The sequence below is a fragment of the Coptis chinensis genome, chromosome 4, assembly GCF_015680905.1.
Source record: "Coptis chinensis isolate HL-2020 chromosome 4, ASM1568090v1, whole genome shotgun sequence".
Lineage (NCBI taxonomy): Eukaryota > Viridiplantae > Streptophyta > Magnoliopsida > Ranunculales > Ranunculaceae > Coptis > Coptis chinensis.
The window spans coordinates 24223934-24285987 of NC_141459.1; the positions used below are offsets into that span (position 1 = coordinate 24223934).

The following is a 62054-nucleotide window of genomic DNA, read 5'->3' on the forward strand; positions in this document are numbered from 1 at the left end:
CTAGTTTAGTTAAAAGCAGTACGCTTATCTATCCAAATTTTCACGAGTAAAAATCCATATAATATCCTTCGTGGTTTAACATATAACATGACTACATCTGCGAGGAGCTATGAACTAATGAACCGCTACTCAAAGTTTATGTCTCAGAGAGGGGAAAAACCTATATTCCATCGTACCAATTCAAGGGGATTTATGCCTCTCGGGGTGGTTTATGAAACTGATGGAGGAAACAAAAATTCATTCATGAAAGACCCTAGAAAAGCTCACCTTTTTCTACATGCCTTTCAAGACACCGGATGTTGGAGTTTTCCTTATATGCACCTAACTCACACGATCGGACAAACCTAGCTGCATATTTAAGGAGCTACACAAACATGATTCTTGTGAAATATTCCTTCCCGGAACAGGCCCGTTGTCAAAAAGGAACCTCTGGCTAAAGTTGTTAACATGATAGGAATGTCTAATGCTCTCGTAGTTTTTGATAATGTTTAGTGTTATTGTGCTAAGGCCACGGGATCATAGTGTCCGTGTCTCCGCAGTGCTTTGGACAACTAACTTTCACATTTATAGAATGAGGTAAAGCATCTGCGGTATCAAAGACAAATGAAGTGAAGTATACAAGAGCACGAGCTCAGTACCTAGAGTAGAATGAGGTATTATGAAAATATTGAAAATTTGAAATCACATGCACAGCGAAGTTATATCTTTGAATCTTTGGATTTTTATTAGGTAATCGGCAATTAGTAGGTGATCATCTTATTGTCTTTGATGTCCGTCAAGTGTCAATAACCTTAACTCCTTAAGGTTGATCATCTCCTCGTAACCACCTTTATAAGTTCTTTCTTAACATCTGTATCTTGCACCCCTCTTGGTGAAATACCTTTTATCAACGGTAATCCAAATTGTTCCTCTCCCTTCACCGGGTGAAACCTTTGTCGCCACAATTAAGCCCATTACCCATTTCTAGTGGTGTAGTACAGGTATCCATGTGCTAGTTTGCTTTGTTTTTTTCACTTTTATGTTTTAGATGGTCTTTGTCTCTCTCTTTGTCCCTCTTTTGGGGAAATGTTATGAAAATTTTGAATTAATGGAGTTTCATTGGATTCTTTGTTCGGTGGTTGTGCAGATGGTGGGGCTGCGTCCACTTCAAATTCTTCTCTGTTTTATGGTATGGATGATGCTTTACTAAAAATTGTATATGATGGGCTGGGTTCAGTTGGAAACTTGGAATATGTTTTTATGTCACAAAGCTAGCTAGTTAGAACTTAGAAGTGATTTTGTAATCCATTCAACTTTTAGAGTGAGAACTCATGAATTCCTTCAACTTTGCCTTGTATCTAGTATAGTGTAGTATGTGCTTAGATCATAACTAAAATTAGTCTTGTTTTTACTTTGTAATCATTTCATGAGCATCTTTAGTATGCTTTTGACATCCTATCAATTATCCTTGGCCATTTTTTTCTTTCCCTCTTTCCCATCAATCTGTTGGCTTGAAAAACCTCTAGGACTAATCTAGCTTTACTGGTAACTATTTGTAGAGAATGTCTTTTTTGTTGGTAGACGGTAGACCCTCCAAAGAATAGTTGTTATAGGCATTTTTATGAACTATATTTATATATTACATTTAATGCGAGTCATTTCATAGCCATTTCTTCCTTTATTTGTACACAATATAATTTTATAGCTATATTTGTAATGATGTAATGATGTAGCCATTTCTTAATAGGGTCATTATTTGAGTTCTTCATTTTGTATCAAGTTGTATGATTCTCATCGTCAAAACCTTCACGTAGATAGAATGATTATGGTTGATTCATTGCTATAATGCTAAGAGTATAGTAATGCTAATGCAAGTCAATGAGGGGTACACACCACACACAAGTTAGTTGCATCCATCATTTCTCTTGGCAGTGGGAATCATTCCATATTTCTATGTATGTACTGGTTATTCGGCCTTCAAGTAATTGGGAGTGAGCCTATTTGAAGTGATTAGGTTGTCAAAAGGAACCTCGGCTAAAAAATTTAACATGATAGGAATGTCTAATGCTCTCGTAGTTTTAATAATGTTTAGTGTTATTGTGCTAAGGCCACTGGATCATAGTGTCCGTGTGTCTCACAATTAAATGGACAACTAACTCTCACATTTATAGAATGAGGTAAAGCATCGCGAACTGTCAAAGACAAATTAGTGTAGTATACAAGAGCACGAGCTCAATACCTTGAGTAGAATGAGGTATTATGAAAATATTGAAAATTTGAAATCACATGCACGCCTTGAGTTATATCTTTGAATCTTTGGATTTTATTATTAGTAATCGGCAATTAGTAGGTGATCATCTTATTGTCTTTGATGTCCGTCAAGTGTCAATAACCTTAACTCCTTAAGGTTGATCATCTCCTCATAACCACCTTTATAAGTTCTTTCTTAACATCTGTATCTTGCACCCCTAAAGATTGTCTAATTCAATATTGGAGATTGTCTAAAGTTTGGTTCTAGCTCGAAAATTGAAGGGAAAAACAACTAGAGGTTTCAAAGAAATATTGCAACCTAATTAGCTAACTAAAGGTGGCTTCAATAATACATACCAAGATCTGGGTGATTCATGATCAGGTCTAGTGTGAAACCAACCTCGACGTATGAGTAGTTAAGAACAAACCTTCATTTTTTTGCAACTTTACTGACTCAAATGCCTTGTAGAACATGCCATGGGATAAGTGCAACACAAGTATTCCGAAAATTTGTCAAACCGACAAAGCTGTAAACTAAAGTGTAGCTACCATTCTTCCCTCCAAAGCAAAATAATAATAAAGCACCCATTGCCTCCCTTATTCCATCTGTGATACCAATCTCAAATTAAGAATCAATGGATCGTGCTCTAGAGTTTAGACTCCTACAGTTCCTACCTCCTAATCCTATTTAGATTGCAACATTTCATATATTATTTTTCCAGTTACAATCCGGAACAACGCGTTACTATAGTGAATATAGCTTGTCCGAACTAGAGGGTATACAATCATCGCAAAAAAATAATTGAAACTAGAGGGTATCACATCTCATCATCTAAAAAAAATATATACATAAAAAAATACACGAAATAGAGACTCCAGAATCCTTTGAACTTGGTTAGTTGGTCCCCTTCAACAAAACAAATGTGAATAGTGAGGGCGACGAGTTAAAATCGAGAAAAAGAAGCAAGTGAAGAAGAAATGGTTAAAATCAGCAAAAAAAAAAAAAAAGTTGCTATTTTTATGAAAATGGTTACCTCGAAATTGAATAGTGAGGACGATGACGAGTTGATGTGAAGAAGACGAGTTGAGTTGTAGTTTTATAGGCAACTAACTTTGTGATAATTCTCTCAAAATCCAATTCCGTTTCTCACGAGATAAGGTTATGGGAGTCCACAAAATTCTAATTCTACCGTTTTTATCCAAATGGGATGTGAGAATCGTAAACCCGCGGGAATCCCAAGAGTGCGTGGAAGAACTGGAGAAGTTGTGAGGGAGAGACCGAGATAATAGAGGGAATATCTAATTTGAACGAGTTTCGCTGTTTTTTTTTTTTTTTTGATTTGACTATTTGGCATCAAAGCCCAAAATATCGATATCAAGGCCCAAAATGGATATATATCGGTGTACCCAAAAACCGATATATATCGGATATTTCGGATATATCCATTTTTTTTTGTAACCAGTCCAAACTATTTAAAATATCGGAAATATCGGATATATCGGAAATATCGGATATATATCAGAAATATATTGGAAATATCGGTTTATATTAAAAATGATAAAAAAGTCAACCGATATATATCGGATATATCGATTATATCGGCGATATAAAATTTTATATCGGAAATTCCGATATATAGCGGGAAAAAAGGGTTCTATATTCGGTGGATATATGTCGAAAATATCGATATATGTGTACCAAAATACCGATATATATCGGATATATCGGCGTCGGATATATCGGCGATATTTTGGTCCTTGTTTGGCATAAAGTCATAAACCACGGTAGAAAGTGGAAAATTTATATACCACTGTTTATGTTAAAGGTAGTGGGGATGCGGAGTATTCTCATGCTGAAAAAAAAACTAACCATGGTATATGGCCCAACTTATCCCACGGTTTTCATGTAACTGTGACATATACTAGTAAACCAATGACCAAAGAAATTTCCGCCGTGGTATATAAGTATTTCCCACGGTTTTTGGAATAACCATGGTATAAACGTTCTTATTGACCGTGGTATATGTGTCATTCTGTAGTAGTGCTCTTCAGTTCACAGGTAATGAAGAATTTAGATGGCTGCAAAGGCATTCTCCAACGAGCACCGGAAGACCATGCTAGATGACATCTACCTGATTGAGCTTGATTGTTTTGAACAACACCCTAGACAGACTCATCAGATCACACAAAAACTTGGGATAAATAAGCAAAAATCCAGGAGAGTAAAAGGCTTGTGAGTTGAATTAGTAGTAACCTTAAACAAAAAAAAGAAACAACGAACGTGCACAAATCCCTTGTACCATATGTCTAATGAAAAATGATACCAAAGACAAGGTATATGCCACAAACAGAAATTCAAACAAGTCCCAAGTCATAAACATTACATTATGGCGGTACTACAGCCACTAAACTAACTAAAGATTGTGAAAAGCAAGCTAAGTGTAAATGCTAACATACGTACAAGATGACATTATATTTACGAGCAACGAATGAAATGAAACGTACAAGATGACATTATATTTACGAGCAACGAATGAAATGAAAGATAAATATAGTATAAATAAGAAAAGTTAGACTTATATTTATGCGAGGATTATACTTTACCCAAGAAACAAGAGAAAGACTTTGATGTGTTTGCTAATCTTAACCCTTCACCAATTAATTCTTTTAAGTCATCATCTTTCACCTGCAACAACCAACAATAAACTTGATAAGTTAATGTTCATTGAAGAAACTATGTTTACCCATTGGTAGCTATAGCCTAAGGGAACAAAGCATGGTAGGGTTTGTTATTAGCCACTTTATGAACTCCATATTTCACATAAATGCAAAGAAAGCAAAAATAGGCATACAAATGTAAACCATTATGTCGAAAATGAAATTAAATATTTGAATGTTATGTTCAATAAGATATATAAAATTCTAAGACTATATTTCGGTTCATTCGAAATTTGACATATATCATACCAAACTATTCAAGGCTTTTATCCCTAGTGTACTCAACATTCTAACAAGCCTACAATTAATAAACCATGTATATAAATATATTAGAGTAACTACTTACCTTCCCCTTGTACACCCGTTCCAAGCAAGTAACTTGCTCGACACATAAGTCCCCCAATTTTATTTAATATATATCAAGGATATAGAGAAAAATGAATAAAATACATACACATCCCTTTCTAAGGATATTATTTCTCTTTATCAGCTTGAACTTCCTTCCTCAGGTTGTTCTTTTAACAATGTAGCTTTTGTTAGCAATGTGTACAGTGCTAACTCAAACCTTTGAAAAATCAAAAAGTTGGCTAGATTAGCCATTTCCAGGGAAATTACAGCTGTAGTTAATAAAATTCAAGTAAGAACCCATTAATATGTTACCTTTTCTCCTCAGTAGGAACCTGCAATTCATCTGATGTGAACACTGCATGCAAATTTTGAGCAGAAAGTTTGGGCAGTACCTATCAGGAGCCCTAGTTAACCATGCCGAATTTAACATTAATAGTTAGTATCTATACAGTAATCAAATAACAAACTTGAACTTGTAAAGAATGAAGTAATATTCAAAACGAAAATGTCTCCGAAAATGGTGGAAATATGAAATAATTACCAACCGAGTAAAACTTCCCTATGCTTTCTTTCTAAAGAGTAAAATATTGCCTACATCTTATAGGTGGACAATGATGTATCGGATTTGAACTAAACTATTATTAAGAAGGCATTGTTTCTTAAGAACCTTTAGATGCAAAAGTCCCATTAAGCTCTTTAAATAACTATTGAAAGATGGACTTGAAACTGGAGACATTAACATATTATGTGTTGATTGCCTGACCGTTAAACTCGGAGCATGACTAGAGCTGCCATAGGAACTAAAGAGTAGCAATCATGAGGATAACACTTATGGCAGAATTTATTAAAAAAACCTTAAGAAGACGACTTGCAATTATTCGACTCCGGCCATGAACAAATTACTATTCACACTCATTCATTACCTCCTTCAACTCCATGGCACCACTTTGACAAAGATAACCCCAACAAGCATTTCTGACACGTTCTGTGCATACCATAGTCTTGATTTTGCGAATGCCTGAATCATAGATTTAAAACAGGTAAATGTGTATATTAAAACTAGATAAAACACATGGGACCTTAACAAAGACTATAATAAGCGTGGTCTTACCTAATACTTAAGAAGTTTGAGGTCCATAATTCCGATATAATAAAGTCGAGTACAAATAGTACACAAATCTTGCAAGATAAGCCCTTAAAAAAAAAAAACAAAAACAAAAGAAAATTCTCATTATGCACAATCGGAGGTATGTAAATACACGAATATCAAGAAACGATCTTGCCCGAAGAGAACACGAAATGCATTACTATTATTAAGCTTTGGGTAATGCAGAGGTGATGAAATCTTCTTCCCAAGAAGGATATATAATAATTAGGCTTGTGATTCTGAGACCCAAGTGTTGCAATCACTTGTATATATGAAATTGGTCAGCATAATAAATATAAGCATAATAAATATGACAACACAAATAGATTAGGGAAAGAAGTCTTTCACAACAAATCCAAACACAATTAAAAGAAAAAAAATATAAAAGTGAGAAGGGAAAAAGCAAAAAGCCATTACTCTGATTAATCCTACGGCACCTGCACTCATTCTTCAGAACAAGATGATGAGGGTGATGACGTTGTGGTTTCTGATTTCTCTAAACCAACACACATACTTTAATTAGCCGAATCAATATCAATTCAATACATAGATAACATTTGCTTTCTCTAAAAAAATCAAACCCTATTAACATTAATTTTTTGGCTTTCCCTCTCTTGAAAATGTAGGGCGCATTTTTGAACTTTTCACTCAACAAGGGTAGGACAGAGTCTACTAACCAAGAAAATAGAATAATAACGGCCATTTCTTATAATATGATGGCTAAGCCCACTCATTTAAAAGCCAAAGCCATTAATCAACATTTAAGCCTGGTTATGGCTGTTGTTTTTAAAGCAAATTAGTGTAGTGTATATAATAAACATATAATCATATCTATAAGTGGATTACATATACACCTGAAACAAAACCCACCCCCTTCAAACACAGACAAACCTGCAACAAACCCACCTTTTTAAAATGTCAGATACCCCCCCTCTTTTCGACACACTCATACATGAAGCAAGTTCGATCTCCACCCTTTTAACATGCACCTGGAAATCACGAGCACCCCCCATCCTCCCCTCCCCCTAACGAAAATTGAAAGACTAATATTGGATCTATCGAATTGGATTCCTAACCAAACATAATAGTATAGAAGTGATAAACCAACTCATCCAACCCCTCAACTTCATTTTTCCTGAAACATTACAACAACTCAGTTTTGACAAACCCATCCATAAACCAAGGCACATGCTTCTCCTGCAATTACTCAAACAATTGCAGAGCTACATCAAGAATATTTTGCATATAAAAGTCAACAAGTGCAAACAATAACACCCAGTACAAAATGAGCATTGAAAATTAAGAGATCTCTGAAAATGAAGCATTTAGAGTACAAAACACACAAGCATTCAACAACTGCGACCACTAACAGCCAGTACAAATTGCAAATGTAGTTTCCTACACTTGAATTTAATGGGGCAAAGAGGACAAAAGGCAATAACAAGTACTTTACACATCCATAACAATTATATTCACTATATTACACGCATTTACAATATATTCAGCAATAAAATATGATAAATTGCATAAAAAAATTCATATGAATCTTAAAAATTATACCTTCTAGCAAGAAACAAAGCCCTCGAGGCCTCGAAGCTGTTAGTTACTGGAATAGGACATAGGAGTGGAAGAGAGATGAATGATAATAAATAGAACAAAACAAGATAAGTACAAAAAACCAAAAATTTGAAACAACTAGAAATGAAATAATACCCAGGTCTCATAACTAAGACCGAAATCAATTCCTTCAAGACGGTAAATCAAGAAAGAGATAGACCAATGGCCTGGAACCTAGATTCGTTCACAAAATTTTTGTGGAAAACCCACGCCTTTTTTAATTTGTGCTCAAAATTTGAAGTGAAAAAATTGATTATCCGGTAACCCCACCTAAATTCATTATAACTTTTTCTAAAACAATGAAACCCCCTCAAGCAATTTTTCAGACAACAAGTTTTGTTCTTTTGGACCTAGAAAATGAAGTGAGAATAGTTACCTAGCGGCGGTGATGGCTGCTACTACTTTGGACAAACAATCAAGGGAAGATAGAGAGAAGAAGAAATTGATCGAGACACACACCTGATTTGCAATTCTAAAACCCTCTTCGGAGGAGATGAGAAACGATTGAGAGGGTTTGTTTATTTTGTTTTCTTTCTTTTTTTTTTATTAAGTTTTTATGTTTGGAGAGAGCGTGATATGTTTTTGTTTCCCCCTATCCCAAAATTTCGTATTACCAACGGTTTCTAATTATAACTTACGGTTTAAAAATCGTCATAAATTATTTCATGGAATTCTCAGAATTAACGTAACACTTAAGCAAGTACTTAACGCCACAAAAACGTTACTAACCCTGCAACGCTACAAAAATGTTACTAACTGAATTTTTAGTGCGTTACAAATTTCCTGTTTTGGTGTAGTGCTCCTTTGTCTTCTACTCTTTAGTTTGTTTCCTCGGTTAGGTGAAATGTATTAAAATAAAAGAAAACTATAGAATTGTGTGGGCATCTGTAAGGATTAAACATACAGAGCATAAAAATATTTGCATGTTTGCAAATTACGAAAATATTAAATAAACATTGGTTAGGGTTGGTCGATTTGGATGCTATATACATAATCCAAAATAAATAGAGAAGCAAAAATATAAATCATGAGACCAGTTAGAAATAAGTACCATGTGGATTAATGAACCAATGCAATAGAAACTGCAAGAATACCTGGAGCCAAGAGGTGGTTGAAGGTTCAACCTATCTGTTGCAGGAATTGAATATTTATTTTTTTTGTTTGAAGGATCCTGAGATGGGTCCATTGGTCATTTTCCCTTGTCCACCATCAGGTTCAATCCTTCATAGAAATTGTATGCACAAAATTTAAAACGGAGAAAAGAGAAGGAATGGTAATTAGCTATAAGAAACATTGATTTTTGATAGTTAAGAGTGCAATCCTTAGAAGATGCAGTAAGATGCCACAAAAAGAATACATGTCCAACAAGGATACATGTCTTCGTAACATAGCTATAATTACATTATGCAAAAGCTAGAATGAGGATAATTATTCATATAATGCATGAGTATAAAAAAAAATCAATGTTTTTGTTATTAATTTGGTTATATACTATTGAAACTACAAATATATAGAATAATAAATGGACGTCATTGTGATTTTCTGTTATTATTTTTGTTACTTACTATAGAAACTACAAATACACGTTGCCTCAACAGAGAACATTCTTATGTTATTATTTTTGTTATTTACTATAGAAACTACAAATACACGTCGCCTCAATATAGAACTTTTTTATATTAATGAAAACGCACAATTGTAATATATAAGGAATAAGGCATTAGAAACTTTAAATCTATATATAAAAGAGAAAAAGGGTCCATCGGTAGATAAACTTAAAGAATATAAAGGAGAAGGGGGGTCATTGCCGATTATGAAAAGGGAAGTTAGTGTCACCAATAATTTATAGGCGTGAACTAACTTATCCAACAGGTACATACAGTGCCATTTGGAAGAGGCAAACTTTTGATTGTGTCTGGTTGAGGAGTGTCAATGAGAAATCAAGGTTTGGGTGATTGGGGTAATTGGGTTACATTATGCTGCTGTATTTAGATACCATTATCAACTTGCTAATGTCTAGCTAAAAGGTAATATCTTAGTACAATGCATACTATTTGCCAGAAAGCATTTTCTTTTTTATATATAGAAGTCGAATTTTTTGCTTACCTTGTTTCCTTTGCCTCCGCCCTTTCTGTCTTTTGCACAATGCTGAAAACTATGCCACTGCTCTATAAAGATTATCGTTTATTTCTTTCAATCTCAGTCAAGGCACACACGCAAACATTATTACACTAATGTTAGTTAACATTCTTTGCTTGGCCTGGGAGAGAAACAATTACAGTTGCCAGCCATTGGAAGAGACATCACAACAATCAAACACTTGAATCACCAAAGCAAATATTAGTTTTCACCAAACAGTTACCTTTCAATTTAATTCTTACCTTTCCAAAACCAATTTAAATTCCAGAGAATCATAGTAAACTAAACATCAATTCAAACCCTCTATTACAAAAGAAATGACAATAGTAATTCTTATAAGGATGAGGAATATAAATTAGGGGTGTTCCACAAAATTTTTTTTTTGGAGTGATGAGGGCGAGTAGGGATGAGACTGATCGTTGGTTTGTTTGGAGAAAAGAAAAGAGGCGTTGGTTTGTTTGGAGAAAAACGTGATACTATGGGCCGGTTTGCGTTAACTAAAGAAACTATAGATTATGTTTTTATAGTAATACTAACATCGGTAGACTGTAGAGGGAGACTGTAGGGGTGGGAGTGGGAAGGACTGATGCGACGATTAGGGCTGATGTTGGAAGAAAGATTAGAAAAGAAGATCTGATCTCATGGATCTAGACGCTATGGATAAAAGTAGCATACCAGGTGGGAGTCGTTCTTTTTGCCATGTCACAACTTGCTAAAAGACAATGACAACCATTGGATGGAGGTTCTGTGGGCCCCACACCATTGCCTTTTATTAGATAGATTATCTCATCTCTTTCTCTCTCTAATCCAAAATTTCGACAATTCTATCAGAAATTTCATACCAAATTTTAATATACTTTAAAATTTATAAATTGTTTTTTATTATTTTTTTATCCCGACAAATTTAACACATTTAGTCTAAATTAGTGGGGTAGTGGGACCTCTTTACATCTAGAGCGACAAATCGGGTCGGGAATTTATATTTTTATGTTTGATTCAAATTTGAATTTTGGAATGGGGTTTTTTTATTATCTCGATTGATTTCGGTTTCGGATAGGTAACATAAAATAATAAGTACGAAAAAAAATAGGCACATTGCGCGTGCCAAAAGACAATTAAATTTTGACAATTTGATTAGAAATTCCGAACATAATTCCAATAAATTTTAAAATTCAGAAATTATTTCATTTTTTTATCTCGACAAATTTAACACATTTAGTCTAAATTAGTGGGTTAGTGACACCTCTTTACATCTAGAGCAACAAATCGGGTCGGAAATTTAATTTTTTATGATCGATTCAAATTTGAATTTTGGAATCAGGGTTTTTTTTATTAACCGATTGATTTCGGTTTCGGATAGATAGCATAAAATAAGTGCGAAAAAACAGACGCATCGGTTGCAATTTGGTTGGGCTTATTTTGACTAGGATTCGTTTGCAATTTTTTTTTAAATCAACATTGCCACATGGACCAAGCTTTTGGTGGGCTTGCTTTCATGGTTTGGTTATTTGGACACCTCTTAATTTCACGCTCATAGAGTGTGCCCAAAATGCTAGTATAGTATAATACATAAATTATCGCCTCTGTTTTGGGTTTACACAAAATAATCATAGTTCACTTTTATTTTTATATTTGACCTCTTTTACTCAAATTACAAAATACTCCATCTGCTATGTGGGAAACTACCATTATTAAACATTATTTGTAGTGAAAATATTTAGTTCAAATAGGGATAATTGTGGTACTCTACATATATGATGTAAAAAAATAAAATATATCTTATGAGTATTGAGGGCCAAGTGAGGGCTTGGAAGGGCCTAATGAGAGCTGGGCCCATGCTCCAGAACCCAGATCTTAGCCCGCCCCTCAAATATGTGAGAGCCAACTTTTGATGGTTTTGACACGCATTTTTTAAGGCTGGGTCGGGCCGGGTTGAGGGCCTGAGGGCCAAATTATCACCCCTACTTCTAACCCACGAATATCTCTATTAAGCCCGTGTGAAATGGTTTCAGCCCAACTTAGTTCCAGAACAAAAATAAACCCATCCCGAATATAATCCCAAACCAGATTTACTCGATTCCGAAAAAAAAACACTTCTCTCTCGCCATTTCTTTCTCTCTCAAAAAACAAGAAAAAGAGATCACTCCTCAAAACTCAACCCAAACATGCTGTGAGTCCACTCAGCCATGTCAACGATTCAAACCACCTCACTTCTCTTCCTCCTCCTCATTCTTCTTCTCCATCATTCCACCACAGTTTCCTCATGGAAAAAAGAAGAATTTCGAAACTGTAACCAAACACCATTCTGTAAACGAGGTCGTTCAATAAAACCCGGATCTTGTTCACTCATTGCAAGTGACATCACCATTACAGATGGTGATCTCACTGCCAAACTCATTTCAAAAGAACCCCGAGATGATTTTAACAAGTCCCTTGTTCTCAAACTGTCTGTTTATCAAGATGGGATATTGAGATTGAAAATTGATGAAGACGAAACACCCAAGAAGAGATTTCAAGTACCTGATGTGATTGTATCGGAGTTTGAAGATAAAAAGCTTTGGTTACAAAGGGTTTTGAGTGATGGGCAAAAATCATCAGTTGTTTATTTATCTGATGAATATGAAGCTGTGTTAAAGAATGATCCTTTTGAGGTAATTGTGAGGAAGAAAAGTGGTGAGTATGTTTTGTCATTGAATTCAAATGGTTTATTTGATTTTGAACAATTGAGAGATAAGAAAGAAGGTGATGATAATTGGGAAGAATCATTTAGAAGTCATACTGATAGTAGACCATATGGACCACAATCTATTAGTTTTGATGTTTCATTTTATGATGCTGATTTTGTTTATGGTATACCTGAACGTGCTACTAGTCTTGCTTTGAAACCTACTAGAGGTCCTGATATTGAGTTTTCCGAACCGTATCGGTTGTTTAATCTTGATGTGTTTGAGTATGTTGCTGATTCTCCGTTTGGGCTTTATGGGTCGATTCCATTTATGTTGTCTCATGGTAAAGCTGGAGGGACATCGGGTTTTTTTTGGTTGAATGCTGCTGAAATGCAGATTGATGTGTTGGGTAATGGATGGAATGCTGACTCTGGAATTTCTTTGCCGTCGTCACAAGGGCGGATTGATACGCATTGGATGAGTGAGGCGGGTATTGTGGATGCATTCTTTTTTATAGGGCCTGGACCTAAGGATGTTGTTAGACAGTACACTAGTGTGACTGGGAAACCTTCTATGCCTCCGCATTTTGCGACCGCGTATCACCAATGTCGATGGAATTATAGGGATGAGGAGGATGTTGAGAATGTTAATTCGAAATTTGATGAATATGATATCCCGTATGATGTTCTCTGGCTTGATATTGAGCATACAGATGGGAAGAGGTATTTGACTTGGGACCGCTCACTCTTTCCCCACCCCGAAGAGATGCAGAACAGGCTGGCTGGTACTGGTAGGCAAATGGTTACCATTGTTGATCCTCACATCAAGAGGGATGAGTCATACTTCGTGCACAAAGAGGCTACCGAGAAGGGGTATTACGTGAAGGATGCATCTGGCAGGGATTATGATGGGTGGTGCTGGCCTGGTTCCTCATCATACCTGGATATGTTGAATCCAGAAATCCGATCCTGGTGGACTGAGAAGTTTTCTCTGCAGAACTATGTTGGTTCAACTCCTTCTCTGTACATCTGGAATGACATGAATGAGCCTTCCGTTTTTAATGGTCCCGAGGTATTCTGTTTGCTACCAATTTATTATTGTAACATCTTAGAACATGTATCATACACTTGCTTTTAATAAGAGTTCTATGTCAAACAACTACTATCAGTAAGTTCTGGGGTGGTTAGTACAGATCTAAGTAGTTTTTTTTGCCATCAATGCCCGTGTTAAATATGTCATATTGCTCCTCTATGTTTATATATGTCAATGCCCATGTTTAACCAGGTGACTATGCCGAGGGATGCAATACATTATGGAGCTGTAGAACACCGAGAAGTACATAATGCCTATGGATATTACTTTCACATGGCTACAGCTGACGGACTCTTAAAGCGAGGAGATGGAAAGGACAGGCCATTTGTCTTGTCAAGAGCAATTTTTCCTGGAAGCCAACGATTTGGAGCAATTTGGACTGGAGATAACACAGCGGAATGGGATCATCTCAGGGTGTCAGTTCCTATGGTTTTGACTCTTGGCCTCAGTGGAATTACTTTCTCTGGTAAGTAATGTTTTTGTTGGCTCACTTGTGGGACCTTCTATGCCTGGGATTCGTTATTGATATGATAAAAAAAAAAATTATAGGTGCCGATGTTGGTGGGTTTTTTGGCAATCCCGACACTGAACTGTTAATTCGCTGGTACCAGCTTGGTGCTTATTATCCTTTCTTTAGGGCCCATGCTCATCATGACACCAAAAGGAGAGAACCTTGGCTGTTTGGGTAATACATCCTTAACTGTGGATCCACTGTAGTAATCCTTTTTAGTTTCATCTCCCTTGTTATTATAATTTTGTAGAATGTCAGGTAGTTTAAGCTTGATATAGGAGATGGTTTCTCCTTTTATCCCAGAGATGGATCTTAATTTTGATACTGTGGCACAGAGAACGGAATACTGAGCTGATGAGGGATGCCATACGCACTAGATACATGTTTCTTCCATACTTCTATACACTGTTCAGAGAGGCAAACACCAATGGTATCCCGGTTATGCGCCCACTGTGGATGGAGTTCCCTTCTGATGAAAATACATTCAGCAATGACGAGGCTTTCATGGTTGGGAACAGTCTTTTGGTTCAGGGAATTTTTACTGAGGTCTCACTCGTCTCATGTTTTTTGGTGTTTTTTGCCTCAGTATATATCTTAAGTATTTTGAATGTTGTCCGAATGAATGTATTTCTTGAATCAGGGGGTGAAGCATGCATCAGTATATTTGCCTCAGGGGCAGTCCTGGTATGACATAAAAACTGGAGTTGCATACAAAGGAGGTTTGACACACAAATTGGTGGTTTCCGAAGAGAGTATCCCTGCATTCCAGAAGGCAGGCACAATTGTACCAAGGAAAGATAGGTACCGCCGAAGTTCCACTCAGATGGTTGATGACCCTTACACTCTGGTAAGTCCTCTGGTACTCAACCGGTTTAACTTACTGTCTATTTTTCTACAGTTTATGTCCTTATCCCATCTTGTTTCGTAAGTTAATTACTATTTCCTTTTGGTAGCTTCCTATTTTGCACAAAACTAGTCGTATAGTGATAGAAACATAGGGTGTGTTTGATTTCATTCGAAAAATATCCTTTAAATTGTCACTTCCCCCACAAAAGTTCTCAGAGTGCAGGGTGAATATGTTATGAATGCTTCCTGTCTCATGAAGAACATCCAATACAAAGTGAAGTGTAGCCATCAAAACTCTCCCTCACAATTTAACACACTTACATTTTCTTGAAAGTGGTGGTTTTCGGACTTGGCAACAGATAATTTATGTAAAAGGATTGTGAACTTGATGTTAGACTTCATCTTACCGATAAAGAATGTCTAAAAAATATTTGTTTCTTTTTATCAGGTGATAGCACTGAATGATTCGTTAGCGGCTGAAGGTGAACTCTATATTGATGACGGCAAGAGCTTTGAATTTGAGAAAGGGGCCTACATCCACAGGCGGTTTGTGTTTTCAGATGGCAAGCTATCATCTTCAAATATAGCACCCCCTACATTAGGAAACAAGTTTTCTTCAGATTGTATCATTGAGAGGATTATACTGCTAGGGCTTCCCAAGGGTAGCAAAAGTGCTTTCATTGAACCAGAAAACCGTGAAGTTGATATTGAACCTGGGCCAATTAGGTTACAAGGGGGGCACAGTTCCACTGCTCTTACCATCCGCAAGCCAAACGTACACGTCAGTGATGATTGGACAATAAAGATTTTGTAACTCTTTTAAGTTGAGTTTGTAGCAAAATAACATATGTGACGTAGAACCTCAATGTTAATACCTTATTGGTGGAGTTTTAGTAGATTTGCAGGATCAGATTATCTATATACCTAGGCACTCATACTGTATTGGTGTCTCATCCAAATGCTAGCTAAAAGACCAGAGAGGGATCGGTCTGCTATACCAAAGCATTTCCATTATGGTAATTATTATTGTATTCTGAAACCGTACAATCTGGCAGTACCGCCAGAATGAGTACATGTTATGACATATTTCTTATGTTATGTACATAAGCATTTAAAAAACAAAAACAAAGGCATTTCTTACATATTTCTTATGTTATGTACATAAGCATTTAAAAAAAAACAAAAAACAAAGGCATTTCTTATATCCCTGTAGCGATCATAATCACCGCAGTTTTAAGGACACCTAGGCTTGTTGGGAATCTCAACTCCATACTTGGGAGCTTTACTAAGCCAATGGCAGTCGTCGAATTCACATGAGGATCCACTAGATGGCAATTGTACCACATCAACAGGCTTTATGTATGAAGGTCCCCAAGTAGGTGTACCATCTTCAAACGAGTTATGAGTCAATCTTCGGATGCCAGAGCCATCTGCTTTAACAATGAAGATGTCACCATAAGGTTGGAAATGATGTGGATTTGCAATTGGCTCAGCCGATACAGCTGCATAATCTGAAGTGAATACTAAGCTCTTTGAGTCTGGACTGAACCATGGATGGTTCACCTTTCCACCTTTGCCGCTCTGAAACACCTTCTTTAATCCAGTACCATTTGGGTGTATAAAATATAAAGAAAAACTCCCTCCACCTGGGTTGTCCCTATCAGATGAGAATGCAATCCATTCACCATCTGGAGACCAGTTGCACATTGTATCCGTCCACGGTCCTTCTGTAAGCTGACGTAGTCCACCTTTCTCTCCCTCGATAGCATCCATAACGTAGAGATTCTTGTTTCCAGACCTTCCTGATCTGAACGCCACCCATTTTCCATCTGGGGATGGTGATGGAAAGGCGTTGTTTTGTCCTCCAAAGGTGAGTGTCTTGTACGAAGGGGTAGAACCCAGTTCACTGATCTTTTCTTCATAGACATTCACGGAGATTATGTCTACTTGGGTCCTCTCAGATGAAAAGGTTGGTCCAGCACTGGTGTACACCACACCCTTTCGTTTCCAGTCCCAAGCAGTAGCGAAGGCAGTATCCAAGAATACCTTTCTTTTACCAGACCCATCGCTGTTCACGACATATAAACCTGGGAAGTCAACATAAGCAATGCGTTTTCCATCAGGTGAGAAAGAAGGAAATGACCCGTCGATCCTGAACAGAGAGAAGTCTGGCTCTGTGTTCTTGATGTTCTCAAGCAATAGAGGATTCTTGCGTTTTCCTCCGTTAACGCTACCTCGGCATTTATGATATCCGACTAGACTCCCATCAGGCGAGATAAAGGGGTTGTAATGGTGGCTTTCAGGTGAGATTGGTCTAGTTACCTCAATGAACTCATTTCGAATAAGATCATACAGCTCAATATGTCGGAAATTAGAAGTAGGTCTTCTCGTGGCGATAGCAATGAAGCTCTTGTTTCCTACAGAAGTAGCTGGAGTGAATGCGTGAAATCCCGGTAGGGTGACTCTTTCAATCACTACGGTCTGAAATTTAATTGGCCTTTCTTGAGGGAGAATCGCTCGATAAATACTCAACCATCCATCACTATTTCTTCGATGGAAATAAATGGTGAACTCATTCATCCAACAAGGCCACCCACCATGTTCGACTACTTTCACCCGTTCTGATCCATCTTGGGTCTTAAATATGTAAATGTGAGTATTAAGATCTTCAATCTCCCCATCCCACCCTTTCTCACCAGAAGAAGCCACTGCCGTCCAAATGCCAGAAGGTGAGACTGCAGGGCTGAAATCCGCTATCCCATATGGCGTTAACCTCAGGGTATCACCCGTTTTGAGGTGGGTTGAGTACACAGCAGCCCAGCTCTTCCTAGGTACCTCAGGATTCTCGTGTGTGGAAACATAAATGAGCTGCTCACCTGCATTGATCATTACATAAATTACCAATTTTTTCGGGACATAGTTTTACCCTTAAATACACGCACTCAAGGCTGGTCCCATTGCGATCCCCGAGTCAAAATGAATGCCAATTCTATTGGTTTTCAGATCTTTCATTTTGCACATTTTCATATGGAATGATATCTATATACAAATGGTAACCATCCCACCATCGTCTGAACTTTGAAGTAATTTTGGTGCTACTTACTTATTAGTCAAGGACTCGAGCTATGATTAAAATGGTAATTAACCATGGTCTGAAGTTGGACTATCACGTACTATGACCTAAGATTATTATAAGATCAGATCAAAACAGTGCATAATATTATAACCATGCAAGTCATTATCATTATCTCATTATTTTACTGTCGATCAGTCTGTCCATACTCATGCTACTTTGACCATTTCATTAAAAAAAAAACTAAATGGATAAGCTGGAATCAAAAACCAGATCTCACCTGAGATAGAAGGTCGATCTTTCATGGATATCTGACCATTCCTGTCCTCCAAACGCAACAAAGGAATCTGAATTCTAGACCCTTTCTCACAAACTGACCTTCTTCTGAGCTCGCTAGTACCATCAACACCATAATAAATTCCGTCCAAGTATATGTTAGAAGAACCATATCTCTCAGTGACATAAACAACTTGCAAGGGTGGTGGTGAAGAAGTTGAAGTAGCAACAAGGCTTAAAGAAGAAGTTGATGAAAGAAAGAATCCATTATAGTTAATGGACACACCATCAGTGAATTGACGTTCATGGTTTTGACTTGTTGTTTCAGAAAATATTGGAAGTGTGAAGATATCGAAATCGTAGTCTAACTTTCCTAGTGTTGCAAATACTATGCTGCTACTGCTGGATGGATTTTGCAACGACACTGAAGTAGTGGATAGTAAAAGTATGAGTTGGAGGTAGAGGTAAACTGCTGGTGGTGATCGGTTTTTCATGTTTACTTGGGGATCGATAGTGAAAATGTAGATACTGTTACTTTAGAACATAGACAAATTAAATAGAGTAATAGGACAATCCAGATAAGTTGGTATATGGCCTATATCTGCACTTGTAGGGACACCGAAGTAGAAAATATGTACAACAAACCAAGGACCAAAATATCAATGTACCAAAAAACCGAGATATATCATATATATCAAAAATATTGGAGATATTTATTTTTTTGTTGACTAGTCAAAATTTTGTTTTGTATATCGATGTATTGGAAATATCATCAATATATGAGTCAAAATCATTGTCACCAAGTACGGTACGGATTTAAAACGGTGTATTTGAAAAAAAAACTTAGTTCGTGTTTTAAACGGAACGTCTCGGGAAAAAAACGGAAAAAAAAAAAGTCTGGCGTAGGCAGGCATAAAAAACGGGTTTAAAAGCGGTAAAAGCGGGTTTAAAATGTATAATACGTACAATACGTAAAAGAAACGGTAAAAACCAATAATAAAGAATATAATAGATAAAGAATTTGATTTTTTTTATAAGAGTGGAAGAAAGATTTGACACATAAAATAAAAATAAAAATAATACAAATGAAAGAAAATTTAAATACATGAAAGTATCAAATTATCATTACTCATCCAAATACTTAAAATTTTAGATTCAAAAAAACACGACTCTAAATAAGATACTACTAATTACCAACCATAATGGCATAATCAAGTTCTATAAATAAGTTAATAACTTTAAAATTTATAATTAATTATTAATAGTCAAAACAAAATAAAAATGCCTCAATAAGTCAATCTAACTTCCACTTTTCAAAAAGGTAAACTCCAAAACCCCTTTTTCTTCTTCGTTTTTCTTTTAGATTAAAAAAAAAAAAAAAAAAAGTTTTAAACGGGAGATTTTCAAAATCTCGGGTTTGAAACATTTTTTAAGTTTAAAACGCGTTTAAAACAGGTTTTTTTTTAAAAACCCGGATTTTAAACTGAAACCAGACGCCTTGCCAATATCTCGGGTTTTAAACGCGTTTTTTTCAAAAAAACGTCGAACTTGGTGACAATGGTCAAAATCAACAATATTCGGTTAAAGTCAACAATTTATATTGGATATATCGTATATATCAGTCGATATACATCATTATATTGGAAATTGCGAAATATATCAGAAAAAAATAAATTCAATATTCAGTTGAAATATATTGAATATTTCCATCTCGATGTACCTAAAAAAATAATATATATTGGTGATATTTCGGATATCTCGTCGATATTTTGGGCCTTGCAACAAAGTTCAATGCTCTGGAATTTGGAGCAGATACTTTGTTTTGTTTTGAAATTGCCAGATTCCAGATTCCAGAATTTGGGCTTGTACATTGTTAGTTTTGTAAAAAAAATTACCCTGGGCCAGATAGTTTTATGGTTAAGGGCTTAGTAGTTGATCCAGTTGGGCCTTTATTAAGTTGTGACTTTTTTGGGCCCTTGCGTTACAAGATTGCTTGACATGGCCATCATAGTTGATCGGGATTGTATCGATTTTGGGTAAATTTTTACGGTGTGCGTTTTGTAAATTGCATTTGCATCTAACACTCTGCGGGATGTGAAATCTTCATTTCCATGTGATTAGCTAGGTTCGTGTCAAGAGGGCCACTACGATGTTGTGAATCTTTGTTCAATCAGGCAATTAGCTACTTCAATATTTTCAATTAAGAGTATGCAACCAACTCTGAAGTTGGGATTCAACTCCTTTCTTCGAGCTATAATCCAATCGTCTATATTGTTTTGCCCTTAGGACAACTTCTCACAGAGTTGGCTCCTAAAGTGGTAGAGTTGAGACTTGAGAGGCATGTGAAGAATGCTAAGAAGCTACCTGTACGTGTATTGTATACACCTCACTAAAATGGCGTATTGGGAATCCATATGTGTATGCAAATATGCAATCTACGAATGAGTTGCGCGTTAGCACTCATCAACAACATTAATTAATCCATAAAACTAAGTTCAAAACCCAGATTCCAGTATTTATTAGCCTAAAATCCGTTGACTTTATGAATTACGTATAAAGCCTATCCGGTTTTTAAAAGCAGAGATTGCGTTTAATCTCCTTGCTTAAAAAACCGGTACATTAAAACCCCCTCAAATCCTAACCACTCACAAAACCTCCCTGTTTTTTTGAAAATAATAAGCTGACAAAAATACCCCCTACTTAACAGACCCGTGAACCTGTGAATCCTTCTATTTTCTCTCTTCCTTCTCTTTAGCTTTTTAGATCTAAAATTTCTTCTCCTACAAATCTAAATTCACATAGTTAAGATGGCAAAACAAAAGAAAAAAATGGTTGAATCACCAACAAAAACTATGAAAGCAACAAAAGAGAAAATGAAGAACTCTACAATCTCGAAAAAAGCTGAAAATCAAAAAAAAAATATCAAACTTTCAAGTTCTAGAAGAGATGGAGATGAAATTGAGAAGATGACTGCTCCAAAAACTTCGGCGAACAAACCAAATCCGGTGAGAATCTTCAACCTTTAATCATATTTCTATAAATTTGTATGAAAAAAATAAATTTTCATATGCTTGTAAATACGAATTTACGTTTGTTTAGTGAGTTTACTATGTATTTTCTAGTTTTCATACTTTTGCAATTTCATTATGCATTTTTATGTTTGTGTAGTAGTTATACTATGCATTTTTATATTTTTAAATAGTTTTTACTCTGCATTCTTAATTTTTTCTTGTGTTTGTTTTTTCATGTTTGTGTAATGTGTGGTGGTAGTTTTATTCTCGCATTCTTATATTTGCAAACTAAATTCAAAAATCTCAAGATGTAGTCCAACATTAGTTACTCTGCATTCTTATATTTAGCGTAGTAGTTTTAGTCTTGAAGTTGGATGTGTAGTCAAAGTTACTCTGATTCTTATATTTGCATAGTAGTTTTAGTCTTGAAGTTGAATGTGTAGTCATTAGTCTGCATTCTTATATTTGCATACTAAATTTACAAAATCTCCTAAGATGTAGTATGTGGTTACTCTGCATTCTTATACATTTACATAGTTTTGGTATTTTTTTGTTCAATTGAATGCAGAAAGAGAGGGTGGTGGAATCTATTAGATGTAAACGAGCTAAGGTTGCTAGATGTGGATTTGATGAAAGATATCAAAGTTGGAGCATGCCCACAACAAGGAGCATCGTAAGAACTTCACTTTCGAACTTAAATGTCTTTTTTAATCTTTATCTCTTATTTGAAACTTCTTTTTGGCATTTTCAGTTCAGATTGTGGATTATTCATCATTATGTTAAGTGAATGCTATAATATGTGGAAAAAGCTATGCAAGATATAACGGTAGAAGTCAGACAATTGGGGTTTGACGACATATGAGATTGTATCAGCCAATAAGAAAAAAAAATGGGATCCAAAAGAAGAATGCAAGAAATGAAGAGCTGATTTTCCGTATTTCTAGTTGATTACGTTGTGTTTATTTGTGGTAAAATATTGGAACCATTCTAATTTGGGAGTGTTCGATTATGATGTACTATTACTTTATTAATGTGTTGGAGTTGTTTAGTATTCATGTTATGCATATTCAGTCTTTCTTTGGATTATACTTTTTGTATAATTACTTTGCCAAAACATTTTATTATGATGGATGAAATGTTTATAGCTTTTCTGGAAATATTATGTGTACAGAGTCCCTTTCTCTATCGGGTTAAACACCAATATAATTATCTATATTTGTGAATCCAAGATTACTTGAAAAATCACTTTTGTCATAATAACATACTTCATTATGGTAGTTATTAAGAAGCTATTTATTGTCGTTAAAAACACATAATCTCCAAACAACCGATCACCATTTCATCCTCTATCGCTAAATTGGATAGCAAAGCTAGCTTAAACATCTACTAGTTGATGCTATGTAAATTTAACTAGTGTTTGATTTATATATATTGACTATGTAAAAATACATTTACATAGTTTAAGAATGGGAGTAATCCGTTAAAAAATTACTATGTAAATTTAAGTTTTCATAGGTCAAGTTACTATGTAAATATAGATTTATATATAGTAAATATAGATTTACATATATAATGACTATGTAAACATACATTTACATATATTCACCCGACGCTTAATTTCATTTCCAAAAGTTACTATGTAAATTTAAGTTTTCATAGCTTTAGTGACTATGCAAATATAGTTTTACATATATTTGCATATGTAAAAATATATTTACATATATTTGGTCATCTATGTAAATATAGATCTACATATATAATGACTATGTAAAAATACATTTACATATATTCTATCAGTGTCGAGGGCTAATTTCATTCCCAAAAGTTAATATGTAAAACTATCTTTACTTAATATAAAACCTCTTTTGACTAGCTGTTTTAAAAATCTCCAACTAAAAACGTAACATATAAAATCCAACATCGAAAAAAAGAAAGCAAGTTCATCGACATCTTGTTTTTCATATTAGAAAGCAATATAAAAAATAAATGAAAAATACAAATTCATTGACATCTTGCTTTTTATATAAGAGAAACCATCAAAGAATAGATAATTGAACCAAATCAGGAGTGGAGCCCATCTTGGGTTGCAATGGCCATGGCAAAGGCCCTTGTTCTTCTTCCTACCTCTTGCGACCCGTGTTGTGCTTTCGTTTCTTGTCCGGTCTCCCATCTTCTTTTTTAGATCCGGTGGTAGTAAATCAAGCACACTTTGGTATCTTAGCGGGCATTTTACTATTCTCCACGAGTGTATTATAGCTCTTGAATAACTATCGGGAATGTTGAGAATAGAAGAAGTTATCCAAGAACTTGTATGATACACATTCAATCCATCAACCAAAATGGAGCATAGTCGTGCGCACAAGGGAATCCTTTCCACCAATTACAAGAGGACTTCTATTCAAGTCAACCAAGTGAGTATGAGTAGCACACACTTCAAAAATACCCTCCCTTGACTTGAGAACCCCCAAACTTCTCCCCACCTCGATCTTCTCAAAAAATAAAGTTTCCATAGGATAGTAGTCCAAATCCTAGATGACTCCCTTGATCCATCATTTTCATAATTTTCCCACGGATCTTGTCCACCATTGCATTGATAGGCAAGTGACGTTCCAGCAAGATCCAAAAGTTGAAGTTTTCCTCAATATTGGAACACCACCAAGAAATTTTTGTCCTATACCAGTCAAAATAGGCAAAGAAGCAACCTTAACATATTTTTCATCATATACAACAGAAAATATAGAAGAACTAACAACCAAATCTGTAAAGTAGAAAAAGAATCCTGAAAAGAGACTTTGAAACTAGAACTAGCGTCGCATAAAAAGCTAAAAAATTCTCTCTATGATGCCGTTATCAAGAATGTATCAAAACCTTTAACCAAATTGAAACAAACAAGGGATTGAAGCTCCTGAAGTATCATCACAATACACGCTTGAATCCCTTACAAAAAGAAAGTTATATAGAAATGGAGTAAGGTCGGACCACTTTTTAGAAATTGTACACTTCAAATCACCAATTATGCCATTAGTCCCAACACGCAAATCTAATTTAACGTCTCAAGATAATAACAAAAAGAACAGTCTCATCCATGTTGCATTTGCAAAAACAACAAAGAAAAATCATGAATCTATGTAAATGTATTTTTACATAGTTATATATTTGTAAATCTATATTTATATAGGTATGCATTATTTTTCAGTAGCCATATATCCAAATCTATATTTACATAGGTATGTTTTTCAACATTTAAAAGCATGACAATATCACCAATTTAAATTTTAATGACATAAATCTAACAAAGAAGAGAATAAGTAAAATTAAAATAAAGAAGAAGATTGAAAAGAGGATAATCAAAAGTTCAAAGAAGTGTATTGAAAAGAGGTTAAAACAAAAGTTAAAATAAGAAGATTTCTCTCATGCCAAACCTTATTCTTTAATGATGTGAGAATGAAGAGATCAAATCATCGGTGTGTTTCTTTGTGTCATTGTTGGTTAAAAATGGCGAGAATAAAACCCCAAAAGCAGAGTTGTGTCTTTGGAAAAGAAAAAGGGTAAAAAAGGAAATAAATTTTGTTTGGAATTTAAAAGTAGACCGAAATTTTATTACTTTTGCAAAAACAGGGAGTTTATTTCATAAAAGCTTCAAAATAGGGGGGTTTAATGGGTTGGGCCGACATGGGGGAGGTTTTGAGTAATGGGTTAGGAAGGCAGGGGTGTGAGCCACATTTCTTGTTTTTAAAAGTGTGAAATAAAGGTTTCATTTTCGGTAAGTCACGAGAAAAAACCAACCGTACCTTATTTGTTTTTTCAAAATACCGTATATACCCTTTTATGGTATTTCTTATTTATTTCTTCAAAATCCCAAAATTGAACACATTAAACTTCAATTCCAATGACAGAAACGAAAGAAGAAGAAGAAAAAAGTGTCATCCAATTAGACAAAGAAATAAAAGAAAGAGACTTCAAAGAATTAGAAGACTTGTTTTTCAAAAAAATTGGTCATTCCATTCCTTTAAAACCTCAACCTTTCACTTTCGATCTTCAAAACTCACCAATACATCCATTAGCAGTATCAGAAAACCCTTCAACTCTATTTCTCGCTCATTCTCAAGGTAAAACTTTATATTTATTGTGAATTAGGGTTTTATTTTATTAATTGAATTACAATTTTTTAGGGTTTTATGTGGCGAGAACTAAGAATGTTATCGAAGGGGGCAAAAGAGAAAAAGGGTTGTTGTATTGAGGAGATGAGTGTTGTTGATGTACAAATTGATAGAGTTCATATTGTAGCTGTGTCTAGAGATTGTTCGACATTGGCGGCTTGTGTTGGTGCGAAGATTTACTTCTTTGAGATTGAGTCACTTTTGAATAAGGTATAATGTTGTTGAAATTTTGAATTTGTTGTTGTTGTTGTTTTGGATTTTGTGGTAATTATTTTTGATTTTGTGGTAATTATTTTCCTGATGAGATGTGCTTTTTTGTGTTTCAATGCATGGATCACTATTAAACATTAAAGCCCTTATTGGAAAAATTGGGCAAATGCATTTAGGAGTCGGGCCCTATATATTTTTCTTTTTTACTACAAGGAAACCTTTAGTTTTAAAACTCATTTATATTACAAAAATGTACAATAATCTAAGCGGTGTAATAATCAAAGTAGATTTAAAATGCACATCCACAATCTGAGAGTTCGAATTTGTTCTTCCTTGAGATGTGCTAATTATATTATCATTTTAAAGGAAGAAGTAATAGATATAAAGAAGAAACGATAAACTAGTTGAATGTTTCAATGCATGGATCACTAAGGAGATTATAAATGTCATTTTCGTTTTTTTAGTTTCCAAATGTCCCGCTATTACTCTTATGCTTTTTGGAATATGAAAAAGATGATGAAAATGAGTTGGAACAGATTGGATGAGTCTATAAAATAGAATTTCATTTTATGTCAAAAAATGGAGATAGTATTGGCTAGTAAGGTTGAAGCTGCAAGGACTTTGAGGGTGGTTAGATCCAATGAAAATCACTAAGTTGTTATTTTTGTTTCATATTTGTTAAAACAAGTTTTGTTATATAAAAGCAAAGCTTTAGATACTAAGTGATAAATTACAAAAGACAATGTTAGTTTCTAGTTCATAGCGGCGTTATTAATTCAAACTTGGGATATTTTTTTATGTCTCGAGATAGTATTGGCTAATGACTTACAGTAGTGGAGCTTTTCAAAGTTCTTACGTGGGAGCTTTTCAAAGTTCCGCCCCACATGCACCCCCTAGTTCCATCAATGCATTCATTTGATTTGATGAATAGAAAATGTACTTGTAACTATTGGCGTATCAATAATTTCCCTTGCATACATGTTATCGCCTGTATTGGTAGTAAGGGTGATGAAGGATATACGATGATTGCGTTTAGGCAATGTTATGGTTACATTGATGAAGGATATACGGAGATCGCATTTAGACAATGTTACTCACATTCTGTCAAGCTAGTTCCGAATAGTTCTATGCCAAGACGTATGCTTGATTCTCCTGCAGTTTATCTGTGTAGTCCGAAGATTGATCCTGGTAAACCCAAGAAGAAAAGAATTGAAAGCACCGGTGTAATTCATTAATCTGTGATCAGTTTTGATGTTCTCGGCAAACCATATTTTTTTTGTTATCTTAATTGAGATTTTTAAGTTTGGTCTTCTGACATTTGTTAATGAGAAATTGATACTCATTGTATACTTTTATTAAATGTTGATACTCATTTGAGATTATTCACTAGTCGGTTTGTTTTATTTTTCATTTGTTATAATGGAATTTCATAGTCTGTGAAATGATTCATGTTGCAGTCGTCATTGACGGTGTAACATTCATATTGCAGTCGTAATTGAGAGTGCAACATCCATGTTGCAGTCATAATTGACAGTGAAACATTCATGTTGCAGTCGTAATTGACAATGCAACATTCATGTTGTTGTAGGAGTTGAGAGTGCAACATCCACGTTGCAGTCGTCAATGACAGTGCAACATTATTCATGTTGTAGTCGTAATTGACAGTGCAATATTCACATTGTTGTAGGAGTTGAGAGTGCAACATCCATATTGCAGTCGTCATTGATAGTGCAACATTCATGTTGCAGTCGTAATTGAGAGTGCAATATTCATGTTGCTGTAGGAGTTGAGAGTGCAACATCTATCCATGTTGTAGTGGGATATTGCACAAGAACCATGCGTGAGACTTACTTTTTTTGAACCCATCTCTTTTAGAGGAGACTTCTCCTTTTAAATTGGGTGTTTTTAATTTGTCTTTGGAATCATGTACTCATAATGCGCAAACAAAGCTAAACCCATTTGTTGGAAACTTGGAATTTAGGAAGCAATTGGCTGAGATATTCAACATAACATAGGATATTAACATTTAAGGACAAGCCACCACCAGCTGCTTGTGACCATCGATAATTGTAAACGTTGACAATTGGAAGATTCTTTTAGAAACATGGATGTTACACAACTGTAAGCACACAGTACACCTGATAAACGATATTACAAAAATAATACTATATACACACATAAAAGAATCTTGGTGGATTTGAGCCACCATCCTCTTGGGATTCTTCTCCCAAGTGCTCTACCTTTTTGAGCTAAAGATTCGTTCTTTTTATGTTAACTTCATCACGACAATACTTAGAATACATTTAAATCAAAAATAATAAGTGCACTTTCTATTGTGTATAACCATTAAGTTCTTTAATATTCGTATATGAGTGCACGTAATCTCAATTATTTGATGTCAATGTAACAATGCAACATCCATCTTGCAATAGAAGTGACAGTGTAACATTTATGTTGTAGCTAGTGGTAATTGATAGTGTAACATTCATGTTGCAGTGGGAGTTGACAATAGTTGTTGCAGTAGCAATTGACTGTGCAACATCCATGTTGCAGTAGTAATTGACAATGCAACATTTATATTGCAGTAGGAGTTGACAGTGGTTGTTAGAATGATAATTGATTGTGCTATACATCCATGTTGCAGTGATAATTGACAGTGCAACACCCATGTTGTAGTAGGAGTTGACAGTTGAAAACAACATGTAAAATCAAACAACAAGCATAAACAATTAAGTTTCATGTTCATCTAAGCAAGAAACAAGTTCATTCAACCAAAGTACAAAATAAAACTAAAATTATATATATAAAGAGATATTTTAAATTTAGTTTCTTACCTTTGTTGTAGTTGGTTGTCTTTTGTTTCGAGTAGATCTCGGTTTTTATTGCACAAAATCGGCGAAATCGTCATTAATTTCAAATTTCAAATTTCCATGTTACATATTTCAAACTTTCAATTCAATTTAAGGGAAGGGTTTGTTTTTTTTTTTTTCAACCTATTTAGATTTATGTTTGAAGAAGATGGGGTGAGGGACAAATTTGTAATATAATCAATAAATTGACCAAATGGGCTTTTGATATAATTAGAAAATGCTGTGTCTTTTATCCGAAATTAAATTGGAACATTGGGCTTCAAGCCCAATCTATGTAATTAATCCTCCTATTAGGTTTTAGTTAGATTATAAGATTTGCCCAAAATCCGGATGTAGCTTTTCCACTGTTTTAAAAATCGGTCTAGGCGGTCTCTAGGCGCTAGGCGGTGCCCAACCAACTCGCCTAGGCCCAAGTCATTTAAAAAATCAGTGGACCAACTAGGCAGGGCTAGGTGGTCTCTAGGCGGTCCAGTCATTTTTTTTTTTTTGAATGATTAAATGTCGAAAATTAAAGGCCTGTGTAGGCTTAAAATTTGAATGAGTTTAAAAGACTAAAGCATAATGTAAATTATATGTCACTATAACAAAGAGTATGTTTTTATATAAAGTTGATATTTTTCAACTATTACGCATTTTTGTAATAAATATTTTTGTTTGTGTTTATATTTTGAATTATGGTAAATAATTTTCTTCATTTCTTATAGTATAGGTGTATATTACTATATATATTAGGAAAAAAAATCGCCTAGTCCGTTTAGGCACTGTCTAGAAATCCTAGGCGCTCTCCCACTGCCCGACTACTGCCTAACGTTTTTTTAGAACACTGAGCTTTTCCGATCAATTCTAAGTTCTAACATTATAACCAAATTAATCACACAAAAAAAAAAAGGTAAAACAAGCAAAGAACCACCACTATATTTTTCCAATAAAAGAAAAGACTAGAAAATTCTCCCTATATTTTTCACGTGCAACCGACCTAGTAAAAGTATTGGAAAAATACCACCTTTTCTTTTGTTCGTTCGCTTTCAATGGATCTTCATGAGATTCATGCTTTGTTCGTGTTGACTAGTAGACTAGTTAATTATTAGTTTGGTACCACAAAAGGTAAAACCCTTTCACCCTAACTCTGGTAGTGGTGGGGTGAAGTGGTGAATTGTGAAAGCACTCTCACCAATGCCACCATATATCTGAAGTCACCAGCCCACTCATAGGCTAACCCATGAAACTACTTAGAAAGTCTTTTCACAGCATCTTAAGATAGGGACTTGGGGCCTGCCACACAAGGACCATGACCAGCCCATACAACCATCAAGGACTCAACCCAAACTAAAAGTGGGATTGGTAGAGTCCCTACCTTAATAATATGATTACCACCACTAGTCATACTACCACAGCCATTCTTTTTAAGATAAGGACGTTATAGGTTCACATGCAAGACATAAAAAGAGAGCATATTCTAGATCTGACTTCAAAGAATATCATGAAATGTGAGAACATACATCTCTCCATCAATCAAAAGTAAGCAGTACCCCATTAGAGCATCTGCAGTGGTACCTTCAAACAGGTTTCTTTTGGATGCACATTAGAGAATCTGCACTGGTATCTTCAAACAAGTCTGTTTGAATTGCTCAAAGTTGCCTCAAACTATATCGGAGGGAAAAAAAAGTGTGTCCAAGATGTAACCTCTGTCCATCTAAAATCTAATGCAGTTGACCTTTTCGTGCTCGTGTCTAGTTATGTGCACGCGGAGAGGCGAAGAAAAGGGTATCGAATAAGCCAAAGTTACATTAATTTGCTGTGTCTGAGATGTGTGGCTTCTCACACTATCATTGTCACATCTGCAAAAAGATTTTGATATAAATTTATGATTTATTGATTAACGTTGTAAATCATGAAAAATGCATTACATTTTATTTCCCTTGTAATTATGTGATAGCTACAAATTTACCCCTATACCCAAAGCCAGAGGTAATGATACTCTTAGATTGATCCCATGACTACTCCAATACTGGAATAGTTCTCAATCATGTTGATTCTTTCGTCTGATTCTAGATTTTCTAAATTAAGATAAATGGTTGGTATATATGATGTTCAATTCTTTTTCAGAAATTCTCATTTCATTTTTTCGTAGTATAGGCGTATATCTAGAGTACCAGAATGAAAGGCACATTCAATTGTGACAGACCGCCGGGGGAACGCTGCTAGAATGTTTTTAGAACCATCCAGAGACGAATAAGTACGTACAGAATTCTATGGTGGTAATTTGTCATATAATGGTACAGGCTCTGTCTTGGGTCCATGAGCATTTTGGTACAAGGACCAATGAGATTGAATCTACATTTTGTTGATTCAACCAAACTACACTGATTATGCAACCAGTAAACATATTTCATTCTGCAATTGGAAAACTAAAAACCAAAGACAATCCAAAGGCTGGTCATTGATTAATTTCCTCTAATTTAACAAGTTTGATAAACAAGAGCAGAGTGAGGAGACTGTTATATATGTATTCCATGTACATAAATACATGCTTCAGCCTCCTTCCTAAATTTAAGCAACAGGAAAAGCAACAAGAACAAGAAGAAAATATAACATCACCACTTAATATTCTTAAGGGCATGGACATGAACATGGCATGAGCCAGAACTACAGTTTTGGCTTCTTTCCTTCTCTTAGAAGGATTTAATGCTTGACGATTCCGGACAACTGTGTGAGATACTACTGTCTTAATAGCTAGTCTTGAATGGCTTATAAACCTTAAGATCGAGAACAACACCAGCAATTGAACCTGCAGCAGCGGCGATTGAAATTATGAGACAAGCAAGGCTGAGAGTTTGTAGGCAAAGCCATCTAGTACTCCATCTGGGAATCTGCTTATGTGCAATGTACATCTCAACAGGGAAGTAAACTGTAAGAGGCCAAAATCCCAATGCGCCGAGCAATCCAACTACATCGTTGAAAAATGGGAGAAGCATGGATATAATGGTGGTTAGGATGACAAATAATGTTCGCCAAACAAGGCGGAACAGATTGAGTTTGAAAGGGCGAAATCCAGGAATGGGTATTGGGATGTCCTTGCTGATGAACTGACTCTTGGGCCATCTTTCTGCTGCCCATTTTTCGATAAAAGCGAATAAGGGTTGGCAGTAAACTTGGTAAGCTCCAACAAGGTGGATTACAATGGCAGCGTTTGCAATGTCAAGTAGCCAATAGGGGTTATAGAAACCAAAACCAGTGAGAAGATTCCCTGGAGAATTATCACCAAATGCAGCATACCCCATGCAACCACACATCATGTAGAAAGCTGTTGTCACAAACACACTGAGTAGGGTGGCCTTCTTCATTGTCTTCACTTCTGATGGAGGGCTCTTAACTGTATCCTGCATATCACCAAACATATCAATTAAGTGTTCATTTCTTGTTTCAGAAACAAATTTCCAAATTTATTTCTAAATAAAATGCATCATAAATTTATTTGTGAACTAGTTCAAAATTTACCTGAATTTCAATCAATATGATGGAATAAGAGTAGGCAAAGGCAATGTCTCCAAGCGCTTGGAAGCTCCTCCATATCTTTTGAGTCTGAGTGACCGTTCCGATGCTTATTCCGGTCAAGCTACCTCTGAACTGCCCAGTCACTGATCAAAATTCACATAATGTCAGTTATTTATAGAACAAATAATACATTCAATAGAACAAAAATACAATTAATTCATCGAGCAGGATCGATTCTTACCTAAGACCTTTCCAATTCCAAGACCAAGGCCAATGGTAGAGTAAGTAAAGGACATAACTGCAGCGACAATTGATAGCCACCATATTTGATCAAAATCAGGAATTTGAGAAAAGAAAATTTCAGTCACCCCAAACATAATCATGTATGGATTGCTTGATAAGTGGCATGGATTCTTTCCACCGCTCTCATGGAAACAATTAGACCTTTTAATTGCCCTGTTTGATTAAAAACAGAACACACATTAATCCAAAGGTTATCAACTCACATTCTAACAGTAAACTTGAAACTAAAATCAGGTTTTGTTTCGCTTTATTTTAACTCACATCATGCTTATAGATGCAGCAATGGTATATCCAATGGCAACACCAAAGAGATTCAAGTACTGAACTACACCGCAAACCTTTTCCTTAAAACCACCTAAGAAATATCAAAAACCTCAATTTAGAACAATTCAAAGAATTCCAAGTTGATTAATTGCATGGAAATAAGAAACTGGGGTAATTTACCAAGATTAGATCGAACTGCTTCCATGTAAGTGTAGTTTCTCTTGCCAGTAACAGGGTCACCAGTCCTATAACATTCAGCTAGAAGACATGAAGTGTAGTAAATCACAAAAGAGAACAAGAACATCATTACAGGACCAGCTATCCATCCAAGTTGAGCTATTGCCCATGCCAAAGAAAGCACTCCAGATCCTATCACAGCAGTTATTATATGTGCACTTGCTGTCCAAACATTTCCTGGAAACAAAACATGATTGGTCACTTGGGAAATTTTCTTAACAAACAGAGAAGCAATATTACATATGAATTATGAAAAACTAATTCTTACCAGTTCTCTTAAGACGACCATCATCATCAAAGCATTTGGAACCACCTTGTGGTACATCAACAACTTGATGGTGGTAGTGTTGTTGTAGTTGGTTCTTTGTGACAGCGTTTTCACCCATCTTTCAAACACAACAAGTAAACCTCTTAAAACCAGAATTTTAGCTTGTGTAGTGGAATTATAAGTCACAACTGTGCGTACACAGTGATTATAAGAGAAGATAGAGACAATGGGAACCCAAGAGACTCAAAAACTTCTAAAATAGCAGAATGTTTACTTCTTCTGAACACTCCCCCCAAGGCACACAAAAACCCAAATCAACCTGAAATTTTGGTGAGGTGGGTGTGGACTTAGTTAAGTCTAGTACCTAACCAATACCCAAAACCAAGCAGACTGAATGATATGATATATAGAGAGAGCTAGAAACCAAAGTTTTGAAAGCTTCAAAACCTTGAAAGCCAAGTTTTCTAAAAAGAATTAGAAGATAACAAAGAGAGTTGGTATCTGCAACTGAGACTTTAAAACGCCAAACAGAGAAACTAGACAGGCTATAGGTAGAGAAGCCAGAGAGTGAGATTATTAGAAGAGCTATTGCTGGTATTTATAAGAAGAGAAATGAAGCATAGGCTCGTAAGAGAGATACACGTGGTGGAAAGAGTCTTGTAAGATATAGAGAGATGTCAACGTCCCAAAAACACTTTCTAGTTTTTACCACTTTTCCAACACAGTATGAGTCAACAAATCTTGAATTCTCCTCTCATTTCAAGCACACGCACGAAATTATATAAAGAAACGGCAAAACAATAATTAATGCTAAGTAACAAATTTAACCATAAAACATGATAACATAGTTATGGTTTTTGTCATTTATACCTTCATTATTGTGTACTACCACCACCACCTTTCTATAGATTTATTGAAGAAGAATGGGTATTGAAAGCCTTATCGCTGTGGTTCAAGTGTGATACTTGTTCGAGTCTTATATAGAGTGAAATATATCAGTATAATATTCATGTCTTTAAACACCACTATCTTATATTGGCTCACGTGTTTAGTCTCTCCTCCGCTCTTACTGAAAGCTGATGCTGTTCGTACCCCTTTTTATTAGTATCTTTGTGTATAATTACATTTAGGATTTAGTTTAGACATTTTATTTAGGTCCATTATGAACGACAATACACACTTTTATCGCCTAATCACATTTCATATTTATCGTTGTCAATACATAAGGTTTGATCGAGAGACAAGAAGTGGTATTGTGTTTTGTAAAAGACAAATTAAAGATCATAATTTTGAAGACGGGACTAGATGATGCCAATTTAGGGATTTACAGGTTAAACAATCTTATTTGAGGTTAAGAGGTCGGATAGTCTCACCCGGGTGGAAAACTTTAGCTATTACAACTTACAAAATATTTTTGACATGTGTCTCTTATTTAACACCCAGAATAACGGTGTTACTTAAAACCAAAAAACAAAATCAATAAAAAATCACTACAAAAAAAGAAAGATTTGAAAAATGAAAAAAAAATCTCCACCATTTTGTTTTCAAAAATGTTCTTTCTTTTTCAACAATATTCTTATTATTACTTTAATGAAATTGCCAAATTTTCCATTGAAATAGAAAACCACATTTGGATTTGAATGAAAGTCGAAAATACAATCATAAATTATCACATAACTTCACAGCATTTGATTAATATTCAAGAAATAATCCAAAGAACTGATTAAAACTCAACTTGAAGTAAAAAAAATGAAATTATTCAAAATTATGATTAAAGCTCAAAACCCAATCATCAAATTACTAATTTGTAAAGATCGAATTGATCCCGTAGAAAGAAATTTAATTATTTTTCAACTTAATATTGAAAATCAATATCAATCAAAAGTTATTGATGTTTATTACAATTAGTGTTTTAATGACTTTATAATTAAGTTATGTTTTGATGTTTATTACAATTAATTTTTGTAGTGATTTTTTTTTAGTTTTAAATAACACAATTACTTTAGGTATTAAATAAAGAGACACGTGTCAATAATATTTTGTAAGGTGTATTGGCTAATGTTTTCCACCGGGTGGAGAAGATCCGGCCTCATCTTATTTTATTATTAAAGTAACCTGAATTGATTCTCTTGGGAATATTAATCATTCCAAAAATGTGGTTTAGTGTTTTGTCTTTTTCTCAAAAGATGAATCTTGTGTCAAAGAAAAATAATTCAGATATTTTGTATTAACTTAAGGAATAGGTAAAAGGGGGTATCTCGTACTCGTATCCCCAACAATGTAATGCTATTGATTGTTCAAATTTTTATTTTTCTTCATTTTATAGGTTTTAAGCAGTAGACTACCAACAAATTAACAATGTGATACTTCCTCGACAGCTTAAAATCTGATTAAAATAGGATAAACTTACAAATTAGTTCCTCAGTGCTCGGATGTTTTAATTTTAATGTGTCAAAATCTTCAAAACCATCTGCTTTTCAAGGTGCTGATGTATTAAACAGATTCCATATTTGTCATATGGTACTAACTATTTTTCCAAAACAGTGGAGGCAAGTCAAATATGCCGCATAAACATCGAAGCAGGATGAATGGTGGACAGCAAATTGCAGGGAATGTCTTTAAAACATGGTGTGTTATATAAAATCGCCAGAAAATGTCGGACCGTCCAATTAGTTTATGATTACGAACAGAAATGAGTACCATCTATATATAGATAGACATTTTAAGGATCTAATTCCCATCTTATTTATAAGAACCTTATGACCTTGAAAAACAAAGAAGTATCTTTGAAGTTATTTGACTCACTTTTCAATCATATTAAATCAAATTAATAATGTAATGGAAGACCGTTTGATTATCAAACGCCGATTAAAGGAATCCAACACGTGGCGCTCGTTGCAACGTACAAGTTGGAACATTTTAGTTAGATTCTGCTATCACATTATTAAGATCCCATTAGTAATTTAGTGTTAGACCACCTTTTTACCAACTAATGATTGTATGTGTGAACTCCGGTTTTTTCAAGGGAAAAGTTACATTACAGGAAGAAGTTGGTTTTGGGTGCTGTTTAATTAAGAGAATGATATGTTTGTCAAACTAATTTTAGAGAGATTTACAGGTAATTATGAGTATAATAACTACCGAAGTTTAATGTTTGGTCACTCACATTTAGTAGAAGGGATGGGAAACTATCATTTTTGGAAACTAATTTGAGCACGTTTGTCTCATACTCTCATCACTAAGTTCAGGATTTCAGAATTTTTGGAATTTTGGAATTTTAGAAAACCCAAAGTGTTAATATTTTGATCCATGTGATATTTTGATTCCGATAAGATTTCAAAATCATTAATATTTGATCCTATGTTGTTTTTTATGTTTTTTTTTAAATTCGATATAAGTTTGATATTCTGTTCGGAATCGTAAACACTGGTAACTACTAGTTTATAGTTTCAATGTGTCTCATTGTTTAATACACACGGAAGATTGGATTGCCTGAACTGCGAGTATTATGTACTGTGTTTAGGGGTGGAATTTGGGTAGGGTTAGCCTAAGTCTGATGAACTAAAACCCAACTTTTGTTAGTCTTAGATTAACATGTTAGATGCGTGGTCTAGACTTGATTTTGTAAAATCAAAACCCGACTCGGTTTTGGGTTGGGTTTGGGTTAGAATATCAAAAAACCGAAAAACTCGATCCATGTGTTATTTTTGTAAAAAATAAGATTGGAAATCTCTATTTTAGAGAGAATAATATAATCAACAAAATTAGTTTTTCTTTCAAACAATCAAATCTCTTTGATTTCATTAGAAAATTTCAATTTCGGTGGTTTTAACCTCATAATTCCAAAAATAATCCGAAAAGTTTGACCAACCCGACATAACCCAACCCAATCCGAATTGGTCGGACTAGAGCTTTGGCTGAAAATTTAAAGACCAACTTGGACTTGGTCCCGGACTCAAATTGAAACATTTGAAACTCAGGTTAGACTCAGATTATGTCTCAACCCGACCCAATCCGCCCGAGTTCCACCCTAACTGTGTTACGATCACCTCATATTGATAAAAAGTCCAATGAACAATTTGAAATGAAAATAAAGATAAAATTTCTGGTCATAAAAACAGAAATGCATGATTTGCACAAGAATTTGCCGTGCGACTCGGAGGACATAAGACTTCTTGGTCAAGCAATTCGGAATACATTCATAAGAAGCTGGTGGGGGAGGGGGATTACGGTTAACTAACATGTTAACTAAATGACTACAAAGAATATTGGTGGCATCAAATGTATGACAGGGTTGCCTGATACTGATATCATGGATGGGGTGAACCGCTAAAGAAGAAGTGCTCATTCGAATGGAAGGCGTGCTATCCAGCCAGATCTATATTTTGGCATCACTTGAAATGCATATTGGCATGGGTGATACACTGAAATAAAAACTTAATTTCAATCAAAATATGCGCACCTCCTTAATTATTCAAAGAGTCCTTGTCCCCTTTGAGCAAGAAGAATAAGTACATATTATTGTCTATTAGGGTAGTTTTCAAATAACTATATTCAACAAAGTAGAAAATCCACTTGAAACATTCTTCAAAAGGTCTTGCATGTACCTCTGAAATGTTTGAATGAGTGACCTTGGAGGGTGGATGACCCTTATCATACTTTTCTATTCCCTGCACTTTTAGCTTATTGATAAATCCTAATAGGCAACTCAACAAAAGAGTTGCACCAGTGCCGCCACCTCCAGCTACATGATCATGTTTCACGTTTTCAAACAATTTCTTAAGTTAATCCTATTGAAATATATATGTTTTATATGATTGTGTGCATTTTGGAAGCACATCAATTTAACAATTATAACAAATTGAATACGCTTATAGCTTATAGGAAATAGTTATATAAATTCCACTAAAACGAACTCTAAATGAAAATATACTCACGAGATATTTCAGACTTCCAGCTTTGGGTTGCCACTTGTTCAGCTTTTTAAATAAGTTGGTATCTAACATTTATCAGGATTATCACCAAACATGAAAGGTACAATAATTTAGCCCCACATGATCGAGCATGTGAAATGAAAATATTCTCTGCTCTAGTTTTCTTGGTTTAAAAGGTTTGTTAAATGGTCACACTCTGGAGTCTGGACAAAAGATTCGGCCCGTTCTTGAAAGACTAAAGAAAAGAAAAATATCTGAATAGGACTTTAATCCAATTTATGTGACCTAAACAAATATCCAATCCTTAATCTTCAAAACTCTTCTAGATTTTCACAATTATTGGCGTACTTTGTTTGAAACAAAGTGCAAAGGGCGTCTTCGATTTTTCACATATTTTATGTCATGGTCTTTATCTGTCTACGGTACTTGGAAGTTAAAACTTAAAACAACACATAGTCATCGTTACACTTGTCATCCTAATTAGAAGCGTTACCTAAAGTTTTCAAACTAAACGGCGTTTAAGATTTTGTATTATGATACCATTATTATTTTTTCAAAATTCAAACCATGACATGAATCTAGCGGCAAACAGGTCGTCGACATACGTTTAAAGTTATATTATTTTAGCCGTAGGTGTTTGTTGATATGGAGAAATCTACAAGCTCGAGTTTTAAAAATGGTTACCGACTTGGCACCATCCTGTATTACAAGTGGAATAATTTAAAAAAATTATGGGCGAACATATGGAGGAACAAGAGGTTCTGTATGCATAGTACAAAATATCAGGATATGGGTATTTATCGATATTCAATTTTTGGATATGTATCGTGGATATATTTCTCTCTTTTGGGATATTTGACATTGTTTCACATGTAAATACCGTGGATATATCCAAAATATCGACAAATATCGTAGATATTATAGATATTTCTTGATATATCATGATACATTATTTATATTTATTTAAAATATAATGGTAAATATTAAATAAAATTGTTATATACACAAAATATCGCTAAATATCTCCAAATATCACAAAATATCCTAAAATATCACAAATATTGTCAAAATATCACTGATATTTGCAGTCGTATATATCTCTTAACATATCGTGATATTTATATATATTTTTCTGAAATCTGGATAGATATCCCCAAATATCGCGATATATCGAGATATTTTGTACTATGTCTGTATGTACTATGTAGTTTCTATTGGTCTCAATTCTTGAGTGGATCAACACCTGATTTGGATATATTCAGATCAAATTTAAATCAGTAGACCAACCTATTTATTTGGCTTAGTATTTGGACCTATTAATTTGTCAAAAGTCATAATTATTGATTTACATAGAGATACTGTGTGTACTGTAATGTAAATCAACGTTATCCAAATAGTGAGTCGCAATAGTAGGTCTAAAAAGTAGGCCCTTGTAGCACTACTCCATTTAAATAGACAAATGATGAGGAGAGATTCTCATTTGGAGCGCACTTAAGGAACCACAGTTAGATTAGTGGGTTTTTTATCCCGAGTCGACAACGTGGCACATGAAATAGATAACGGGTCGTGCAGAGACAATATAGTGAGGGCCACATCATAAAAAATAGATTTAAAAATATATATATATATATATATATATATATATATATATATATAAAGAACTAAATACAAAAAGCTCTAGTAATCTTCTTCCTCTGTTTTTTATTCTTGGTGTTTTATTGGGTGATTTGGATTTGGTACATGATCCGTGATTGTGACTTGTGGGGCATTTAATTTTATAGCTCTATAAAGTTCCAATTTGTACTATAGAGTGAGTTTTGAATTTTGATAATTGACTTTTAAAGTCTATTTTAATGTTTTATCTAGAAAACAATTGAAAGCACATGAGAAAATAAAGAGAGCGGATTTGTGGAGGACAGGAACGAGAAATTCCGATGAGCAATGAGAAATTCCGATGGAGCGTTGGCGCTCACAATACAGAGAACGTAGACGAAATATGAGTGATGAACAAATTGCAGCTGCAAGGGAACATGTGAGGAATCGAGCTAGAGCATGCCGATCATCTTTAACTGGTGTTGAAAATTTGTCTTCAGAGCATGCAAGCTTGCAAGCATCCCTTCATTATATATACAGTCGTTATATTTTTTCTGTAAACATTTAATTGTTTGTTCCCTGCTTTTATTCATGTACACATACCACGCTGTGTCTTGCAGGCCAGCATGTCTCCCCTTCCATTGACAATATGGTTGGCAAAGATCCCACTCTTCAATCCGTTTTTTTTTTTCTGAAACCGATACACAATTGTCTTCAGGGAGTGCAAGCTCACTAACATCTGATCATTCAGGTATGTACGTACTATTATACTATTGTTTTCTACACAGTTATTTGTTTATTCCTTGGACTTACTCGCAGGCACTTACCTTACCATGTCTTGCAGGTTAGCGTGTCCCCGATTCCATCAATAACGAATTTAGCCAGGATCCAACCCCTCATTCTATTTCGCATCATAGTTCTTCACTTGACCTTGATCAGCCATCTACACTTATTATAGAACTGCGTAATTCTTCTTCTTTGCATCACCTCTTATACTTCATCAGACGACTACTATTATCTTGGAATTCACATTTTTTCATCTTTGTTTAAATGACCTATCTCTAAACCACCTTATAAATGAATTCTTTCCGCATCTACAGTCAAATGCACATGACAACAACTACATGATAGATAGAGAGGATTCCCTTAAAATCCTTTGATGATGCTAGGGTCCCATTTTTCCTTACCCGAAAACAGTTTCCAGTAAAGTTAAGTTTTGCACTTACTATTAACAAGTCACAGGTCGGGCCAAACCTTACCTCATATCGAGTCATGGACAACTATATGTTGCGCTCTCAAGGGGTATATCAAGGAAGACGACAAGGGTTTTGATAAATGTAAAAAGATAAAGTTTACCTACGAAATGAATGATGAAACTCAAAACGTAAGTAAACTAAAACTTATTTTACTAATTGCTATCAAGTTTTCTACTCTCAATTTTATCAAAATAGAGTGGAGTAACAAATTCGTTCCACTCCTAGTTCTTTAGCATGGAATGATTTCGTAGTTAACTAATCGGTCTTATGTCTAGTGAGAGATTTATGAGGGGAATTCTATACTACGGGGTGGATTCAATTGACAAGTTACGAATAACGGAATGCTTCTGAATCTTGAAATGTGAATCTAGATAAAGAATTAGAGGGGAAGTGAATCCACCTCGAATCCAACTTAATCACCTAGCATGGATTTGTAATCTAATTCTTACGCTTCTTACGGTAAGAATTGCTCGTTCTAATCCCTAATTAGCATGGCATTTCTGCTAATTATAACTAGCATGTGAGGTCGTCCACCCATTCTCATGGCGAAACACGACCTTCTAGAATGGAATAGACTCTACAACGACTCTACACTATACAACTAAGTTTTCATCAAGGCTTCATCAACCCTCTAAATGGAGGTTTTAGCCTTGATTCATCAAACCATTATTTCTCATTGAATTATAACTAAACATCATACCAAAATTCTAACTTGGCTAATTTAACTAACAATACTTCAATCTAATTTAACAACTCAGAAATGATACTCAACAAGAATTAAAATTAGATCTATAAATTGAAATGACAAAATCGAAATTGACAAACTAGCTATTTTATTTATCAAACTAATGAAGAACAATGATTCTAAAGATTAATCTAAAACAAGAATTGGAATGAACTAAACTTAATTTTATTTAATGAAAACTAGATCTAGAATTATCTATAGTTTTAGGTCTAACTAGCTACCATTAACAAATAGCTAAGCTTTTGTTTTTATATGTTTCAGATCCAAAAATCGTGCATGGGCTTGGAGCCATGTTTTGGGCCTGATTCCAAAACCCAATTCTTTCAGTCCAAAAAGGCCTCTTCAGCTGCAGTTGGCTTCGACAGACTTTTCGTCCACTTATGGTCCTCTAATTGGGCCAAGGCTTGGACCATTGGAAAGCTCTTTTCGAGCCGGTCGTTTTAACATAAGGTAGACCCAATTCCGAGGTCTGAGTCCAAAGATACGGCCTTTGAAAGTTCTGCTGACTTTGTGTGTTGTTTCTGCCCACGTTGACTTTGACTTTTCAGCTTTGACCGGGCTTTAGAAAGGCTTTGTCTTCTTGAATCTTGGCCTTTAATCACAGAACTCCTTAGCAACCAACCATTGCTCCTTTATCTTATCAAAGTGGCACATTTCTGCACATAATTGACTTTGAAGCCTGAAACGCATAAAAACACGTGATCAGTAGTAACTCTTAATTATTACTCACATAATTGGTCTAAAAGTATGATATTCTGAGGTTAAAACTACAGTTTTGGGCTCTTATCAAACCACCCTCAAACAGCATTTTGCTTGTCCTCAAGCAAATATGAGAAATTAGAATAAGTGACCAAAAATGGAGTTCTAACTACTCTCGCTTTTCTTTGAGTCGATTGCATTGACCATATGCAACAAGGCCTTAAACCACTAGGAATTCCCTAGTGGACGAAGTTATAACCTCGTGAGAGTTTTCCATGAAGGTACTCACAAACTTCATCTATACTACAACGACTAAGAAATAAAACTATTGTTTCCTCATTCATGTCTCAACTATCTATACATCTCACTAGCAAATGAATAAGAATAACCAAGTAAAAACTAAACTAATATATGCATAATAATCAATCATCTATGATACAAATATATATACTATGAGTAATACTATGAAATGCCTAGCGGGTTCGTTTACAAAACTTCGAAATAACGCCCTTAAGTAGGTCCTCACATAAATGTCAAGACAAAAACCACTCTGATTTTTCCGCTCAAGTTTCGCTGCTCCAGTGTGCAGTGGGCACACTTTACCTTACAATCTCAATGACAAACAAGGAAGCCGGAGTCGATCAAACACATTTGTCACTTACTATCACACTAACCTATTCCTAATTGAGCTAGAGGTCTTTATTAGGTGTTGCGGGGATTAGGAGATGGTTTAAGAAGGAAGGAAATGGATATTCAAAAGGACAAGTCTGAGATAATAGAGTCTTCACATTATGTAACTTAGAGAAAACCTTGTTATTTTCTTTTGCTTCTATACTTTGTTTTCATCCTTAGCCATATTTTTCTTTGGCTTTTGACTCCCTTTTATTCTATTTTTGGAGTTTTTATTTATTTCTATTTTTCTTTTTCTTTTCTTTGGATGAAAACTTCTTTTCTTTTTTCTGAAGCAACTAACTAATTTTTGTTTACACAGGTTTTTCTCTTCTTCTTTCTTCACTCATTCTATTCTCAGACTTATTCTAGATTGGGTAAGTTGAATTTTTTATTTTGTTTTGTTTTTGTAGCGGTAAAAGGAATTGTGGTTTATGGAAGGCTAAAGAAAGGCTCGGAGGGGCTTACTTAGCGGAAAATAATTCATAGGTTTGAATTTCTGGCTATATCGATCCAAAGAGAGCCTAAATTCTCGCTTAGGATATGGCATAGTGATCAAGCAAGTGGACGTGTGATTTCTCTATCCGGATTTTACTTCTCCCTTGTGTCATTTCTCAAATGTTTATTTCATATAAGGCTTTAGGCTATATTCTCACAGGATTTGTAGAATAAATACTCTAGCCTAGATTTGAAAACTTATCGCTAACAATCATAGATACTCATGTAATATATTTATAGATAGATGCAAAGATTATTACCTATATATTAACCTAAGTTTCTAACAATTATTCTGATGCAAAAGCTACGAGAGACTTCTAGATTGTTAAGAGCATAGAGAAAGAAAACAATACCAATATTCCTAAGTGTATAGCATAAACTTATTTATTTATATTTTTGAAATTTTTAACTTGAAAACAAATGCATATTATACATATCTATATCCTAACAGATGCCTTAATTACACGTGTTTCTATGCCCCCCCAAACAAGAAGTATGCTTTGTCCTCAAAGCATTTAAATAAAGAGGGTAGAAAAATACCATGGAAACGCGTGAAATTTTGGAACATCTGCAAAACAAAGTTAGAACATACTAATATAGGAAATAAAAAAAACTGACGCAACTCTGTTAGAGTTCCACCCATTATGGGGTTAACAGAATTAAATTGCTTGGGACATAAGCAGACACTAACTGAAACTAAAAACTTACCTCCACTCCAACGTTTACTCGTCATCCTCCTCTTCTATAAAGAAGTGAGGTTCCTTCGCATTCTGCCATGCCATAACAACTTGCCACGCCTTCCGTCGTGTATCATCAACCATTGCTAACCTCTCGAGTGTTACTTGGTCTGATGGGGTGTAAGGGGCAACCAAATGTGGTTGCACCTGCCATCCCGGCCAAGTCATGGCTCGGAATGATCTGACCACGCGATTGGTGGGTCTCATGATTTCAACCTTTTTCCAATCCGTGAACTGGGTACAGAATTCCAGTAAGCGACCGTGCATAATGCGGCCAACCAAGACAGGCATAAGAAGATACTTATGCCTCATGGTATGGGCTCTTTTAAGAGTAGCCACTAAAACTCGGGGAATGTCATATCGGCAACGTCCCTCAGCTAAAGCAAGGAAAACATCACCAGCGGTACTATTGGCAGAAGTAAACTGCCATTCCCCTAAAATATTCATCATGATGAATAACATGGTTATGCCAACATTCAGCGATAGGCTACCCAAGGCTATGTTATATTGGTCTTGGTCCATGACACGAAATACCCCTCCCCCATAATACTTATGGAAATATGCATATTCATAGAGGTATGAGTTATCGGTCATATACCCCCACGTGTGCATAGGGTCAGGCAATGGCAATCCTGAAACCAAAGCTACCAAATTCTTATTGAATTCCCTAGTCCTGTCATTAATTGCAAGGGAGAATTTCTGTTCTCCTTCTTGGTTACAATAGAATGTAATATGATTATAGAAAAATTGAGTTAGCTGAGGTGAAAAAGAATCGTCATCACTCACCAGAAGATGCCGCCATCCTAATCGCATCGATCCGCCGCGAACGATGCTCCATAGGTATCGGTTCCCATCAAGTCTTCGAACAACTGTTCAGGAATGACTATAGGAGATGTCATCTCAAAACTACTCTCTGGAACAGCTCCAAAAATCCTGGAAAAACCCTTAGAAAATTGGAAATTTCTTTGTTTACGGAGGTCAGGGCGCAGGTGCGCTCGGGTGTTTTTGGAGTTACAGGTTGTGGGCGCGAGTCGCGCTCAACTTGGGCGCAGGTGCGCTCGGGTGTTTTTGGAGTTACAGGTTATGGGCGCGAGTCACGCTCAACTTGGGCGCAGGTGCGCTCTGAGTAAAATTTCGACGTGTATAGCGCGTCGCTCTCGAGGCGCCTTGGCTTCGTAAAGTCTTGGCGCGAAGTTTAAGAGGAAAAAGAAGGAAAAGCTTGGAGTGAAAGGTGAGGGATGATGGTGGGGTGTAGTGTGGTTTGTGAGTGTAGAATGAAGGTAGTTTAAATAGGTTCTGACCTTCCAAAACGAATCGGCAAGTTGCCAATTATTTAAGGCAATTTCCGAAAATAGAAAAATTCCAAACCCGAAAACAGAAACAAACCATATTCTTGATTTTCTAACAACCCTGGTATCTTTTATACTGGATTTAGATAGTAACTTCTAAACTCTCCTAGGTTTCATGCTACCACCACACATATTCATAGATATGCCAATATCGGCCAGATTCTCAACCTTTACTCCAAGACAACTTTACAGAAGATGATCATATAACGAATTATGCTCGGTATAAATATTACCACCCCCAAACAATTCGAGAAGGTGGAAGTAATGATAAAACACGCACAATTCGAAAGTAACCAATTTTATTAAAATAATATTAAATCCAACCAATCTAAAACAACCAAATTAATATTTAAATTTAACTACTGAAATAAAATCCAACTAACAAAACCATAAAATAAATAACGACAAAGTAATATCAGAACACAACATTCTTCGAAACACCTAGTCTAGCTGATGATGACGGACCCGAGATGGAGATTGGTCCTGGGATGAAGAATGGCTTGAGCCATCTGTCCTTCGGGCGACGACGCTCATGCCTCTTAGACTTGTCTGAGCCAGAATCCTCCAAGGTTGGCATGCGACGTAGCATCTCTATTTGAAGCAAGAGCTGTGCTTCCATCTTAGCCTTTAGTACTATATAGTGGTCCTCTTGGCGCTGGTGCATAGTCTCCATGTTAGACAAGATATCTTCCTGACCCCTTTCGAGCATTTCAACTCTCGTCTGAAGGTTCGTTTGTTTATTTCGAAGTACAATCTGTCTATCTCGGATATCTTCACAAATACCATAAACGCAACGCAAGCCAGTTTGCAGCACTTGCATGCGTTCTAAATTAGAACTACAACTATCTAATGAATCGTCATCCAGACATGTCATATCCTCCCTTTCATCCTCCGACTCAACCACATCATCTTCCGACAACTGCCAAGTCTTTTGGATGCACTCAGCATAAACAGTTGCATTTGAATGCAACTTGATCATAATAGGGGCAGATTTTGTGACAACTCTAAATGAGAGCATGATCTTAGTGATCAATACGGGAAGAGGCGCAATGCTCTTTCCCACTCCTCTAATCACCTTAAAAATTAAATCGAGGATGCAGAAATTATACTTATTCGTTTGCAAAATCCAGAGAACGTGCAGACATGGCAAACCGATGTTGCTGACTTTTTCTTTCCCGAGGACGTTCCTACCAATCCACTGAGCTACAGCCAGTTGATTGGTTCTCAGGGTTGCCTGGCGGACGCAATAAGAACTCGTATTATATTCACTCTCCACGACAGTATCTTTCATCAAAGCAGGAACTCCAGTATACTGGGATTCTTGAATGGTCTTTTCTAGGTTGCTTTCAGGCGTAACGCCTAACAGCTCAGCCAACAACTATCTCGTTACTTCTCTCCTCGTTCCTGCTACCTTAATGAAAATCCTATCCCCCTCCAATTCTCGCTTCTTATAAAATTGTTCTACCAAATCAAAGTGGTAGAACTCCTCAGTCGAGTACCAGAGTCCATTCCAATCCCTCCTAATCATCTCCGCTGCGTAGAATGGCGCGAAACGGTCGGGCCTAAATGCTTGTTCCGGCAAAATTCTTCGTCGTAGCGCCATTGAAGTTTTTGAAACAACCAAAGGTTTTGTAGACGGTGGAGGAGGCGAGTTTGATGTAAAACAACCTAAAACACTGGTGGTGGCGATGGTGGGTACGGTGGCAGGTTGGAAGCTTGAATTGGTGGTTGTTTTCGGTGGTATGGAAATTTTGTTTGAGAGGACTCGGGCTGTTGGTTACAATGGGCGTGGTGTAGATAGGTGTGTTTTTGTTTTTTTCTATTTTTTTATTTTGGTGTTTAAGTTTTGTTTTAAACTTTGGTAACCTGCGGGATTGGAGAAGGAAACAAACTATGCGTTTTTGGGAAGGAAGGAGACGCACAGACGTGCGTGCAGTTTGGGCCCAAGCCCAATTCGAATTCCGAACTTTTCCGATATTTTGCGCAATTTCAAATTCAATTTGCCGCTTCGTTACTGGTCCGATTTTGGCGAATGAGTTATGGAAATGATCAGTAGAGAATTTCCAATCCAATGATACGTAAAACACTCAATTCTAACCATGGGTGACGTATAAAAAGGTGGAAAATGTCTCGAAGTGCGTGAGTGACGTAAGTTATGCGAACGAAGGGAATCTAAGTTATAGATAACGTCAACCCGAATGAACTACGACTAACGGGCCTAAGCAACACAATGGAAAGTTTGAGCAATCCGGATGGAAAGATTGATCTTTGCCCCCAAAACAAAAATTTTTAAACACAAAATTTGTTTTAAACGTGGGTCGTTTAAAGTCAGATTCCCAAGACTTGTTGGATTGCTATTTCTATGATTTTAGAATTTTTATTTTTATTTTTTTTATTTTTATTTTTATTATTTTTATTTTTTTATTATTTATTTTTTTTATAAGAAAAACGAAAAACAATAAATACATAATTCACCCCATAGAGTAACATGACTCAAAAACCGAGAACACATGCAAAAGTGGAAGACGTGAATTATGTGAAACATGGACTTAGGATCCGGTACTTACAGCCACACACTCCATAGGGAGGGCCCGGTTACCTGAATGATGCACTTACCACTATATGGAAGTGAAAGGAAGTACACCAAATGACAAAGGTCAGTCCTCATTTACAGGGTCTTGTAAAAGGACTTCCTCTACATCAGGGGACAGAAGCTCGTGAAAATGTTTTAACCGTTGGCCATTGACTTGAAATGTATTGTTATCCTTGGGATATACCAAGGTGATTGCCCCGTAAGGGGTGACTTCAGTAACCAGAAAAGGACCAGACCAACGGGTTTTTAGTTTCCCTGGGAAAATATGTAGACGGGAGTTATAAAGCAAAACATTTTGACCAACCACAAACTCTTTGCGCAAGATTTGCTTATCATGAACACGTTTCATGTTAGCTTTATAATCCTTCAGCGAGATCGTAAGAATCACTTCGGATTTCTTCAATCTCATTCAATTGCAATTTCGTTTGACACCCCATCAATATTGAAGTTAAGACTTTTATAGCCCACGAGCACGGTGCTCTATTTCAACGGCAAATGACAAGGTTTCCCAAATACAAGTCTAAAGGGAGACATACCTATAGGAGTTTTGAAAGCAGTTCTATATCCCATAAGGCATCCGATAGACGCCGACCCGATCTTTCCTATCGATTTACATTGTTTCTAAAATCTTTTGATTTTCCTATTAGAAACTTCTACTTGTCCGCTAGTTTGTGGATGATAAGGAGTTGCTACTTTATGTGTAACTCCATACTTTTTCACTAGGGATGCAACAACTCATTGCAAAATGTGTTCCACCATCACTAATGATGGCTTTAGGAATGCCAAAACGACGAAAATATACTCCTTAATAAAAAAAAATACCAATCGTCTTATGGTCATTGCTACGGCAAACCATGACCTTTATCCATTTAGACACGTAGTCCGGCAAACTAGAATATAAATGAAACCGTGGGAAACAGGGAGGGACCCATGAAATCAATGCCCCAAACGTCAAAAATTTCTACTATCAAGATTGGATTTAATGGCATCATATTACGCTTCGCGGATTAAGCCCAAGTTGTTGGCAAATCGAATACACGCCTTGCAATGTACTTGGGCATCCTTAAAAGGGTAGGCCAATAAAATCCACATTGAAGAACTTTAGCGGCTGTTTTCATTCCACTAAAATGGCCACCACACTCTTTGTCATGGCGTAACGATAGAGCTTCATTATATTCCCAATCGGGAATGCAACGACGAATAATCTGATCCGCGACAATACTTAAAAAGGTAGGGCTCATCCCAAAGAGTATAACTTAACTCGGGCTAAGAACTTCTTGCGTTCATTTCTTGACCAATTATAAGGCATAACATCAGCCGCTAAATAATTTACAATGTCATCATACCATGGTGCTTTGAAAAAAATAGCATACGATGCTCATCGTGAAAAGAGTCCCAGATGGACTCGAATCACTATTATCGCCGCTTGTAAGTCTAGATAAGTGGTCGGCAACTACGTTTTCGACTCCTCTTTTGTCCTTTATTTCTAATGTGAACTCTTGCAGGAGAAGAATCCATCGGATTAATCTCTGCTTAGCATCCTTCTTTGCAAGAAGGTACCTAAGGGCTGCATGGTCCGTGTAAAGTAAAGTTTTAGAACCAACCAAATAAGGACGAAACTTATCTAAAGCATAAATGACAGCTAAGAAATCTTTTTCAGTAGTTGTATAATTCCGTTGAGCATCGTTTAAGGTTTTACTAGCATAATAAATAATAGTAGACTTATTATCTAGTTTCTGTCCCAAGACAGCACCAACTGCATAATCACTAGCATCACACATGAGTTCGAAAGGTTTAGACCAATCGAGGTCAGATAATTGGTGCAGAGGTTAGGGGCTGCTTTTAAAGTTTCAAAAGCCTGCTTACAGTTAAAATTAAAATCAAAGATTGCATCCTTCAAAAGCAGATTAGTTAAAGGCCTAGCTATTTTCGAGAAATCTTTAATAAAACGCCTATAAAAATCTGCATGGCCTAGAAAGGCTCTAATATCATGGACAGTCCGTGGTTTAGGCAGAGTCGCTATCTTATCTAGTTTGGCCTTATCTACTTCGATGCCATCACTAGATACAATGTGACCTAGTACTATGCCCTTTTTCACCATGAAATGACACTTTTTCCAGTTTAAAACGAGGCTCTTTTCTTCATACCGTGTCAAAACCTTAGACAGGTTAGACAAGCAGTCTGTGAAGGAGTCTCCATAGATAGAAAAATCATCGATGAAAACTTCCATAAAGCTCTCTACCATGTCACTAAATATATGAAGCATATACCCCAGGAGCATTACAAAGGCCAAAAGGCATTCGTTTATAGGCATACGTTCCAAAGGGACATGTGAAGGTAGTCCTTTCTTGGTCATCAATATCAATAATAATCTGAAAATAGCCTGAGTAGCCATCCAGAAAACAATAAAAAGCATGACCAGCTAGGTGTTCGAGTATCTGATCTATAAAAGGTAAAGGAAAGTGATCCTTTCGTGTCATAGCATTTAAACGTCTGTAATCAATAAAGATTCTCCATTTCATAGGACCTTGTGTGACAACATAGTCACCCTTTCCGTTACGTACCATGGTAACTCCCGATTTCTTAGGAACTACATGAATGGGGCTTACCCATTCGCTAGCAAAGATTGGGTATATGATACCCGCATCGAGTAATCGTAAGACTTCTTCCCTAACCACCTCTTTCATGGCAGGGTTCAAACGACGCTGAGGTTCGCAAGAAGTCTTCGCGTTATCCTCCAAATGGATGCGATGAGTGCAAACATTAGGGTCAATTCCTTAATGTCGGCTAGGGACCAACCAATCGCAGACCGATGTTCCCTAATCACCCTGATTAAACGTGTCTCTTCATCCTTAGTTAACTGAGAAGATATAATTACCGGATGACTATCATTTGGATCAAGTTGAATATATTTTAACTCCGGGGGAAGAGGTTTAAGCACTGGGGTGGAAGGAATGTCAATAGATGTTTCATCAAGGTCCCCATTTTGCATAATGAATACTTGCTTAGGTAGCAAGTCTTCATACTCAGTATATGGAGCAACCGACGGGTTTACAATTGGTGTGGACTCAAGGATGGTGTTGACTTCCTCTAAGTAGGAGTCATTTACAAAATCTGAAGTTCCAAAAGAGAGGAATTTGTACATATTGTTTTTGGGAAAAGTGTTGTTAAAATAATCTTGAGCTAAGCTCTCGATCATGTTAACCTCCCCATCTATAGACGATTCTGGTAACTGTTTCATCATTTTAAAAATATTTACCTCAACAGAAAGATGGCCATAAGATAAGGACATCTTACCATCGCAATTTATAAAGCCGTTGGCGGTTGCCAAGAAGCCAAGAAGGGCCTAAGATGATCGGGTACAGAGTCGTTAGCTTACTTTCGATCGAGGATAACAAAATCAGCCAGGATAGTAGAAATCTCGAACCTTAACAAGCACATTTTCCACTACACCCTTTAGGATACTTAATTGACTCGTCCGGCTAACCGCAACGTTATTTTTGTAGGTTGCATTTCCTGTAACCTATTTGTTTATACAAATAATACGGGAGTAAGTTAACACTCTTCCCCGTGTCTAATAAAGCGGTCATCGTGTGGGAATCTCCTAAGGTGTATTTTACAGTAGGACGACCAGGGTCCTTGTACTTGACAATTCCATTATTTTCGGATAAAGTTGGGAACTGTTCAGTTAGAAAGGCGCCTTTAGGTATGTTGGTTATTACCTAGTAGTGCACAACTCCTTAAGAAACTTAAGCGTGGTTAGGTAGCTTTTTAATAGCTTCGAGAAAAGGAAGGTTTATCGTTAGATTTTTGAAAACGTTCCTAATCTCCTCAAAGTTTGTATCCCTGGTTAGCATGGCTATTTTCTGAGGGAACGGTGGTTTTGCTCTATATTTAGCGTATGGCTCGACTTGATGTGTAACCTTGGCTTTCTGTTTCTTAGGTTGTGGTTTAACCGGTACCTCTACTAAGTAGGCTCTTCAGTTTCTATTTCGGTATCTAGTTCGATATCCGGTGTAGTAGGAGTATCTTGATGGGGTAACTATAGGCATAGTTATTTTGTTATCAACCACTCTTCCGGAATCCGGAGAGTGGTGATGGCATTTAGGTCACCTACGATTGTAGTTTCCGTACTAGTATTACCGTTTTACCTCAAAGGTCGTGGTTTGCCGTTTTAGGGTTTGGTATCGCTTGTCCCGGAATCACGCCTTTTGGTTGGGCTTTCTCTTGGGCTAACTGTTGTATGCCCTGATTTATGGATTGTAAGATCTGTTGGTTTGATTGAGTCATTGTTTGGAAAAGTTGTTGGGTAACCTGTATAAAGGCGCCAATAGGATCCGTTGTGTAGGTGCAGAGGTCACGTGTGGTGCGACCGAACTATCTCACGGTGATTATTTATGGGTGGGTTGTGATAGTTACTATTGTTAACCGGAACGATACCTCTATTGGTATTATAACTATTATAATTACCTTGACCTTGTCGTGGTTGCGCTTGGTTGTTATAATTATTATAATTCCCCTGACCTTGTCCTTGTCCTTGCCTAGGTGGAGCTTGGTTATTATTGTTTGCTTGCCTAACATTTTGGTTATTAAACCCTGGAGGTGTAACTTGTTGATTGTTTTGCCAACTGAAGTTGGGATTTTGTCTCCATGGGGCATTAGGAATAGGATAGCTATTAATGGAGCAAGCATTATCTTGCTCTGATTGTATTTGTTCATAGGCGAGAGGACAATAGAGTCGTGGTGCTCGTGGACTCAAACAGAAATTACATGGGTTGGAGTTTACATTCATGACGGGGATAGGCTTTTGTTGAACAGAAATAGCCTTAACCTTTTTAGTTAGAGATTCGATTAAATTTTTAAGTTCTAGATCGGGTTTCATCTCAAACATACCGGCGGCCTTAACTGTTGAAGAAGAACTAGCAGAGCGGGGGAAATCATCACTACCCCCCAATTATTATTATCGTTTAGTTTGATCTTCTAAAAATTTGTAAGCCTCCGAGGCTCCTTTACTTAGGAAACTACCCCATTCATTATGTCAAGGTCTTCTTTATGGTGATATAGAAGTCCTTTGAAAAAGGCAATTTAACTAACGTGTTTTTGTTAGGTTATGGTGTGGACACTCTATAAGCGGTCGGTGAACGATTCCAAGCCTCGAAAAATAATTCATGAGGATTCTCAAAAAAAAAAATGAATCTTGGAAAGCATCTCATCCGTCTTTAGGGGTGGGTAAAATGTTCCATAAACAAATTGAACAAGTTTAGCCACGAGTCCACGAGTTAGGTGCTTGGGCGCTTAACCAAGACGCCGCCTTTATCGGGCTAAGGTGAAGGAAAATACCCTCGCTTTAATTTGTTCCGCACCAACCATAGGATGATGGAATGTTGTAAGGACTTGTTCAATCCTACGCGTATGCCGATAAGGTTTTTCATGGTCTAAACCATGAAAAAACGGGTAACAAATTAAATATGTTTGGGGATTCAAAATCCCCCACCGGGTCCGCTATAACGATGCAAGATTTAGGGCTATCGCTTCGAGGCTTTGTAAAAGCCTGAGAGAGGAGTCTCTCTTTCTTCACCCATTATATGTCGGTGTGGTGGGTGGGATAGTAGCTAGAGGTGTAGTGATTGGTATACTTTCGATAGACTTGTTTGTTGACGTTGACGGTTAATTACGCTCGGTGTTTTTCTCCCACCGCACCTTAATCTCATGCAAGTCTAAATCTAAACACGACAACACTCCAAACAATCTTGATATATTAGTATAAACCTCTAATTGGAGATGCGAGGTATGGAAGAAAGGAATACCTGATTGCGTCCCTTGCTTCGCTTTATGAATAACGCCTTGTTTATGCGTGTTCGGTGTATATAACAAGTTAGAACACCGAAAAACTTAAAAATCGGTTCAAAACAAACCTCGTGGGAAATCCGGCAAAATTCAAATTAGAGGTGCACTCACTTTGGGGCAGGTGCTTTTAGTGTAAACTTCGAAGTTACAGTGTTTGGTCAGTCGGGTCGCTTCGGTTTCCAAGAAACTTTAGCGCAGTGCGCTCGCCTTTTCAGCGCAGTGCCTCAGGCAATTTATTTTTCGAGGAAGTTTAATGCTTGAAAAAGACAACCCACGTTAGAATCGAACAAGGGTGGGTGGGTTTAATGGGACTTAAAATGACTAATTATAGTAAGAAAACAATGCTAAAGGTAACTAAGATGGCAGCAGCGCCATTTGATAAATGTAAAAAGATAAAGTTTACCTACGAAATGAACGATGAAACTCAAAACGTAAGTAAACTAAAACTTATTTTACTAATTGCTATCAAGTTTTCTACTCTCAATTCTATCGAAATAAAGTGGAGTAACAAATTCGTTCCACTCCTAGTTCTTTAGCATGGAATGATTTCGTAGTTAACAAATCGGTCTTATGTCTAGTGAGAGATTTACGAGGGGAATTCTATACTACGGGGTGGATTCAATTGACAAGTTACGAATAACGGAATGCTACGGAATACTGAAATGTGAATCTAGATAAAGAATTAGAGGGGAAGTGAATCCACCTCGAATCCAACTTAATCACCTAGCATAGATCGTTGTAATCCAATTCTTATATTCTTACGGTAAGAATTGCTCGCTTCTAATCCCTAATTAGCATGGCATTTCGCTAATTATAACTAGCATGTGAGGTCGCCCACCCATTCTCATGGCTAAACACGACCTTCTAGAATGGAATAGACTCTACAACGACTCTACACTATACAACTAAGTTTTCATCAAGGCTTCATCAACCCCTCTAAATGGAGGTTTTAGCCTTGATTCATCAAACCATTATTTCTCATTGAATTATAACTAAACATCATACCAAAATTCTAACTTGGCTAATTTAACTAACAATACTTCAATCTAATTTAACAACTCAGAAATGATACTCAACAAGAATTAAAATTAGATCTATAAATTGAAATGACAAAATCGAAATTGACAAACTAGCTATTTTATTTATCAAACTAATGAAGAACAATGATTCTAAAGATTAATCTAAAACAAGAATTGAAATGAACTAAACTTAATTTTATTTAATGAAAACTAGATATAGAATTATCTATAGTTTTAGGTCTAACTAGCTACCATTAAAAAAGAGCTAAGCTTTTGTTTTTATATGTTTCAGATCCAAAAATCGTGCATGGGCTTGGAGCCATGTTTTAGGCCTAATTCTTTCAGTCCAAAAAGGCCTCTTCAGCTGTAGTTGGCTTCGACAGACTTTTCGTCTATTTTTGCTCTTCTGATTGGGCCAAGGCTTAAACCATTGGAAAGCTCTTTCCGAGCCGGTCGTTTTGACATAAGGTAGACCCAATTCCGAGGTCTGAGTCCAAAGATACGCCTTCTAAGTTCTCATGACTTTGTGTCTTCATTTTACGCCCACGTTGACTTTGACTTTTCAGCTTTGACCGGGCTTTAGAAAGGCTTTGTCTTCTTGAATCTTGGCCTTTAATCACAGAACTCCTTAGCAACCAACCATTGCTCCTTTATCTCATCAAAGTGACACATTTCTGCACATAATTGACTTTGAAGCCTGGAACGCATAAAAACACGTAATCAGTAGTAACTCTTAATTATTACTCACATAATTGGTCTAAAAGTATGACTGTTACAGGGTTAAAACTACAGTTTTGGGCTCGTATCAGGTTTTAGTAAAGAATGGTTCTCTCATTGATAATCCCGGTATTCACACGAGGAATGTGGAATACAAAGAAGTACTACAACAATCTTTCTAAATATTAGTGCGAGTTTTTAGTAAAGGTAATATCCAAGTCCTACCTGTTGTTGTTTTTTTTTTATTCTTCTTCTTCTTATTATTATTTTTAATAATATTAACATTATAATTATTTGTATGCTTATAATCCTATGTATGTTGAATCCACTCTATATCCAGCTACGGAGCTACCTGCTACCACAACTCCATGACAATATGTTGCTGCATTCAGTCTCTTTTTTGCGAGGCAGCAAACCAGTTTGTGAATATATGGAGCATGGTTAAAAAAATCCAGTTACAATGCAAGCTTAATTAGCAAGTCTGTAAGTCTGTTTACACCAGCGATGGCAATAACACCTTTTGTGCCACAGCCCGAATTTCTAAACAATTAAAAAAAATGAATATTTGAAATATAAATATATCAAACATCACTCGGTTCAATTGTCTAAAAACCCAGGCTATGACGGGGTGGATATAACACATGTCAAAACCTAAAACCCACATCATAAAGAATCTTAACAACAAAAATTATCTCCAAAAATTATCTTTATTACTTTATGAAAGTCTATCTTGCATCCAAAAATAATCAATATAACATTCTAAGAATAATTGGTCCTCAACATCGTATTCTCATTCCATGATGAAAAGAAAACTACGTTATTACATACTTCCAAAAGATCAGACCTAATAAAATAAACTCCCAGACTGCTCCAGATCAAATCCAAATCAAACGTCACGGTTCCACTGCCTTCCACCTATGTTCCCAAGAACACACCCACGTTGCCCAAAACAAAGCAAACATGGATTGACAAAATGGAATTTCTTTGGTATGAGTAGACTAACCACATATAACATTATCATACTTTAATTATCCAAACAATCACGTTATATTTTCCCATAACTTAATCATTCTCAGCTTGGAAGACAGGTAGTTCCGTCATTTCAACCGGCATAGTTTCTTCCCAAGCAAAACTTCCATTATATTAACTCATTCTAATAACTCGTTTTAATATCCAAATCATTGAATTAAAACTTACCGATATCCACTGCTGTATAAGGGTAGGACTGCGTCCCTGCACAAAATATTATTAAGTCCTACCCTCCTGCAAAAGAAAGTTAGAACTTCTATATAACATATGTAGATATTATATTAGGTATTCAAAAGTAAGCCCAAACACTCGCATAATCAAAGAATACAACTAACCCGCAAGGCGAATACCTTAGTTCCTCTCTAGGGCAGTCCAAAGAATCTGGTCATTCATGGCACATTCAATGAATACCTGGGTCATTCATAGCACATTCAATGAATACCCACATATAACACTAACGGGTCATTTATGGCACATTCAATAAATGCCCACCTAACATATGACATCATCAGTCATAAAACTCAATTCCAAAACTTGAGGCGTGGAGAGTTCTAACAGAGGGCGGTAAATTGTTTACGCATTATTGAACTTTATTGTATATATCATTTAGAGAACGGAGGAGTATCTTGATTCATGTATTTGGTTTACGCGTTATTAATTAGATTAATGTCTAAGTGTCATAACGTTGCATATCATAAAAACTGAAATATCACATAGTAGTTAATACACATACACACGTATATATAACGGTCTTAGCCTAAAGCCAAGCATGCTAATAGCCCTAGACCTATCCTAATAACCCAAATCATAATCCGAGTTAAAATGTCAAATTGGGTTAACTGGTCAAAGTCAACCCTAGTCAAAAGTCAAATTTGGTCAAAGTCAAAGTCGACCTGCCAAAGGTCAACAGCAGTCAACCAACCCCAAACTCCTCTAACCCAAAAGCCCAAAGCCTAAGGCCCAAAGTTTAAACTTAAGGCCAAAATGAAAATATCCAAAAAAACACTCAAGCCCACTTGCCTGATTCGGCCCAAGCCCAATCTAAACTTACTGTTCATAAATTATAACCTGACCCACTTGGATTTATAAAACCAGCCCACAAAATAACTTAAAACCGGCCCAACTCAAAACTAAAACTTGGCCTAAAGCCCAAAACTGAAACCGCCCAAACCAAATAGATTTCGGCCCAAGGCCCAACCGAAATTCACTGTTCATCTTCTCCACCAGTTACCACCACCACCAGCTCACCACCAATTCCGATCTTCTTCCACCCTCATCCCAGCGGTTTGAACCCTTGTTAAAAACCATATAACATTAATAAAAGCAAAAGCTCAATTCATTTAATCGATAACCCATCATCAAAACTAGATCTGGTTCAATTCGCCATTAACAACCTGTTTCAAGCTTCCACCACCACCATTAGCAGCCCTCACACACACTACACTAGCCACCAAACATAACCTAACCCATAACCACCACATCATAACATTTAAAGATTCAAAATCGTTAACAGTACCGATTTCTATGGGCTGTCGCCTCCATTAACGCCGGTTCAAGCTTCCACAACACTCAAACAACCAAACCGACATCAACACTAATTAACAGTATACATCATAACCAAAATTTCTAACAAAACTATCAGTCAAACACCACAAAGAATAAGGCGTCTTGAGTTCTGAGGTTGACGCCAGTAACAACCGGCGTCAAGGCTTCGACAGTTTAAGTTCAGAGTTCAAAACCACAAACAAAAAGAGTCTAAACGAAACACAAGCCGAAATCTTGCGTGGGGCTTTATGCGCCATATTAATAACAAACTTGTTTCAAGCTTCGACGGTTTAACGCCGCGATCACAAGATTACAGTTCGACAGTTCTATATCAAATTTTATAGTTTTAAGTTTTAACAACACTACATATTTCAACCGAAAAGAAATCGACAGTAACGAGGATTTAATAAAATAAATCCATAAAATATCTACTCACCTGCAGCGCTCTCCGATTATCAGCCAGCTACAAGAAAAAACTTCCTTTTCTTCTTTCAGAAAAATCCCGTTTTTCTGTCTAAAACTCTCGCTGTGTTTTTCCCCAAAAACTCTACGTGAGAAAACTTCCCGAAAAACAAGGACAACCCTTATCTATTACTTACGGGACTTTTATCCTTAACTGATAGTTATCATCTATCCATTATCTATTTCTATTATTATTATTATTTATTATTATTTATTATTATTATTTTTTATACTAGGAAAACAAAAGAAAAAGCCGGGGTGTTATATTTTGCAGGTTCTTTTGTTCCTCTGTTCATATAAATATATATACACATGAACCTCTAACTACTTTACTTCATTTCTTCGCAAGTGATTTTACAGACGCTGGGGTCACAGTGAGAATACGTTATGCTGGTGGCTTTTCAAATGCTTGCATTGTTGACCTTTTGAGCCCAGCCGCATATATATGTAGTTACTGGGATTTTGCTGGTTTGTTTCTTATTGATATACCCTCTGATGTTTCTCTGTAGTATCAGTGCGATGGACCCAAATACCAAAAGTATTTTGCAGCTCCTCCGTTTGAGACAGGTAAAGACAAGTGAGATTCTTATTCCAAATTTCTCTTGATCAGGCATGTGTTAAGCATAAAGAGGTATCTTTTTTGAAGATATTCAATGGAGTCTTCCTTAAAGTTAACAAGGCGACTGTCAATATGCTGCGTAGGGTTGAATCTTATTTGAGATTTGGGTAACTTTAATCTGTTTCCTGAGATTTTTTAAAAAAAAAAAAGTGACGTAATGGTTGTTCTCAAAGTCCACAGAAAATGATCCTTCAAGTGTTTAAAGCTCCTTTAACTTATTCTCTGAATTACAAATATCCTAATCTGAAAAGCGTGAGGGAACTGATTTACAAGAGGGGTTATGGAAAGCTGAACAAGCAGCGCATTGGTTTGCTCGATAACTCTATCGTGGAACAGGTATACATTTTAGGTTTTTCCATTTGCTCGAGTGATTCCTTTGCTTGCCTTCTGACTCGCTTCCTAGCAGGGACTTGGAAAGTATGGGATAATCCGCGTTGAAGATTTGATTCATGATATCATGACTGTAGGACCTCATTTCAGGGAAGCAAACAACTTCTTATGGCTTTTCTAGTTGAGTGCTCCGTCAGGTGGAATGAAGAAGAAGAGAAACCACTATATATATAGGGGAGGGATCCGTTTACTATGGGTTTTTATACCATGGTTTATACCACGCCCCTTTACAAGATGAGTTAAAATCTAATATTTTGTGGATATGATCTCCTAGCTATGGATAGATTTTCCACAAAAATTCGGCTCATTTGGAATCTCTAACCTATTTAAAAATTGTTGACAACTTTAAATTTTTTTTTTAACGACCCAGATTCTTCGATTTTGCAATCATCTTTTGGCATTGTTAAACATCATAAAAGGAGTTAAAATTTTGTGGAGGTGATCTTCATGGTTTGTTGGACATATCCACAAAATATATATATTATAAGTATCAAACTAAGTACCAAATCTACAACTGCCCACAACTTCACCTACAAAATGAATTAAAATTTAATTTTTTGTAGACATAATCTACTGACAATAAAGATCACCTCTACAAAAATTCAACTCGTTTGACAATTTTTAACATTGACAAAAGATGATTGAAAAAACTCGATATTTCTGGATTGTTATATATATTTTTCAAAAGTGGACAACAATTTTTTGTCTAGGTTATAAGATATCAAACGAGTTGAATTTTTGTAGATATATAATCATTCTCTAAAAAGTAGCTACTTAAGTTAACTTAAACAAGGACGTAAACATTGTCACCAAGTTCGACGTTTTATTAAAAAAAAAACGCATTTAAAACCCGTTAAATTGGTAAGACGTCTTGTATCAGTTTAAAACCTGAGTTTTTCAAATATCACGTTTTAAATGCGTTTTAAATTTAAAAAGCGTTTAAAACCCGAGAGTTTCAAAATCTCCCGTTTAAAACTTTTTACTATTTTTATTATTCTTATTCTTATTCTTATTTTATTTAAAAGAAAGCATGAGAAGAAAAAGGGGTTTTGGAGTTTATCTTTTTAAAGAGTGGGCGTTAGATTGACTTAATGAGACAGTTCTATTTTGTTTTGGACTATTAATACTTGAAAATTTTAAAGTTATTCACTTATTTGTAGTACTTGATTAATTATGTCATTATGGTTGGTAATTAGTAGTATCTTATAGGCTTGACCCTGAGTAGGTGCCATGTGGGCGACCGCACATGGCCCCAATATATAAGGCCCAAAAAAATAGTTTTAATAGAAAAGGCTTATTTCACAAATCAAAAGCCCAAACCGATGAAAAACCGAAAAAACCGAAAATTTCACAGTAAACAGTCGATTCTCTCATATTCTCTTTCCTTATTAATTATGTTCATAAAAAAAGAAAATAACAATAGATATAATAGATAAGGAGATCTTCTCAATAACTATATCTCTCTCTTCCTAATTAATAACGTTTTCTTTTGGAAAATCACTCTAATTAATTGCTTGAGTTGTCCTCAATTACTCAAATACAAAAAGAATTAGTAAAAAAAAAAACCCCTCATTCACCTTATGACCATCTAGTATCTTCTCATTCTCAATAATTTCTTTATCTACAATTGTGGATTTGTATTAATTTTCACTTCGATCAATCTCAATTACTTATTCACCTAAATTTTGATTATTTTTCAAGTAAGTTAGAGATTAAAATCAATTTTTTCTTTTCTTAAATATTATTTCAATAACTCAATTTAATTCCAAAGTAATCTAGTCTAATATTATTCACCTAACTTGATTTCTTGAATCGACATGATTATTTTCCTAATGCATTCATAACTTATAGAATTTTGTTGATTGTTCCCATT

At 35.8% G+C, this 62054-nt stretch overlaps 3 protein-coding genes and 3 long non-coding RNA genes across 6 annotated transcripts; 2 read left to right on the forward strand and 4 right to left on the reverse strand.

The window, feature by feature from the left end:
* Positions 1-948: 948 nt before the first annotated feature.
* On the forward strand, positions 949-1435 carry LOC147502805 (uncharacterized). Its single transcript, XR_015220062.1, has 2 exons — positions 949-980; positions 1127-1435. It is a non-coding gene; the product is annotated as an uncharacterized LOC147502805 (long non-coding RNA).
* Positions 1436-3263: 1828 nt separating this feature from the next.
* On the reverse strand, positions 3264-7639 carry LOC147502806 (uncharacterized). Its single transcript, XR_015221806.1, has 5 exons — positions 7349-7639; positions 6860-6938; positions 6219-6313; positions 5608-5699; positions 3264-4915 (listed from the first exon to the last, which is right to left on the reverse strand). It is a non-coding gene; the product is annotated as an uncharacterized LOC147502806 (long non-coding RNA).
* A 1567-nt stretch (positions 7640-9206) lies between these two features.
* Positions 9207-10839, reverse strand: LOC147502807 (uncharacterized). Its single transcript, XR_015221807.1, has 2 exons — positions 10166-10839; positions 9207-9280 (listed from the first exon to the last, which is right to left on the reverse strand). It is a non-coding gene; the product is annotated as an uncharacterized LOC147502807 (long non-coding RNA).
* Positions 10840-12263: 1424 nt separating this feature from the next.
* RSW3 (Glycosyl hydrolases family 31 protein) lies at positions 12264-16255 on the forward strand. The gene is made up of 6 exons (XM_086607662.1): positions 12264-13935; positions 14149-14422; positions 14506-14641; positions 14803-15013; positions 15108-15314; positions 15762-16255. The coding sequence occupies exons 1-6, from the start codon at positions 12385-12387 to the stop codon at positions 16125-16127; spliced, it is 2745 nt and encodes a 914-aa protein (XP_086463788.1). The 5' UTR covers positions 12264-12384; the 3' UTR covers positions 16128-16255.
* Positions 16256-16306: 51 nt separating this feature from the next.
* On the reverse strand, positions 16307-19262 carry LOC147502809 (DPP6 N-terminal domain-like protein). The gene is made up of 2 exons (XM_086607664.1): positions 18667-19262; positions 16307-18189 (listed from the first exon to the last, which is right to left on the reverse strand). The coding sequence occupies exons 1-2, from the start codon at positions 19154-19156 to the stop codon at positions 16547-16549; spliced, it is 2133 nt and encodes a 710-aa protein (XP_086463790.1). The 5' UTR covers positions 19157-19262; the 3' UTR covers positions 16307-16546.
* Positions 19263-31335: 12073 nt separating this feature from the next.
* Positions 31336-34436, reverse strand: LOC147502810 (amino acid permease 3-like). Its single transcript, XM_086607665.1, has 7 exons — positions 34351-34436; positions 33481-33598; positions 33156-33389; positions 32973-33066; positions 32650-32864; positions 32412-32551; positions 31336-32293 (listed from the first exon to the last, which is right to left on the reverse strand). Exons 1-7 carry the CDS (start codon positions 34354-34356, stop codon positions 31640-31642), a joined length of 1461 nt encoding a protein of 486 aa, XP_086463791.1. The 5' UTR covers positions 34357-34436; the 3' UTR covers positions 31336-31639.
* Between the last annotated feature and the right edge of the window lie 27618 nt (positions 34437-62054).

What these genes read in the sequence shown, in the direction of transcription:
- RSW3 (XM_086607662.1), top strand. Translation starts at nt 12,385, where the DNA reads ATGTCAACGATTCAAACCACCTCACTTCTCTTCCTCCTCCTCATTCTT. An exon ending in AGAGAACCTTGGCTGTTTGG is followed by an intron (nt 14,642 to 14,802) that starts GTAATACATCCT and finishes ACTGTGGCACAG; the next exon opens with AGAACGGAATACTGAGCTGA. An exon ending in TTCAGGGAATTTTTACTGAG is followed by an intron (nt 15,014 to 15,107) that starts GTCTCACTCGTC and finishes TTCTTGAATCAG; the next exon opens with GGGGTGAAGCATGCATCAGT.
- LOC147502809 (XM_086607664.1), bottom strand. Translation starts at nt 19,156, where the DNA reads ATGAAAAACCGATCACCACCAGCAGTTTACCTCTACCTCCAACTCATA. An exon ending in AGATCGACCTTCTATCTCAG is followed by an intron (nt 18,190 to 18,666) that starts GTGAGATCTGGT and finishes TGATCAATGCAG; the next exon opens with GTGAGCAGCTCATTTATGTT.
- LOC147502810 (XM_086607665.1), bottom strand. An exon ending in TGGAATTGGAAAGGTCTTAG is followed by an intron (nt 32,552 to 32,649) that starts GTAAGAATCGAT and finishes AATTTTGATCAG; the next exon opens with TGACTGGGCAGTTCAGAGGT. An exon ending in TCATATTGATTGAAATTCAG is followed by an intron (nt 32,294 to 32,411) that starts GTAAATTTTGAA and finishes GGTGATATGCAG; the next exon opens with GATACAGTTAAGAGCCCTCC.